Source organism: Lygodium microphyllum, chromosome 4 (genome assembly GCF_053477565.2).
Source record: "Lygodium microphyllum isolate KBCC chromosome 4, Lygodium_microphyllum_v1.1.10, whole genome shotgun sequence".
NCBI lineage: Eukaryota > Viridiplantae > Streptophyta > Polypodiopsida > Schizaeales > Lygodiaceae > Lygodium > Lygodium microphyllum.
In genome coordinates, this window is record NC_141138.1 from 36,076,890 (window position 1) to 36,148,978 (window position 72,089).

At 39.9% G+C, this 72,089-nt stretch overlaps 1 protein-coding gene across 2 annotated transcripts; it reads right to left on the bottom strand.

Moving 5' to 3' along the window:
• Positions 1–26,270: 26,270 nt before the first annotated feature.
• Positions 26,271–31,030, bottom strand: LOC148036941 (kihadalactone A synthase LFS-like). 2 transcript variants are annotated; one of them, XM_087675868.1, is made up of 11 exons: positions 30,667–31,030; positions 30,164–30,353; positions 28,715–28,804; positions 28,508–28,559; positions 28,245–28,366; positions 27,854–27,951; positions 27,682–27,740; positions 27,516–27,572; positions 27,298–27,343; positions 27,128–27,207; positions 26,271–26,923 (listed from the first exon to the last, which is right to left on the bottom strand). In XM_087675868.1, the coding sequence occupies exons 1-11, from the start codon at positions 30,760–30,762 to the stop codon at positions 26,854–26,856; spliced, it is 960 nt and encodes a 319-aa protein (XP_087531994.1). In that variant the 5' UTR covers positions 30,763–31,030; the 3' UTR covers positions 26,271–26,853. The 2 variants fall into 2 exon arrangements, with proteins under 2 accessions (XP_087531994.1, XP_087531993.1); XM_087675867.1 differs by having other exon boundaries at positions 26,360–26,923; positions 27,854–27,954; positions 30,667–31,029.
• Between the last annotated feature and the right edge of the window lie 41,059 nt (positions 31,031–72,089).

Genomic DNA, 72,089 nt, shown 5'->3' on the forward strand with positions numbered 1-72,089 from the left:
TGTTGAGAACCAATCTAGGTATAGGCTGAAATGCCTATGATCTGACAATGGGAGCGAGTATGTGTCTAAAGTCTTTGAGCAGTTTTGTGATGAGAAGGGAATTAAGTGTCAGTTCACCACCCCATACACCGCACCCTAGAATAGTATGACTAAGCACATGAATAGAATGATTCACGAGAGATTCCATAGTATGCTTAGTTGAGCAGGCTTATCACAATATTTCCAAACTGAGATAGTTACTACTATCGTACATTTGATTAGTTGACTCCCATGCATTGTTATTGACAATCAGGTTACAGAGGAGGAATGGTCTAAAAAACCTCCATCATATACTCACTTTTGTATCTTTGGTTGTGAGGTTTTCTAGCATGTTTCCTTTTTTGATGAAGATGGCAATGAATTTGGATAGAGGATAGTCCATGAGAGGGAACAATTTGTACACTTTAGGTGCCAAATATTAGCTAGAAGGGTGCTAGACGTTCAAGAGAACAACAAATTGATGCTAAAAGAAAGCATGGAGGTGGCAACGCTAGCTAGCTACAAAACTCAAGTAACTGGCAACATATTTTGGTTCTCAAGGCTAGCATACAATTTAGCTCACAAAGCAGTGAGCTACCAATTTATTCTAGTTGCTTATCATTGATGGGTGGTCGAGAAAGGCTTAAAAGGCCAAGATTTATAAATCTCAACCTCTTCTTGCATTGCATCATCTCCATCATCATCCACCAACCCTTGTGCTAAATTCTCCAAGTTTAGTCATGGTATTGCATATTTCATCCATTGTTTTCTCTACCACTATTTCTTGTGCTTACAAGTCCTTTTGATGCAATAATCCATATCTTAGCATTGGCTCTTATTTTGGAATACATATGGAGGTGACAATTTATTTCGAAAAGTGAGCTTTGACCTATAAGATTTGGGATCAAGAGAGAAATAAAGGTAGTATGAGCATATCTCTCTCTATATCAATCTCTTCTTTAGTGGAATTGGTTAAGGGCATGAAATATTTTTTTGTCGTAAGAGTATAATCATAGCTAAGTAGGGGCTTAATTCAAGGCATGTCCTTTAGGCTTATCAAATGGTGTTGTTTGGTATTTTACGTTGATCATTAACATGTGAATTTGGGACTAAAAGGTTTTGTGCTTGGTTTATTATCAATTATTGGGTAATGGATTGTTATTCATCATGCCTAGATTCTTAGTCTCTTAAAGGCTCAAAACAGCGGATAATGAAATATTGGATCCATGATTTGTTCATTGTAATTATTAAGGCACAAAGTCTCATTCAATGAAAAGGAAAGGATAATCCTTAAATTTTTAATTTTGTTGGGTATCTTCTTTTGTAATGCCTACTTATATTAAGAATAGGCAAAAGAAGTTACAACATCTATTGTGTTGAGACATAAAATGGGCCACACTGGCTTTGGCAACTCTAGCCATGCTTTTTAACATGCCAAATGACCCCACTTAGCCTTATAACCAAGAGCATCTAGGTATTATAAATGATTCTTCTAATTACTACATTTGTAGATACAATTTTTTATTCTAGTCTAGCTAATTACCCCTGAAAGTCCAAGTAAAGGAGTTTCCCACATGTAAGCAATTATCTCACTTCAAATTACATATATAAAAGGCAACTATTGTGGCCCCTATGACCCTCCTATACCCCACGAATGGGCCCAAGCATGCACTTCTAAAGCATATAAAACATTTTAACATACTTCTCTCTTTATATTTATCACTCCACAAGACTTTTCATAATATCACATAATCTTTCCCCCAAGCATAAATGCATTGACGTATGACTAGGGTTCTTCTTCCACTCCATGTGGGTCAATGGGTTTTTTTCAAACAATTGCTATGCATCTGGGAGGTTTAATTCAATACCATGCTTTAATACTCTTTCCATGCAAGGTGAAATGCTCTAAAGTGTAAAAAAAAAGAAAAAACAGCATCATGTTCCATGTGCACAATCATATCTTTTCATGTTTTTTTACCATACGTATTGTGGCAATGTAGAAGATAGCACCAAGAAAACCTGTGCTACTATCTTCTTTACAAATAAAACAAACCTATGTGCATATAGAAAAAATCCAAAACTCAACACATTTAATCTTATTTTTTCTTTCTCATCATCGCCTATCGATAAATTTTGCAAACATTGTCATATTCTTATATATGTAGTGAAATGGAAAAAAGTGCATAGGAATGTACCTTAATACACAATATGAGGCCACAGTGAAATAATCTCCATGCTTTGGAATCCTTATAAACATTGTACAAATATATATTTATTGTTTTCTAACATTAGGATCCATCTAATTATTTAATTTTCCTCAAAATCCCATTTTTTGTAATTTTACTCAATTTCACTCATATGAATACCTTTTAAAAACTAATTATTATTATAGAAAACACCATTATCAAGCATTTAGAAAGCATATTTTTTTATCTTTCTTTAGTAAAAATACTTTATATGCATATACATCATTTATTTTTTGCCATTTTCAAATAAAATGAGACTTACCATAAAATATTCTATAAAGTTACTTTATATTTAATTATTTTGAGATGGCTTAGGTAGCTCCTTGATGCTCCACATAGCCACTAACAGCCACTTTCATGCTCCTTTGCTTTATTTCTCATATCATATCACGATCCAACATTCCTTTCTCCTCTCCCTCTTAGCCCGTAGTATGAACATCTACTATGGCTAGAGAGAAATAGGAGAGAGAAATACTAAAAACTGATCTTTTGATAGAATGGATTGTTTTCCATGCTTAATTTCATGTGACAATTTGAGGCAAATAAATTTAGGAGATCATAGCCAAGAGTGTTCTTGCCAATTCCAACAATTGCCAAATCCCTTTTTTATGGGAAATGAGGGGGCATTGAAAAAAATGGGCCCCTCCTTCCCCAATCATGGAGTTTTATGAGAGCTTTAAGCTCTTTCATCACATGATTAGAAAATATCCCATTCATCTCTTACATGTTCACACTATCCGCCATGTTCTTGGCATCATTTTCTATTGAATTGGTCTCCTAGATGCGGTTTCTAGCCTTTGGATCAAGTGGTTGCTTTGTATCGCTAAAGTTGCATCTCATTAAATGGGCCATCTAATGACCTTCGATTGATGAATGGGCCCTTCCAACGCATTCCAAGCCACCTGATTTTTCTTAGAAATATCCAATACCTTTTCACTTTTACTGCAAATACCTCATTTTTTTCCTCAAAATTGGCACCTAGTCGCACCTCTCCTTGGTGACCACAGGATATGGAAACTCAGGCCATCGAACCCATAGATTGATTCGCACACAAATAAAACATAGAGAGCATCAAGCTACTTCAAATAAAATACCCAGCATAACATAGAACATAGCTCTCACCCTAACCCCTGACAAAGATTAAGGCATGAATTTCACACAGGATAGTCTGATAAAGAGATCAAAAGCTAGCTACTCCAATATATACCGGCTAAAATATTTATCAAAGAGGTCATCCTAAGTGATGGTCTAACCTACCTACTTGACTAGGACACTAGGAACTTCTACTAGGCAAGTACTCCTATAGTCTAGTCCACTTGAATTTATATATTTTTTTATTTTTATCATTCTTTGTTCTTCATTATTTGGCACTAAAACATATAAAAAGAAGAGAGCTAAGCGTATTGTGACCCAAGGAGATGCTATCCCCCTAGGAAGGCAAGGTATTGGCCCTAGGTTTGATTTGTCCACAAGAACCTACCTAAGATGTATATCTAAGCACAAAAAATGAGGTAGAATATGAAGCATTTGTGAGCAAAATAAAGAGACACTCGAATTTTCTAAGTGAAAGCGAGTAGCTTAAAATGGGTTGAAAGTGTCCATTTGTCAATTGAATTTCATTGGATAGCCCATTTAAAGAGGAGCAATTTGAGCATTAGTGTGACTAGATACCAAAACTGAAGTTAAAAAATGAAGTATTGCAGTAAAAATTAAGAGGCAAAGGTGCTAGAGTTTTGTATGCAAAAGAGGGGGACCGAAATGCATTGGAAGCAACCGTTCATCAATCGAAGTTCATTAGACAACCCATTTAAAGAGGTGCAACTTTTGCGTTACAAAGCAACTACTTGATCCAAAAGCTAGAAATAGTGTGTAGGAGGTCAACTCTGTAAAAAATCATACCAAGAACGTCCATGTGTTTTCAAATCTCAAATCTGAGTTTGTTCGGGCCTCCAATTTTAAGCAAGCCACTTGGTGGTAGTGTGAACATAAAGGACTGAACCAATTTTTTGACTTGTTAAGCTTAAGAGAGTTAAATAACCCACAAATCTTCATGTGAGGGGGAGGGGGGGAATGCAAATTTTTTGACACCTCTTCATTTGGAAAAATTTTGGATTTTTGCAGCCAGTGGAATCAATAGGAACCCTTTTGGGCATGAGATGCAACAAATCTTCACTCTTCATCACTTTAGAAATTGCAAGAAATGATGCATTCTATTGAGCATTCAATTTTTAGTCTTTCTCTCTTGCCATAATTACTATTCATATGGGTTGAGAGGATGAGAGGAAATGAGTATCAGATCTGACAAGTGTTAGATATTCTCAATGCCCCACCCTCATAATGTGCTACCAATAATCCATGATGCTCAAAGTTGTAAGGCCCCCATTATGAGGAGAAGCCAAATGTGAGCTTGGATATTGGTTGAGTCCTGACTTGTATATTAGATGAGGTCTATGTGACCGGATGCAAAAAGGTGACCATTTTGGGTCTAATCTTTGGGTTGGACTGAGTAGTTAAGCTGGTAGCAACTCGAGGCACATTGCATCAAGTTGCGGGGTAAGGGAGTTAAAAGGGGCCCCTATTTTGGGGTCCAAGGGCCATGGAAGCGGCCCTTGGCTGGGGCTCCCAGGGGGGCCAACGGACCCCCTGGCAGGGGTTCGAGGGTAACACCCCCAGCTCGACGGTAAAGAGAATATTCCTTGGAATATTCTCTGGCTGACTAGTGGAGGCTCATATGGTAGGTCAATCAAGCCAACCTAATCTCTTTCGAGGGATATAAAAGCTAAACCCCTTCACTGTCATCGATCATCCATCTTTCACCCAATCAGAGTTGTTCCAGCTAGCCTTAAGCTCTTCACAAATCTTCTATCTACATCGCCATCTAAGCTTCACAGTGGAAGTGCATGGGTGGACCGAGCCATCTCTGTATCAGTTGTTTGGAGCTAAAGAAATTTTCTAATTCTCCTTTTATATGTTGTGTACTCTCTATCTCTATCTCTTTCTCAAATTCTATTCGCTGCGCCATGTAACTTTTACATGGTATCAGAACCCAGAGGGCTGTAAGGATTGAAGAGTGCACAAGAGGCAAAGGCTTCAACATCAAAGAGAAACAATGTCATCTTTTGGAAGCGGTTCTGGCGCATCAGGAAGTGGTGCAAGAGGTGCTGCTGCTGTACCAGCTATTCAAACACTAAGGATTCGCCCACCAACCTTCAGCGAAGGCAAGTTAAATGGTATAAACTATTGTCAAGATTGTGGGAGAGAAGGAAGGAGTCTCACTTGTAGCTATCTTGCTTGCATAATGGGGGAATACACACAGAGGTGGAGGCTGAAAACAGTTTTCCTCTTCTTAGTTGTGTAAGCCAAAAAAAACTCAAGTACAAAGAAATAGAAGAACCCTATATATGGGTCTCAAACCAAACTCAACTAACTAAGGTGGCATACTAACTGAGCCACGAACTAGAGTAGATAAGGATAGCTATCATGTAGCTATTATTCATGGGCGGTGTACCAACCGCGTCTGCAAACTGACAAGTCGGTGACATAAATACACAACGGTCACCCTGGCGTATCACGAGTGGAGCTCGATATCTCAACACTCCCCCTCGAGCTCCATCCCAATTCCTGCACACCAAGCAGGTCTCTGAACTTGCGCAGCTTCTCTGCGCCCAATGCCTTCGTGAATATGTCAGCTATCTGATCCTCTGTGTTGACATAAACTAGATCGATAAGACCTAGTAAAACCCTCTCTCGCACATAGTGATAATGCACCTCGATGTGCTTTGTTCTAGCATGATAGACTGGGTTATTTGCCAAGTGTATACTACTCATGTTGTCACAATAAATGACAACTGGCCCATCTGTAGACTGATGCATATCATAAAGTAGCTTATGCAACCAAGCTACCTCACATGCAGCCATTGCTACACCCCTGTACTCAGCCTCTGTGCTCGACAAGGCAACTGTAGGCTGTTTCTTGCTGCTCCAAGTGACTGCAGCACTCCCAAAAGAGAACACATATCCATTGGTAGATCGTCTATCAAAAGTACTACCAGCCCAATCAGCATCAGTGTATCCATGTAACTGTATCTGAACCCCAGTTTCATAAAATAGTCCATACTACAATGTGGACTTCACATACCTGAGTATGCGTCTAGCTGTATCCAAATGTGGTTTCCTTGGAGCCTGCATAAACTGACTTACCAATCCAATAGCATAGCTCAAATCTAGCCTGGTAATAGTTATATAAATCAAACTTTCTACTATGCGTCTGTACATAGTAGGGTCTTCTAGAAGCTCATCTGCATCTGTGCTCAGCTTCACATTCTGCTCCAAAGGAACTGAAATAGGCTTACAGCCTGTCATCCCATATTTGGACATCATGTCCAATCCATACTGTCTCTGCAAGAGCTATATCCCACTTGTGATCTAATCACCTCAATGCCCAAGAAATAACACAGCTCTCCCAAATCCTTCATCTCAAACTTCTGCTTCAATAGCATTTTCACATGAAGGATATCTTCATCACTGTCACCTGTCATAATCATATCATCAACATAAATGACAAGTAGCATAATACATTTCTCTGTTTTTCTCACATAAAGTGAGAAATCTGCCTTGGAAATCTAAAGGCCAATAGTGACAAGATACTGTCCTATCTTGTCAGACCATGCTGTAGGTGCTTGCTTCAAGCCATACAACGCTTTCTTCAACCTGCAAACAAACTCAGGATGAACAGCATGCACATAACCTGGTGGCTGCTCCATATAGACCTCTTCTTGCAAATCACCATGCAAGAAGGCATTCTTTACATCCATCTGATGTAAAGACCATCCCTTTGATGCAGCCATAGCAATGACTGCTCTTACGGTTGCCATCCTTGCAACCGGACTGAATGTTTCTTCATAGTCAATGCCATATGTTTGTGCATACCCCTTGACTACTAATCTTGCCTTGTATCTGTTCACAGAACCATCTGCATTGTGCTTCACCTTATAAACCCACTTACAGCCAATTGCATTTTTACCTTTAGGCAAAGGTACCAATTCCCATGTAGCATTTGCTTCCAAGGCATCCATTTCTTCATCCATGGCTTTCTCCCATTTTTCTTTTTCCATGGCTTGCTCAAAAGAAGTGGGTTCTGGTTCCTGTATCACTTTGACCATATATGCATAGTGAATGGCTGTAAATCCATCATATTTCAACCTATCCAGAGGATACCTAGGTCTCGTAGACCTGCGCAAAGTAGGTTCACTCCCAGGTGCTCTCAAAACATCCCTGGTCTTCCTTACTCCAGGTGTAACAATAGAAGGAATACCCAACTCATCATCAATGCTCTGTTCTGAGCCACTAGATTCACCATCCACATAAGAGTGACCTGCATTCACATCAAACATGGGCTGATCAACCTTCTCTTTTCCTTTTCGTGATACCTGCATACCACTATCTGCATTACTTTGAGAAGATTCTCCTGATCTCAATCTGCCTGTCCATGGCGAAGAATGTGAACCACTGCTAGAGGATGCTCCAGGTCCACTAATATTTTGTGACTGCTGCTGTGAATTCTGTGCAGCATTACCGTTTTGTGCATCTACATCATCAATCACATTTACTGGTTTATACCAGCTACTCATCTCATCAAAAACAACATCTCTGCTCACTGTAAACTTACGAGTAGAAGGGTTATAGCATCTATACCCTTTTTGCTGCAGAGAGTAACCAATAAAGATGCACTTCTCAGCTTTTGGATCCAACTTGGATCTCAACTCATCTGGCACATGTACATAGGCAATGCAACAAAAAACTTTCAAATGAGAAATATCTGGTTTCCTACCAGTATACCTCTCCTTTGGAGTCATTCCATGTATTGCTGCAATGGGAGTCCTGTTCATTATGTAGACTACTGTAGCAACTGCTTCAGCCCAATAAAAATCTGGCAAGTCTTTTTCATTGAGCATGGCACGAGATACCTCTCCAATATGCCTGTTTTTTCTTTCTGCAATTCCATTTTGTTGTGGGGTATGACTGCATGAATATTGCTGCTTTATGCCATGCTCCTGCAGGAACCTTACAAACTCATTTGAGAGGTACTCTCCCCCTCCATCTGACCTTAGGCATTTTATCTGCAGGCCTGTTTCTTTTTCAACCATAGCTTTAAGAGTTTTGAAATGCCCAAAAACTTCACTTTTCTTTTTCATAAAATACACCCAAAGTTTTCTGCTATAGTCATCAATAAAAGTGACAAAATAATGACAGCCTCCAAGAGATGCAGATTTAGTAGTCCACACATCAGAGTGGATTAATTCCAATGGCTTCTCACTCTCTTGAACATGTCTAGGAAATGGTTTCCTTGCCTATTTTTCAAACTGACAGGCTTCACATACCTTATGCATTTCTGCAACCTGGAATTTAGGCAAACCTGCAACAATATTTTGGGCCTGCATTGATTTAAGTCGCTGTACATTAACATGACCAATGCGTTTATGCCAGATATCAATATCTGCAACTACACCGGTCCCATGTGCAAACATTGCTGCACTCAATTCAGATATGTCTGCATCCAATGTAAACATTCTGCCCTTCTTCTTTCCTTTTGCTATCAAGCGACCTTTATTTTTCATATCCTCAACGAAGCATCCATGAGGATTAAATCTGACCTGCAAGCCCTGCTCAACCATTTGACCAACAGAAACCAGATTCTTGGTGATATTCGGGACATGAAATACATCGGACATGTATTTCTTTTTCCCATCCTGCATAGACAAATGAATTTTTCCAATCTGCACAATAGGATGTGCAGGATCATCACCAGTCTCCACAAATCCTGGTTTTTCCATTTTCCTTGCATCCTCCATCCATTCTGCATGACCTGTCATGTGGTTTGATGCACCTGAGTCAACATACCATACATCGTTGCTTTCTTCTGCACTTGTCACAGAATTGTTCATGTGCTGCACCATAAATAGATGCTCATTTCTGTCATCACCATGTCTACTAGAGGATGCATAATTTCCTTGTTGCAGTTTTCCATTCATGATGTCATTCTGCTTTTTATAGCAGTCTTTAGCCATATAACCCATTTTACCACAATAGTAGCATTCAACATTATTGTTTGCATTTTGGCCTCTTTGCCATCCACCACGACCTCTTTGGCTCCCCCTGCCTCTAGAGTTACCACGTCCTCCTCCATAGGACTGGTTTTCTTGAGTTTGCTGCATATTCTGATTTCTACCACGGCCTCCAAATCGGCCTCCTGTACCTTTGCCTCTACCTCTTCCAGCATTTGAGTAGAAGACAGCTTCTTTTGAAGTTCCTCCTGAAGAAGATGCACTACCATTTCTTTGCTCCTCAGAAATTAGAAGAGCAATCAGCTCCTCAAAATCAGAAAATCTTTCACGAATTGAAATGGATGTCCAAAATTGTGCATAATCCTTTCCTAGACCATTCAAGGTCACAGAAACTAAATCATCATCTTCCACTGGCGACCCAATGGAAGCAAGTGTATCTGCAATCTTCTTCACCTTCATGTGGTAGTCATTGATGCTCATATTTTCTCTTTGCACATTATGCAACTCTTGCTTGAGCTGCATTTTCCTGGCTTGCGTATTTGTACTATACATTTTTGACAAAGTATCACATGCCTCCTTTGGCGTACTTGCATTCTGAATATGCACAATCATAGAGTCTGAAATGCTGATAGACAGCCAATACATAACTTTCCTGGCTCTCTCATGCCATGCTTTAAATGCCTGCATTTGCTGTTGATTGGGAACATCAGGAAGAACTAGTTCTTCTTCATTTCCTACAACAAATTCCCAATATCCTTTTCCCATGAGGAAATTCGTCATTCTAAACTTCCATCCTTGGAAGTTGTTCTTGTCAAGCTTTTCAGTGACAATCTGTGAAAGAGAATCAGACGCCATTACAAAACACTGCAAAAAATTCTGTCACTGCAAAAAACACAGCTTCACCCTCACAAGGGCAAATCTGCAAAACTGGTGAAAGTGGTATTTGACCACTCAGTCACTTCCTAGTGACGATTTTGCATAAACAGGAACCAAGGATGATTCTGTAACTCCCAATGTCTCTGCGCACAAGCATACGATGCAATTTCTACAGTAACTTTTCACCGACCTGTGGAACAGTGGCTACACAGCATAAAACTGGGCCTTTTCTTGAGTGCGTGCAGAAAACTTCCGCCTCCAAAACAGGCCCCGAAATGGCCTCAAATCAAAAAAACAAGGTCGCCAAAGGCTAAAGCCCTTACCCGCAGCATATACGGCCCTCTTGCTTCACTGCGAAGAGCGACTCAACCAGAACACCGCGAGCTTGGCTTGCTTTCTTGAGCTCCTTACCACGAACAAGGCTCTGATACCATGTCAAGATTGTGGGAGAGAAGGAAGGAGTCTCACTTGTAGCTTTCTTGCTTGCACAATGGGGGATTACACATAGAGGTGGAGGCTGAAAATAGTTTTCCTCTTCTTAGTTGTGTAAGCCAAAAAGAACTCAAGTACAAAGAAATAGAAGAACCCTATATATGGGTCTGAAACCAAACTCAACTAACTAAGGTGGCATACTAACTGAGCCACGAACTAGAGTAGATAAGGATAGCTATCATGTAGCTATTATTCATGGGCGGTGTACCAACCGCGTCTGCAACTGACAAGTCGTTGACATAAATACACAACGGTCACCCTGGCGTATCACGAGTGGAGATCGATATCTCAACAACTATACCTTGTGGAAGTTCAAAATTACAACTATCCTTGATTCTTATGAGCTTTTGGAGACTGTGCGAGGGGCTGATGTAGAACCACAGCCTACCCCCAACCCATCAAATCCTAGTGTGATGATTCCTTCGAATACATAACTTCTACGAGCTTGGAAATGAAGGAATGTAGATGCATTGTGTGCCCTAGTTACAAGTTGTTCTAGCAGTGTTCTGACTTTGATTTAGCATACAACCAAAGCATCAGAGGCTTGGAATGTACTGAGGAGTCAGTATGAAAAGTAAAACCAAACAAGGATTCAAAACTTGGAGAATCAACTAGCAGCGGAGAAGTTTGCTGAAGGAGAGACAGCTAAAGCATTCATCACTCGGATTAAGAATTTGCGCGACCAAATGACTGGTGCTAGGATACAAAAGACTAGTGAGGAGCTAGCTCGGAGGAGTATTCAGATTTGTCTACAAAAGTTTTATGGACTAGTAACTACCCTTAATACTCAGATGAGACCTCAAGCTTTGAGTTTTGAGGAGTTTTGTGCATTATTGCTGGAGAAGGAGTTAAGGCTGAAAGCCCGAGAAGGAAGCAACAATGGAGATGCTGCATTCTCTGCCAATGCAAAAGGCAAAGATGGTTCCTCCACAAAAAATGATGGTGACAAAAAGAAAGGTGGTAAGAAGAAGTTTCAAGGAGAGTGCTTCTACTATAAGAAGAAAGGACATGCAATCGCAGATTGTTGTGTCAAGAAGGAAGATGAAAAGAATGGTACCCTTAAAAGTAAAGGGAAAGAGACAGCTACTACGGTTAAAGCAAAGTTGCTTCATGGCGACCATTGAGGAGGTGTGCTCCTCGGTGCAAGAAGAATCTATCACTGACTCATGGGTGTTAGATAGTGAGGCCTCCCGTCACATGACCAACAAGAAAGTTCTATACATTTCTATGCAGCCTCTACAAGAATCCATCACTGTGACGGTTGGAAATGATGCAAAATGCCCTGCTACGGGCATAAGTACTATTTCATTTGTTGCTGCAAATGGTGATGTCAAAAAGCTTTCAAATGTGTTATATGTTCCCAAAATTAGGAGAAATATGTTATCAATTGCTGCCATAATTGATCTTGGTCATGAAGGTTCAAGAAGACAGGTGCAGAAATTCTTGATAGTGATTCCAAAGTTGTTGGCAAAGGAGAAATAAGGAACAACCTATATGAGCTAAGTGCTCTTACAACCACCATTGGAGTGGGCACAAGTAAGCTTTGGTATGAAAGGTTTGGACACATCGGATTTGCAATGTTGAAGGAGATGCACAAGCAAGGTATGGTTGCTCACCTACCTGCAATGACTGAATTGAAGGAACCATGTGAAGCTTGTATGATGGGCAAGAAATAGAGAAAGGCATTTCCACAGGAAAGCAAGAATAGAGCACAAGCTTCTCTAGAGTTGGTGCATGCTGACTTGTGCGAAAAGATGCCTATACGGGCCTTGTGGGGATCTTCTTATTTTATGTTGATTGTTGACAACTACAGTAGGAAGATGTGGATGTACTTCCTTCGTGATAAGGCTCAAGCTTTTGGTAAATTTAAAGAATGGCTAAAATGAGTTTGAAATGACAGACTTTGGCTTACTACACTATTGTTTGGGAATTGAAGTCTGGCAAGAGCCAGGAAAGATCTTCATCTCTCAGAAGAAGTATGCATGGGAGATCTTGAAGGCATTTGGCATGATCGAGTGCAAGGAGATAGCTACACCTATGGAGGTGAACGCAAAGTTATCCGTTGAGGATACATCAACACTAGCAGACATTGGGAGGTACAAGAGGATGGTCGACAGTCGGTCGACAGATCTACGTGTGTAACACCAGACCAAATATCGGTTTTTTTGTTGGTGTTTTGAGTAGGTTCTCAAAAAAACCTCATGAGAGTCATTGGAAGGCTGGGATGCGGGTGCTCAGATACTTGAAGGGAACTCTTGACTATGGTATCACATATAGTTCCGCAACTTCTCTTGTGGGGAATTATGACTCAGATTGAGCAGGAGACAGTGATTCTAGGAAGTTAGTTTCCAGTTATTGTTTCTCTTTGGGTTCAGGAATTTTCTTGTGGATTAGTAAGAAGCAGCCAATAGTGGCATTGTCTTCTACCGAAGCAGAGTACAAGGCAGCTTGTTTTGCTGCATGTGAAGTAGTATGGTTGAGATGGATCCTATGGCATATGGGAGTGTAGGATGAAGAACCAACTGTGCTGAGATGTGACAATCAGAGTTGCATCACCATTGCCAAAAATCTAGTGTTTCATGCGCGCACCAAACATATAGAGATCGAGTATCACTATGTGCGTGATTTAATGGAGGATGGGATAGTGGAACTTGTATACTGTCCAACAGAGGAGAATGGAGCGGATATCTTCACCAAAGCACTTACGAAGGATCTGCTTCAAGTTCACCTTCAAAGACTCGGCATTGGGCCGAGGAGATAGTTCACCTATAGGTGGACATTGAGGGGGGGTGTTAGATATGCTCAATGCCCCACCCTCATAATGTGCCACCAATGATCCATGGTGCTCAAAGTTGTAAGGCCCCCATTATGAGGAGAAGCCAAATGTGAGCCCGGATATTGGTTGAGTCTTGACTTGCATATCAGATGAGGTCTATGTGATCGGATGGCAAAAAGGGGACCATTGTGGGTCTAATCTTTGGGTTGGACTGAGTAGTTAAGCTGGTAGCAACTTGAGGCACATTGCATCGAGTTGCGGGGTAAGGGAGCTAAAAGGGGCCCCTATTTTGGGGTCCGGAAGCTGCGAAAGCGGCCCCTGACTAGGGGGTCCCATGGGGGCTAGCAGCCCCCCTTGCGGGGGTCCAAAGGCAACACCCCCAGCCCGACGGTAAAGGGAATATTCGTTGGAATATTCCCTGGCCGACTAGTGGAGGCTCATATGGTAGGTTGGTCAGGCCGACCTAACCGCTTTCGAGGGCTATAAAAGCTAAACCCCTTCACAGTCATCGATCATCCATTTTTCACCCAGTCAAATCTTTTCCAGCTAGCCTTAAGCTCTTCACCTATCTTTTTTCTAGATCGCCATCTAAGCTTCACAATGGAAATGAATGGGTGGACAGAGCCATCTCTGTATCAATTGTTTGGATCTAAAGAAAATTTCTAATTCTCCTCTTATCTATTGTGTACTCTCTATCTCTATCTCTTTCTCAGATTCTGTTCGCTGCACCGTGCAATTTTTACACACGATATAAGTAATCGAGCAAGGAAGCATGAAGATGGTCGATAGTGGCTATGTGGAGCATCAACGCGAGCGGCCTGTGAATCTCCAAAATCATGAAAAATTAAGTAGTTTTATTGTGGTAAGTCTTGGTTTAAAAGAAAATTCAATTCTATTATTATTTTCATCATGAAATTGAGATGTGTATGGGCTAAAATTTAACATGGTAGGAGAACCATAGGGGCTACAACATTCAACTGGGGGTGCCCTCTGTATGCATAAATTGAGGTGAAGTAGTCACCTATGTATGGGAAGCTCCTCATGATTGGAGTTGGAATGGAAAAAACATTGGACTACAATTTGATACTCATATCTACAAATGCAGTATTTAGATAGATCACTTCGTATTACCCAGATGCTCCTAGCCACGAGGCCATGAGGGTTGTTTGGAGAGCGTATGAGCCCACCTAGAGCCTTAGAGCTAATGTCATGCCCAATTTTTGGTCCCAATAGGTGGGGCATTTTTCGAGAGCTGCAAAGTTATCATCTTGAATTGAACCTCAATACTTAAAAAGTTATTTGCAAAAATAACAAAGATATAAAGAAAGCATGATGATGTGGTTTGTAGTTGTAATATTCTTTACTTTTAAAAAATACAAATCGGGGGATCATCAAAGTCAATAACAAGGGATGAGGGCTACCACCGATGAGCAAGAGAGGCAACCTATGGAAAATGGGTTGCTATTGATCACTCGGTGGTGTCCTTGAAAGACCGTCCATCAAAGTGAAACCATGGTGCCAGGACCATCTCCATGGGGAAAAATCTCAAATATGCAATCTAAGAGAATAACATATCTAAGTAAAAATCTTCACACTCCCTAAACTCCTCTAAGACAAATAAAAAATGGATACCAAAATCATCTACACTATCAAAATAAAACATATCCACTAAACTATCAAATAAAGGATGCTCCTGAATGGCCTCTAACATAGGCATATCAAATATAAGCAAACTACTATCATGCACATCATTGAAACTCTCCATCACCTCATGTAGCAGACACACAATTCCATCATCATAATAGGGTATATGTGCCACTAGTAAATATCCCAAGGAGCAACCCTCAGTCACATTTACGTATTGACAAATATAGTCCCAATAGGGACAACTATCATCTAGCTAAAGATCAAGATATGATGTTGTATACTCACATAGCTAGCAAACCATTGGGCAATGATGGTGTGGGTTAATCACACTCCACTAGGCTTGGCACTTCCCTATACATGAGTGCTAGCTCTTTTTCACCACATCACTCTTAGGGGAGATTTGTTACCATAGTTAGATATTGTTTTCATATATAGATACTAAATTATATGAATACACTTAGGACTGCCATGGCACCTTTTTCCCTCTTAATAAGTTTTTTTGCCTAGCCTTATATATATTCCTATTTAATTTAGGATAGTCTTGTAAATGTTCTCTATTAATACTTCTTAATACACTTAATGTTGTGCTCTCTCTCAAACTTCTTCTTCTCCAAGGTGTCTATGTGTGTTCCTACAACCCTAAATCCAATAGTTTCTCCCTTTTTATATGAACCCAATGCATTCAAAAGTATGAATGATAAAAGATTCTTAGTTACATAATTATCTCCATATTTTAAAAATGGGTGGATAAAGAAATGAAATCTCATCTATCCATGCATTAAAAGTGGTAATTGGAGAAGTCAAAGCTTACTACGACATTTTAATAGATGAATTATCATGGTATCTAAAGTTTTATGAAAATGTTTAAGAATACCATATCTATTAGCATGAGCCAAATCTTTAGAGAATAAGAATCAAAGTAGAGTAGGAAGAGATTGCACTAAAGTGGTGAGAAAGTAAATCTCATAAGAATACCACAAAATTTCCTTTCGTATCATCCTACTAAAGCTAGAAGAGTGTCTTCTATAGTCCAAGAGTTAATTTGCAAACACTCTTATAGTGTAAAAGAACTAATACATATCAAAAAAAGGAATATATATAACTTAATTCACAATTTTATAACATTAAAACTAAAATAAAATACATTTAAATGCATTTAAATAATAGAAAAATTAACACATCTTATGTATGCGATCATTTTTGTAACTCTAAAAAGGAGGTATACCAAATAACAAGGTGGAATGAGAAAGAAAAATAACGAGCGATATTGCTTTTTATTTAGGATAGTTCAACATACAAAGTAGCATTCCATGAAAGAGTTTCAATCATCGGGATGTATATTAGTTACATATGACCAGGTGGAGTGGCATAAGATTTGCCTTTGGCCTTGGGTGGCTAAACCCTTATGCCTTAAAACGTTGACTCTAAACCAATTCCATTAGAAACATACTAACATATTACATCCAAAGTATATGGCCTTTACAATATATCTCAAAAAAAAGAGCATGTCAAATGTAGTGATACACTCTTTACATACACTACAAAGATATAGGGGAATAGTGATGGGGCAGTTGCGATGCATATCAGCAGTGTTGCTAAATAGCGATGCAAACAGCGACGGTACTCAGAGAAAAAAAAGTTACCGAAACCCAAGCGCGGCATTTTGAGAGAAGGAGAGCTTCTTGCCGCCGCCAGTGCCGCCATCGATGTTCATGAAGAAGAGGAGGAAGTGCACGAAGGGCAAAGAGGGACCATCGCAAAGATGAGACCAAGAATCCATCCTCGAGCCTTTGTGGTGAGTACGTTGCTCCCTCTTGGTTTGTTCTTATTCTTTCTTCTTTCTTTGGTTTGTTTTTGTTAAGAATGAGGTGCATTGAGGGACAAAGAGAGGAAATGAGAGACGGAGAAGAAGAAAGGAAAAGGAAGAAAGAACGAGAGAGAGAGAGAGAGAGAGAGAGAGAGAGAGAGAGAGAGAGAGAGAGGGAGGGAGGGAGGGAGGGAGGGAGGGAGGGAGAGAGGAGAATGAATGGTCAGGCATACCCAATACAATGCCCAAATACAAGTATCTAAATTGTGCGCCCATGCACATACAAAAATAATAAATAAATATCAAACGCCTTGATAAATAGGCGCGACAAAATATAGGTGCCATGCCTAAGGTATGCGCCCATCAAAATATTGACGATAACTGGAATACATGCTATCCTCCAATGCTTTCCACCGCCACTGCTGCTATCTCTACACATCAACTGAAGCATTCACAATCGTTAGTAAAATAATACAATTAAACCGACAAAGTTGAATACCTAGCAGTCTTTAGCTACATAAATAAATTAATTGGTTAGAAATCAATTCTAACCTTAATTTATCACGAAGTGCGCACTCTAAACTCATAAATGTTTATTAATTTAAATATGTATTTTGCGGAATCATTCGCTATGGAATCACCCATGTACACACTAAATTAACAAAACGCCCGAAAAGGATAGGCATCCCCATCGACTTCTCGCACAAAGAATCCACTTTATGTATGAGCCCCGGTAATAAAAGTTTACGGAATCCACCGTAAAACCTCACAGAATCCACCGTGTAATATGCCTCGTGGCATCACTCTGAATACATCCAGCATTTGATCTGGGATCAATCGCGACTTGGTAAGATCCCAAGGGTTTCGTAAGCTGAGTTTGCTTGTTTACCCCTTTTCCTTAGGTTAGGGTTTATACCCAGTTGACCCAAATTGTCACTACCTTAGGTATCCTTATGTCTTAGTGGACAACCCCGTTGTCCTAACTTGGTTGGTCAATTGCTTTCTTGGCAATTCGTAACTGTCCTAGCTTGGCAAATCAGTTCCCAAGGAAGAGTGATGTAGCAGGATGACTACTCATCCTCTAGAAAATTAGACTTATACTTAGAACTCGCCAAACTTGGTCTTAGGAGTGACAATACTATTTTGTGACTTAGACACAAGACCATATGACGTTGAGCTCGTACCACGAGATAGGTGTCGGTATCTGACTTGTGGGATTATATCTTTCTTCATACGGTCTTTCTTGATCAAGAATACCATTGATCAAGATAAGGGCTTGGGAGTCCTCTTGACCCAACCCAACCCTAACCCTACTAGGCCGATAACGCTTTGGCCCTAGGGTTCCTAAATTCATACGGAAGTCTAGTATTTGGTCAATTGATCCTTAGGATGAGAACCCTAGATCATTCTTGCATGGGCGTTTAGATAACCCTAACATTCCGTGAATGTGGGTAGGACCTTTAAGATCGGAAATATTAGGTTGGCATCCTAAGTGCGATACTAGGCAGAATTTTAACATAGCTTAACCCTATCTAGCACATTGAGGTGTTTGTCATACACTAACTATTTACGCCTTTATGAATCCCATGTGAGTTACACAATTACAAGCGATTTACCGACAAGAGGTGATCTTTTCCTTAGAGATGCAAATACTTTCCCTAAAAGATGTAAATAACCGCAAGATGTAAGAGATGTATCGTTCCAAGCGAGTATGCAATTTCAACCCATAGACTTGCTTTTATACAACTTATAGTGATCTTTCTTTCCCTTGCCCTATGCGATATTGATTGACATTCAGAGCTTATTCTTTAAAACCCTACGTTTTACGCATCGAATTCAAGCTTTAATATGAAGATGCATCCTTTCCCAAATTCAAACTTTGATAAAAGAACTCCATGCATGAGCGAATGTCACGAGTCCTTCATTGATTTAATCCGTCTTTTATCACTTAACCCAACCTAGAATCTAAGTATCATCGCATGCAATTTGTAAAGTACATAAATCCTTTCCATGCATTGCAACTATTCGTACATCATTTAATGACCGTCTATGATTATCTTCTACATGAGTCACAACTAGGAAATTACTACGTAAGTGCATTATGTGTTTATGCCCTATCCTTTGCGCGATGCAACAAAGATGCCTTTGCACAATTCCATCTTTTTACTTATGCACCATATGTTCACCCTAACCACGGAAGTGCAAGCAATTTCAAATGCTTGACATGCAACTAAATTTTGTAGATCGAATGAGTATATAAATTTCCCAATGCATTTAAATTTCCCTACGAGAATTAAAGACATGCTTAATGCATCCTTTCCATGCGGAATTAATTTTCTAAACCTGGGTATTAAGAATCGGGGCATTGTCCACTCTTGTACTCGGGTTGGAAGCTCCTACGTGTGCTCCTCTTGCCTTTTGTTTAGGAGCCATTGATGCAGTAACTTTTGACTCAGTGAAATTCCCCTTGGCTTTCTTACGCGTTTTGAAGTCACTCTGCCCAAGATTCTCCTCTTCCACACAAGAAATGGAGCCTTGCAGTCACAATTTTGAAAAATCGGGGACACGAGGTGAACAAGGTCTAGGGAAGCCTTAATAGAAGCTTCCAAGCTTTTGGGGAACAGGAAAATGACGTGGATGGAGGAGATGATGAAGATGACAATGGCAATGATGATGATGATGATGATGAGGTAGAGGCGGCAGCAACCTGTGGCGATGGTAGCAACTCTCAGGCAGCGGGCAGCTCCATCATGGCCCCTCCCAAGCTTTGGGGGGGGCGGGGGGGGGGGGGGGGGTTTTATATGCTAAAGGTGGGGGGACGGGGTAGCCACACAAGTGGCGGGCTGCATGCCTCCTCCCCATGCCCCTCTACCACTCACTCATGCTCATACTCCCTCTTCCCGCCATGCAACGGCTGAAGGGGAGGGAGTTAATACATAAAAAAATTTGCAAAAATTATCCCTTTTTTTTCATGAAGGGGTGTTCCCACGTGGGCTTGCGGTTTCAAGCCACAGCTTCCTATACACGACGCGGGGCTGGTGTTTGTTGATGCACATGGAGGAAGCACTTAGCCCAAAGTTTTTTTGTTGCAGGAGATTACTCGAAATTGCTCTTACGTGGGATGTGCGGGATCTAGGGTCGTTAATATTTCATTGCGAAAATATTACAGGGTTGTCACTAAAGATCCCTATCATTGAGTGGTTTTGAAAATGGGAGTGTATTTAGGCATTATTTTTACCAATAATATAACAGAATATAAGGAATTGCTTATAGGGCTAAATCTAGCCAAACATGGCAGTATTCATTAGTTATTAGTGAAAGACGACTCGTAGTTGGTGATCAACCAATTGAATGAGACCTATAGTATAAGGGATGCAATTATACGGATGTACCATTGTGCAGCCTTGGACATAGTTGAGATCTTTGGGACAATGACTTGCCAATTGATTCTCAATGGAATCACTTTGCAGACTCCCTAGCTAATTATGCCTAATTTGAAGATATCTTTCTCAACTATGGTCCAAAGGGGCTTTTACAAGTGTCTATTAATATCAGCCCAGGGCTACTATGGGAACTACTTGTTGACATGTCTTGCTTTGGCTACGGATGGTTAGTGCAGATTATGAGCAAGGTTGCAACCGATCATTTTTCTATTCTTTCATGGAAGCATTGAATAGTTCAACAAGATACTCGTCAAATACCCCTTGTCATTTATGCAAGGGGGTTAGCCAACAATTTGATCCATTTAGTATAGGACCTTAGCAGACCATCCCTTTGTCTAGGTTTTGTGCTTTAATAGGTCTTATGTAGGGACCAAGGGTTTGCTTTCAAAATTTAGTTTGTTGCATAATGTGCTTTTTTATAGTTATATTTCATTAGGCAAAGTGTACCATTTCATTTTGTTCCTTGGTGCAAGGGATGTTAGTTAGTGTTATTTTACAGGAAAGTTCATCCATTGTCAAGGAAGGTATATTGTGCATCAATGTGGACACTTCTTCAATCCTAGGTATCTCTATAACCTTGTCCCTTTAGGGTTATTGATTTTTGTTTTGTGAGGTAGGGGTTGGGATCACTTGTGCATGTCTTTCCATGCATCTGAGGCTGAGAGTGGGTTTCTATGATCCAAAAAATCCAAAAACATGCCAAATTTTGTTAATTTGAGGTAAAAATCAAAACTCGCTAGAAGCGACAAATGTGGACCTAATGATTGTAAGTAATCGTGGAAGGCGGGATTTAAAAGCACTTCTAAAGACGAACCTCGTAGAAATCTTAGATTTTTAGTAATTTTTTCTAGTGACATAATGAAGTGCAACAAGTTCTAGGCGGTGCAGAACTTTGAGAAGGTTGTGTAGAAATTTTCAAACTTTGATTCGACCACCAAAAGCTAGAGTTGTGGTGCCGAGGCAAAGGAGATCAAAAAGGTTAGTGTAAATGAGATTTTAATGAGAAGGGTGGTGACTCTTGGGAGCCTAACACCCAAAAGTTTTGCATGAAGGGGGGTGAGGGTTTGGAACATGGTGAAAAAAAAAATGGTGCCATGATTGCACAATGCCATGAAAAATGGAGACAGGGGGCTAGAGAGCAAACAAAAAGCATATGATCCAATCTCATCAACCTCTTCTTCAATTTTTTCACCTCCAATTTCCAATCTCGCCCTACAAATGATGGCCTACAAGCAAAGATGCAAAATTAGTCTTTCTTTCTCCTCCCTCTCTCCCCTCTTGAGGGTAGTTCATGTGGAAATTATTTAGAGAAGATCAGGATGGAGATTGGTTGTAGAGCTTGAACCAGATTGATATGGGATCATGCCGATGCTAAAGACTGATGACCAACATTGTTTGGAGACTAATGGCAATTCAATCGTTGTCCATAAAATCAATTTTTGAGACTCGAAATATGAAAATTTGTGAAAAATCTCTTTTCAAATGAAAATTTGGATTCTTTTTTACATTTTATGGTGCAAATCATGTTTATATATGATGAAATTTTATTTGAAGCTTGATTGTGATGTATTTGAGGACTCTGAATCATAAAATGTAGAAGTCATATTCGTAATCATGAGTTATTAATGTTTGAAAATCCAAAATGTGTGTTTTAAGTGGAAAAATGATATTTTTATTGGTTTTGGGTGATCAAATCATGTTCATATGGGATGATATTAAATATGAAGATAGATTATAGTTCCAATTAATTTATTGACTCAAAAAATCAAAAAATATAGCATTTTATGTAAAGAACCTCCCTTTTCTCTCTCCTCCCTTTTCTCTTGCATAATGGCAATTCTTAGCGTTATAGAAAAAGAGTGAATTCGTAAAGACATAATCTCTTGTCAACCCATGTAATATGATGGAGCATCTTGAACCTGGCAATCTCTGGTAAACATTTTTGGTATATTTTCTCTTTTTTATGCCTTCTTATGCTACGTTCTTGCTAATGCAAACAAAAAATAATGAAATTTTACAAAAAGTGCTACTAACTAATTTCAAACACCAAAACTACTTACGATGAAACTTAAAATGTTGAATATTATGCTCACTTAAAGCACATACATATGCAAATAAAGAGTTTGTGCAAAAGAACAATCCTTATATTCAAGGAAATATTACAATAGTTTGTAGAGATTCGATTGTCACATCCTGAAAGAATCCATGTTGATTTTACAGGTATTACTAGAGATCAAGAACATAATCCATCAACATTAGTGGTTGGCCATGTATCCTCCATTCCTTCCATCTTTCACTCTTCTATGACAACATTGACCTTACAAGTAAAAGCATCATTCACATCTTTGAGTCACCGCCATGCCACAAGAAGACAACACCCAACCTCTTACAAAAGACAACTACCACTCCTCCCATAGGACCACTGCACCATGGGTGTTACATAGTATACTCATCTACACTCAATGTAAGTGTGAAGCGATTGAGATGTTCGTCTAGGAGGGGATAATGTTAACCTCAAGACAAGAGAATTAATTTTTTCAAGCTTTGTCACATTACCTTGAGAAATTATAATATAAAGACAATGTGATATTGTAAAAACTTGTGAGATTTTTGCTCATTCTCATGCAAATTTTAATAACTTTTGAAGATAGACATCCCACAACAAATGTTATGATTGTGGAAATGAAACTTCTATTCACTTTTCAAGACCACAATAACCTAAATGAGGTGCATGCAATATTCAAGGAACTAGTTATACAAAGTGGAAATGGTGTCCAATTTGTGGAAACCCCAACGCTAACCCTAACATACAAAAGTCAAAATATTGCATAGAGACCTCATTCATGTGTGTGCAATTTTGAGCAATCTCTTCTCTTTGCCATCGTTGAGAGTGAGGGATCGAGGACGCGAGAGAGCTCAAAGATTGTGTAAATGAGGTACTTGGATTGAGAAGTTCATCTCCTTCTCTTGCTTCTCTCTTTATCCCAATGATAAGAGGTTGAGAGTAGAATGTGTGTGAGGGAGATTTGTGAGCCAAAAGAAGAGATCCAAGCATAGTGAAGCTCTATTATGACTATTTCTTCCCCTTCTTATTCTCCATCCTCTCCTCTTAAGGTGTTCCTATTGCAGATGCAGAGTGAAGAATTGTTCGAGAGAAGCATAATGTGGGTCATGGACCCATTAATGAAGCTTGTATTCTTGCTATCTTGAATAAGAAGAAAGATTGCACTATTGGTTTGGAGATAGCATGTAAGGTAGTTAGATGAGAGAGAGCTTGGTCCAACCCACGACGGCTAAAGCTCTTGAACTAATAGGAGCTTCACCCAAAGTCCCATTGTCACACGTAAAAAATAGCATGGAGTCTCTTCAAACATAGTAAAAATAAAGCAACTCTCCTTATATGATAGAGTCAGTTAAGAAAGGGTCTAGCATGTTGTTGCCTCATAGGGTGCCACAATGCTGCCATAAGTTTGTTATCCTAGTCATAACTGCATCTTGGGCTCGTTAAGTATGGCCATTGTTTGACAAGTGGGCATCAGGAGCCATTAGTACTATGTGAGTAATAACTTTTGGTAGGATTCTTTTCAAGTTTTCGTATGATCAAGGAAGCATATCAATATATTCCCTATTAAGTAAATCCAACACCTTAGTGAGATCATCAGTTATAAAAATGTGCAAGGGTTTTCAATCCTCTCCAAATACTTTCACCTTAATAGGACTTTCTATAAGTTTGTCGACATCACCTTGCTTCTCATCCATTGGCGTCATTATTACCCAATCTCCCTTCTTGAAGAATGTGAACCTTATTAGGAGATCTTGGGATTCTTCTGTGCTTCAACCTTGGGAGTTATTTTTCTTCCTCAATTTCTTTAGCTTCCTTCTTTGTAGATGCCACAATAGGTCTCTTTTTTTCCACTTAGAAAATTGAGGGATTTTTAGGTTATGCTAATCTCATACTTTGAGCAAGGCTCCAAAGATTGCCCATTGATTCTCTCTCATTTATAATCTAGGATAGGAAGGAAATCTAGCCATTCCCATTCTAATTTTTATTTGACCATTTCATCATAGACTAATAGTCATGTTACTTCCTTTGGAGCAAGATATTCTATGATTTGGTCTATTAGGCATAGCTTATAGAACCTAAGCAAGGAATAGAGAGTACACAAAAAATTAAAAGAACAAAAATTTCTTTAATTCCAATAGACTAATACAAGATAGATCTACCCACCTATGGGCTTCCACTATGAATCTTAAATGGCATTCAAGACAAATGATAGGTGAAGACTACAAGGCTTGCTAGAAGAATGTTGACTGGGTGAAAGATAGATGAGCATGGCTTTAAGGGAGCTACCCTTTTGTAACCTGCAAAGGTGACAAAGTCGACCTAACTAGCATACCTATTGACTTTCACTAGTAGGCCAAATAATATGCCCTTTACCATTTGTCCGAAGACACGTTGTCCTCAAGCTACAGCACCCAAGCAAGGGCCATGAACTACCTTGGAGTTCTTGATAACTCCCACACCTCACAACTCAATGTGTCCCTTAACTTTCTACCAACTTACAAAGGCTAGTCCATAAAGGTTGCCTTTTGCCATTTCGTCACATAAACCTCATCTAGCCTATAAGTTTGGACCCAATCAAGCTCACACATAACTTCTCCTCATAATAGAGACATTACAACTTTGAGCACCATGGATCATTGGTGGCACCTTACAAAGGTTGTGAATTGAGCATATCTAACATGATCCTCAATTCTTTAACAAACTCTTCCTTCTTTAAACCTTCTTTAAAAGAGACTTCCATCTTACATTCTAAATAATCTCGAGGTTTAGAGTTGGTAAGAGTGCATAGCAAGTCATGCACACTAACTCAACTCCATTTGATATCTTTCATTAGCTCTTTCAACCTCTTCGTCAAGATTACTAATGGGTAGTGTTTTGAAGTTCCCCTCACAAAGAGTGCTTGGATAGGCTCATATTAACATCATGGTGTTTTGTAAGGCAATTTTAATAGTCTATTCACTAAACTCGTCTTTTTTCTTGCTTATCTATCTACATCCAAGGCAAATGAATATTGGTTTCAAGTATATGCATCCAATCTCTCTCATCTTCAAGGTAAGCCATGTACTGGTATAGCAATATGTGCATTGTGTACCTTCTTTAACATCATCAAGATAGCGTCAAGGTCAACTTTGGATGTCTTTTGATGTTTGATCCGTACTTTTACTATATTTGTACAATTTCTAAATGGCATGATTCCATCTCTATTCCATTATGCTAACCTTTTTTAAATGCACACATTATAAACCCATAAATTATTAAAAGTTACCCTCCCCCTTCCTCATTTGTCATTTTAGATATTACATTTTCCATAAATCATAAATCATTAATCTAGTAGTCTTTAGTGTCATTTTAGATATTACATTTTCCATGTGTCATTTAGAATTACATTTGCATCATGTCTCCCTCATTTGTCTTATCCCCCGCCCCCCCCCCCCCCCAAAAAAAAAAAAAGCTATTTTACTTATTCAAGATATGTAAATATTCTATATTATTCTAGTCATATTAAGTGTCATTTTAGATACATATTTCCATGTGTCAATTAGAATTATGTTTGGATTATTTGTCTTGTGTAATATTGCATTGATTTTCTAGTGGGTGCAATATTAATGTTTCAAGATATGCAAATACTCTGTATCAATCTAGTAGTCTTTAGTGTGATTTTAGATACTACATTTTCCATGTGTCATTACAAATTACATTGGGATCATTTGTCTTGTGCATTGCGTTCTTCGACTTTCTAGCGGTTGCCTTGGTATTGAAACCGATTCATGAAAATTTTTCTAATTTCTAATGCACCATGTTTAGAAGATTGTATTCTGGGATGATGGTCTTACCATATCGCCCAATTAAAAAGTTTCATACTATGAATTGTTGTTGACATTTGGGTTGATTCCTTAGTTTTGAGACCTACTCATAAAAATAATTCTAATTTTTAATGGCACCATGTTTAGAATATTGTTTTGAGACCTACTCATAAAAAATAATTCTAATTTATCATAACACAATGCTTAGAAGATTGTACTACAACATTGTGATGCTACTATATTATCCACATTGACATTTTCTACCGTGAGATGGGTGGTGCTATTATATTTGAAGAATCTTGGAGTTGCTCCATACTAAGAAAATACCACCTAATCCATTGATATACCACCTAATTGATTGGTTGTGATATCATAGCAAGGCCTTACCTGACTTGCCAACTCTTCATGCTTATTTGGCTACTTCTATAAGAATGTAAGATTGTAAGTGAACAAGCCTAGAATTCTCTTTGCTTATGGTTTGCATGGCTCCTACTTAGTTGTGCGGTGAAACTCATACATTATATGTACAAGAGAAAAGATGGTGGAAACAAGTTGAGCTTTGATCAAGCTTGCATGAGCATCCAAAATTGAGCAAATCTTCCTTTTCACCCCATCCTTAAATGGCGCCTTTGTAGCTTAACTTGTATCTTTCAATGAGATAATGTCCACTAGTTATCGGAGGGTACCTAGAACCAAAAAAAAAAGGTTTAGAACCAAAATGTGAAAAAAATGGGGGGGGGGGGGGGGGGGTATGTAATGATGATGATGGATGGTGGGATGATTAGGTGGTGGACGGGGTAGTGTGTGTGTGTGTGTGGTGGCAGTGGTGTGGGGTGCGGTTGGGTGGATGTAACTTCTTTCAAGATTCCAATAGAAGGGGAAGGTTAAACCTTGAAGGGTTTTCCTTTGAACAACATGCTGGTAAGCACTCCACTAGGCAATCAAAATTTGGATCCAAGAAAAATGCTATCTACAAATACACATCAAAATTACTATTAAGATATGTATTTGTTAGTATATAAAATTCAAAAAAAATGTTTCGATGAATTGTCAGACATACTGAATATCTTTCTTCTCCAGTAAGAACCACTCTATGCAAAGTGGACCTACAACCAATTTTACAATAGCTTAGAATTATGACCACCCATAGTATTCAATCTCACAAATGCAATTTAAAGAAAGGCTAAATAACATTTGAAAAAAGCGTCAACATGAAAAAAGGAAATAATAAGAAGTCAAAATGAATCAAGAACAAGGACAAGTCAAAAGCATACATACCTAAACAAGCCATTACTCCATCTCTCTAGCATGTCACCAAGATTCACTATAAATGCTCTGTTTAATCAAGACACTATCTTAATATGGATAGAATATGAAACTTTGGCAATTTGTGGAATGTTGAAATTCAACAATAAACCAATCCCAAAGAGTAAAGCCCACCTACCCTTTAAGGGGATAAACATCTTCCCATACTTGAGGAATTGCATCCTTGTCTTTGCATATCTACAAACGATGACAATTTCCATTACAACAAGTGAAACTTATGTTCCCAGGTAGATAGCAAACAAGAGAACTTTCAAATGAGAATAGACTACAGTTCAAAATAGATCACCAACCTGAAGCCCAGGCACACCATCTGTAGCAAGCAAAGTGACCATCCCATAATCAGAGTGAGCCCCCGCACCATATATTCCTTGCTCAGGGATCGACACCTCTTCTGACACCACACGCATTGAACATGCCTCAATATTATATAGTTTAAAAAAGCACAATTCAACTTAAAATACTAGAGCTATTCTTGTTCTACTTACAATACTCAATATTCTCATATCTCTTATGAATATCACAAAAGAAAGAGTTTACAAGAATGACGTCCACCCGATATTATGTTCCATTTAGAAATATTATGAACATTTGAGGAAATTGTACCTATGGGTTGATACTCTTTAAACGGTTGTCTATGCATGGTCTTTTCACCAATTTGTAAATGTCAAGACGACGACATACCTGGATAGTGTAGGAGTCGAACGTAGGCCATGGGAGAATCCATCAAACCAGGCTTCTCAAAGTAGGTCAATTCCAATTTAAGAGCTAGAGCCAAGAGTCTAGCAATTTTCCTTCCAACCATCCTGCACATGCACGAATTTATGTAAGCAGACCTACGAAGATATCTGCATGTACGACAGCCACTAATAGAATTTATGTAAGCAGACCTACGAAGATATCTGCATGTACGACAGGCACTAATAATTAAAGAACTCGCTACTCACAGCGTCTGCTCGTAGTATCTTTCCATGCTCTCCCTCCATCCAGGCAGTACATCTGAACTTTCCTGGTCGGCAATTCAGCAGCTCTCTTCAGTAGCCCTCCAGTTTGTGATAAGCAGGAAATTACAAAACTACTAGCACATTTCCAGTTTATTATATTATATGCTTTTCTATAGACTATTATGAATGAATATAACCACACAACATTACCTGAGGAGGGCCACTGGTTGGGGCCGTGGAATGGCTTTGTGTCGTCCTCCGCCATCTCCGGTCCGATGTAGAAGCCCTCCTTGCAATCTCCTGCGCATGCGCGTGTGCATTCAAAAAACCAAAAATCCCCTTATTATAACAGTCGGATCATTTCCTTGATAAATTAGGTAGGTAGGCTAAATCCCCTCCCAAAATCCAAAAATCTTGCCCAAGCCATTTTCTATCCGAGTATCGTGCGCATCACCTCTCTCTCTCTCTCTTCCCCAATATTCCAAGTATTTTCCGAAATAAGAAATTCACATAAGATTCATTATCCCCGAGGATTTTCTTTTTTAACGAAACAAAATCGGAAGCCAAGATTCTTATTTAGCTCCACAAGAGTTTTACGATCTTGGGCAATCGGAACCATCAGATTCTAAATTTTCCTCTTTTTTTTTTCCTTTATTTCACATCCGCGAAAGGTTACGGCCTTGAGGTGAAGACACACTTAAACAAATCCTAACTTGGAATTTCGGACAGTCCGACTTTTTGGTGTTTCTGGAGGGCTTGTATCGCACCACCTGCTTTATTTCCCTTTTCTAATTAGAAAATCGACTCTGGTTTTTTCAGTGAATAATCTATCTATCTATCGATAATCGCATGGTTCAAGTAAGAAGAGGAAATGCTCAATCAATTCACAAGTGTTTGGAAGTTTCTTGTGGAAATTAAAAACACGTGATATTCTTGGAATTCTTCTCAAAAAGCACATGATATTCTGGAAATGCGTGTCTTTTTTTTTTTTTTTCTCTGTAGGGCAAGTTATCAGTGATGGGAGGGGTGGCAGTGTCGAGACAATGTATGGGGAGGGGACACGTCAGGGAGAAATTGGAAGAATAAAGGGAGGGGAGGAGATTTCCTTAGCCATCGTGGACTTGCTGTAAGTGGGCGGTGCTAATAAAGTTATGGGATGTGTTATCTTCAAAAATCAATCAATCACAACACAATCGACGGAACATGCAAAGCTCCGTCTGCCACAAAAAGTAATAGTTTCGAATGGACTTGCTAAGGTTCCTGAGCTATCCATTGGCCTTTTCAAAAAAGAAAGTTGGGCTTGCTATAGTTCAATTATTCCATAAGCTTGGTAAAAAATCGTTTCCAACACGCAGCTATAATCATTGGCCGGAAACCAAGAATGTGGCCGTCTATTAGCCATTTACAAAAAAATCCACAAGCCGCCCTAATATTTACTTAATCTGCTTGTTAATCAGCCCGTCAACCCTGACTTGAGAATGATTAAGAGATTTTGGAGAAGTAAAAACCAGAATATGGGTAATCAAAACCGGCTTTGCAACTCAACAATTGCGGCTGCACTATATTTAGGATGAGCCAAAAGCCTCTGATACTATGGATCAACCATAATCCTTGTCCCGTTAATCAGGCTCAAGGCTAATTTGTAGGGTTTTGTGATACCTTTGGTTTGCCGTGCAGGGTCCAAGGTCTCGTCGCCGTAGGGGGTGTAGCCTCGATTCTTCTTGTTGCGGAAGACCCTCATCTTCTCCTCTCGACTGAGGGAGAAAAACCTCCTGCTCTGCCTGAAAGCTTCGTTCCACTCATCGACGCCATGGTTGATGACGTAGAAGAAGCCGGAGTCAAGGCACGCCTGCATGAGACACCAAAAATGAATCAGGACTGTGCAGATTCACACAAAACAAAACCAAAACAAACAAAAAAAAAGGGGGGAGAGAGAGAGAGAGAGAGAGAGAGAGAAACAAAAAGAATGCGTGAAGAAAAGTTAGAACATGGTATGGTGACGATGATTAAGGCGAAGGCAAAGCGGCGCAGGGGAGCGGCTCTCTCTCTCTCTCTCTCTCTCTCTCTCTCTCGTAATGCAACAGCAACACACAGACGCGAACGCACAACACGCACAGAGAGAGAGAGAGAGAGAGAGAGAGAGAGAGAGAGAGAGAGCAAACCTTGCGCAGGATTGATGCAGACGTGGCCAAGTCATGAGAGGCCAGGTCTATGCAAGCTAAAGAGGAGGGGCCAGGAGAATCTGAAGGGATCAGCATGGCGGCCTCCTACGACTGATTACTGTTGAGTCGAGCAGCTCGCACACAGAGCACAGACAGGAGGAGGAGGAGGAGGAGGAGGAGGAGGAGGGGAAAAGGACGAATAGAGAAGCAGAAGCAGAAGCAGCAGCAGCAGCAGCAGCACAGGCAAGAAGAAACAATCACGCGCGCGCCCTACAGATCAAGAGAAAAGATTGTGCTACTACCTCGAGCTATTATACATCAACTCCTCTCTCTCTCTCCCTTCCTATGATTAGGCTTCTATATGTCTGTGCGTATCACCAAATATTTATAAAATGGGTATTTACTGGGGGGTCGGTATTTAGCTCACATGGAGCCCGTCCACATGGGACACGCCAACCGCCCATGAGAACGGCCGCACAAAAGGAGAAGACAGAAGAAAAGCCAAGAGAGAACAAGAAGACAAAAAGAGACACAGCGACGGAGAGAGAGAGTCTAGCGAGAGAGAGAGAGTACTAAGTAGGCGGACGCCGTCCGACAATTTAAGGGAGCCATCTGATAAAAAGCTTTCTAAGGCGCAGCCTTGGGCCCCAATCCTCCCTCCACGGCCCACCCCATCCTTTCTTGCCATCCTCTGCTGGGCCCCAGCTGCTCCTCCAATGGACGGGCCCTTTCCACATTGGGCGCGCCCGCCCGCCCATCCCTCGGCCACTCGTCCTATAGGCATTTGTTTCATCACGTGCAGTTGCTGACACACAGCCATCCTAAGGGCGGATTCACACGACTGTTTGCAGAAACTGACCTTTGGTAGTTCGTCCTACAAAGACAACATTTGGCCGGCTTTCAACGTTCAAACCCAACGCTAGGCCGGTACCAAACCCCCCATCGCGCCCCCCCCCACCTTCCAAGGTTCAACACATACCATTGCACGTAGGCTACTATGAGGTCTACCTCATGCCTCATACCCATCCACGATTCAAACGTGTGTGAAAGAGGCCTCAGCCCTTACACAAAACTCCTTCTCCTTATCTAAAGGACTCAACATGCACTCCTCTCAATCCCACTAAGCACAAGCAATTAGCATTTGTAAGCAGTACTTAGAAGGCTATTCTCCTATACTAGTTGATGTGCACTCTTCAATATAGCAATGGAGTTATTCCATGGTAATTGTCCACAAAAGACATGCAATTGTTGCCTCTTTCTTCCCTTTTTGTATTTTTTCCACAGTCACACTTTGACATTCTTATAGTCAATAGACATATCCTAACTAGTTAAGATGCCTATTTGCATCGTATACACTGTCATCATTACTTGTAACATTTTCGAGTACAAGTATTATGAGCTCATTATTTTCTTGTTACATTTTCTAGCACAACTATTATGACTGTGTTCAAAGTGAAAAAAGCCCACATGACCAAGATTATGAAAGGTATCAGCATGCTCTATGAATGTCATATATTATTCAAAAGAAGGACATTCCAAGCATTTAAAAAATAGGATGTTCAATCAACTAGTCTATACTATTCTAGCAAAGATACTTCCAACTTACTTAATGCATGCTCCTTAAACTGTAATTAAGAGATTCCCTCAAATTAGGAACTAGGTGTAGCTACTTTTTGGATGAACATTCACACAATTAAGAAGAGAAACTTTAACAAATTAGAGAAAAACAAAAGTCAACCAATGCATACTCATACTGTCAAACTTATTACCATGCTTTAACACCTCAACTTGAAATTTCATGTAAAATGCATACAAATGTTTTAGAATTGCATACAAGCTCACTCTCACAAGGGTTGCTTCTCTTCAAGGATTTTCCTTATGCCCTTATCTATAGAGAAGTGCTTTGCCTAGTTCTTGTTCTGTCATTGTAATGCTACCATAAAGCAAGTCCAAATCACCACCACTTATTCAATCCTTTACAATAAACCTCACAAATCTCCCTATCATGCAAAAGTTGATTTGTTGTGGCGTTGCCTATAGAAAAGGGTTACAACTCCTTGTGAGAATGACATGGCTTCTCCATTCGTTGTAATAAGGTGACGATAATCCATTCTAGTAATCTACATCTTGGCTAGATTTAGTAGCTTGGGGATAAACTATTATCTTTTGGCTCTTAGTTTGAACGACACATTTAAACACGTTGGGAGCTTTGACCTATAGAAAGGAGCACATATAATATTGCCAAAGTAATTCTAGCATGTTTTAACGTCATAACCATCTATATATGTTTTATATGCATTTAAACATGTATATAAACATGCATAAAGATATTGGATACTCACAAGTATAAACATGAATTTACATGTATATTTGGTGATATAACAATCAAAAGCATGAACCCACTCATTTTGAACTTTTACGCAAATGTGTTGAAGGAGAAAAGAAAGGGAAGATTATAAAACCTGCAAACACAAGAGAGGAGTCATTTTCATTCATCTCCACGTAAACAAGAGTTGTGTGCATTGACCTAGAATAGGGGGAGATTCTTCTTCACATCCCAAACCTTGTATTTTTGCCCTTCTCTTCTACTTCTTCTTCTTCTTCAAACCTTCCTCGAACAATGAGGATGTTTATTATTCTTTCTCCCCTTTCGTTCAAGATTTTGTTAGTTTATTTCTTTGTTTTGTTTGGTTTCAGAAAATGTGAAAGGAATATTTTACTTAAGCTTGCTTTGTTTCTTAGATAAGCTTTTGCTATGTTGGAATGGACTACATGATCATGTGTACAGGTGTAGCTAACTATGCATTAATTTTGTAGTTTTCTGCACTATAGTCGTGCATGTAGTAATGCATGTAAACACACCGATAGGTGTGTGTGTGTGTGTGTGTGTGGGTGCGCAAATAGTAGCACAACATACAACTAAGAAGAAGTTATTATATTATCTATATTGCTTTGTGTACATGGGCTTATAAATTGTCACCGGTTGTACAAACATAAGAAATATAAGAGAGGAGGCATTTTCTTCAAATTCTAAGTAAAGGAAGGTTACATACATCGACAAGAAATGGAGCGAGATTCTTCTTCTTCTTACTTCCAAGTAAGGGAAGGTTAGGTACATTGACAAGGAACTGAGGGAGATTCTTCTTCAATTCCAAAAGAACGTATTTTTTTCCTTCTATTCTTCTTACTTCTCCACTTCTTATTCTTAGGTTCCTTGAAGATCATGGATATTTCTTATTCTTCCTTGATATTCTCTCATACTTTTGGTAGTTTAGTTGTGTATTCCATTTTCTTTTAGACATACACCTAAAGTAGTGTCTATAAGGGGACATATAGCTACTCTTAATGTAGCCTAATAGATAACCAAATACTACGTGGTCTTTCTTCATATTACTTTGTGTACATGGTCATTGATTAACAAGAAAGATAAGAGTGGAGACATCTTCTTCTATCTCTAAGTGAAGATAGAGCTTCATGCATCCATAAGAAGAGGGGAGTTCTTCGTCAATTCCAAAAAGAATGCAATTTTCCCCCTCTCTTATCCTCTTGTTCTTGCTTCTCCACCTCTTCTTTCTTAAGTTCCTCAAAGAGTATGGAGGCCTTTTTTTATTTCTCTATGTTCTTTCATTGTTTTGGCCGTTCAGCTCTCTATTCTATTTTATTTTATTATATAAGCACATCTATCGTGAATCTCTTCAAGCTTATGCAACTAAAAGTAGAGGGGGATAGACAAATTACTAACCTAAACTTGAACAATGTTTTCTTGATGCCATGCAATTTGTTGAGTTATAGAAAAGCCATGGAGTTATGACAGTAGTTCCTTGGTTTTATTTAAAAACCACAAAAGAACACATCTATATGGGCATTTAAAGTTGCTTTTAAAAGCATGTTTAAAAGCACGGTATGCACTTGAATAGGTTGATAGATACACCCATAAGTTTTCTTGGTAGTTCATAAAATATGTCTATTTCATCGTCTACAAGGCTAGTCCCTAATAGTGACATAGATTGTAGCCTGTATTAAGATTATCTAGCTTAATAAGAGGCTTTATGGTCAAGTAAAAAAGAATGAAACTTCTTGTTAGAGTGGATTAAGAGAAGGTGAGAAGAAGAGAAAAAAAATATATAAGTAGAGTGATCTTAGTTAGATAGAGAGCACAAATATTCTCTTATGTCATACATAATGATGAGCAATTCATATGGAGATATATGTATATACCATACCATTTAAGGGGGCATCATAAATAGTTTTATAATATATTTCTTAACATGTCTTTTCTCTAAAGTGTTTCACCTTGGATTGATAAAAGCCACTGAGCATATGTTATAGGCCCTCTATGAGGCCCACATGGACAAGGCATGATATTGATCTCTTTATTATGTTAGCCATGACTTACTTACATAGATTCTAAATATATGAGAAAAGCTTTGATTTTTATGCCACTCCTATATCTGGTTCAAAGTGAGGCTAGCTTCTAACAAGTGGTAGAGCTTTGGTTGCAAGTCAAACTCTTGTTGAAGGTTTGATTATAAATAGACTCTTTAAGTAGGGTATGACTGTTCGAATTACTAGTGTTTGAGTACACTCAACAAAGCATGCACCAAATCTCATTAGTTGTACTTTTGATCACCCGACACATGTATTGGAAACTAGTTGGCACTAAGAGTAGGCCAAAGTTGCTAGCGTATACTAGTTGATCCTCTTCGGGTGAAGGAAGCTATTTTAGTTAATGCTCTTAAAGGAGCGAGTTGAATGCTATGGAACTCAAACAATGGAGTGCTCTCATACCCGGCCAATATTAATGTGAATGAAAAGCAAAAAAGAAGAATGCTCTACCACTAAGAATGATTGACTTTCATTCCTAAGAAGAATGCTCTCCCACTCAATCATGGAGTGATCATTGCTTAAATTAATTATGTTGAAGGAGGCCTTAATGGAAGGGTAGGATAGTTAATCCTAAGGGAAATAATGATCAAAGTAATAACGTCTAGGGCTGACTTAACCGAGGGGAAGCAAGGCACGTTAAGAAGAGGGATAAAATAAGGCTAAGAGAGATACTCTTAGGCTCTCCCGCTCTGAATCGAATGAAATAAAAAGTTATGAGTACTGTTGGGAAAAACGAAGATTGAGGCGTAACTGCAGGAAGTTATACAAGGATACCTAGGTCTTACATATAAATATACATGGAAGTTTACATATGCACAGAGATATATGTGTGTGTATAGCAATTATGTACGTATATATAAATATGAATATGAATAGAAATATCTTCCCCCCTCATCCAAAAGAAAAAAATCGAAGGACGAACGTCGAAGCTGGTTTTACGGAGGATTTTTCAATATTTTAGTTTGGGGCTTTTTCACTTCCTTTTTTTTTAATTTTTCTTTTCTGGATCTTCTACGTACTGCCTATATCCAAAGCACGATACGAAAAACCTTGTACACTTGCATGGCCTTTCGGCTTTTTCAGTCTGCATTAAAAAATAAATAAATAAATAAATATATACATTTTAATTGCTTGCGAAGTGTGCAAGGCTCTTCACACCGGGTGACGCAAACAGGTTAAAGCCCCGAGACGAAATATTCTCTCGTTGCTTAAAATGTAAAAAAAACAACAAAAAAATAAAATCGCAAAGAAATGCGTGGGTTAAAAGTAGAGGATAGTGGTAAATACTAGAAACTACTACTTAAGACGCAGGCATCAAGGGATACCGTCAGAACGCAGAATAAGAAGGAGGAGGCCTGGAGGTAAATAAAATTACGGAGGAGGAGGAACTTGGAAGAAGGAGAGAGAGTCAGCAGTTTTACGAAGGCAAGAGGAGGAATGATAGTGAAAAGATGCGAGAGGCGGCCTTCAAATTTCTAAATTGAAATATACAATATATATATTTTAACTTGCCGATTACGTAAGCAAGGATGGGGGCGCGCTTGGCGCAAAATCTTTTGATTTGTATGGCTCGATCCGATATGTGATGTTTTTGGGGGGTTACAAAATTACGATTCAACTCCCATAAGCGAGTTTTAGAAAAAAAGTCGGTAATAATGGGATTTTGCGGATTCGCGGAGCACGTCTGCCTGCATGTCAATACTGCGGCAAACTCGCATGGTAAAACGTGCTCGATTTAACCTGCAGGGGTTGACTCCTCTCCGCCATCATCATTGTCTCGCTGATGTAAGACCTTAGAACTTAGAACCCTCGTTCGTAATTTCGGAACGTCCAGCAGCCTTAGTTTTTTTAAAAAACACGATAATTAAACCCTCGGCCCTCCAATTAGGGCGTCTTCTTCCTCTTAAACTTTTTTCAATAAGCTTTTTCAAAAGCTCCTTATTTCTTTAAATAACCCACAAATGCTCTCTTAATTCCACATTCAAGGTTGATTATCTCACATGTAATTGGCCAGGCCCCCGAGTCTGTGCAGGATTAGGTGGTAACCAACATTAAAGGTTGGATCCATGATCGTTTTCACTATCAGAACACATTTGAGATTGAAAGTTCTCACAATTGCTCTCCCAAAAGAGTTTTCCTTGAATCTCCTCCAAAACGACTCACATCCCTTTGGAGTTTCCTCAGTTAATTTCGCTGTTATTTATAATCTCAAACACTATGCATAGAATAAAAAAAGAGAAAAGAAGAAGAAAACAAGATGAAGTAGGGCTTTCAAACAAGAAAGTGAAGTTGGACTTTTCGAAAGAAGCTTAACTCTTTTGTTTTGCATGTTCTACATTGTTGTACTTACGACTCACTAGTTATCAACCCTATCCCCAAAAGTAAAAACCATAGCCCATAAAAACACTAGGGAAAATCCATGAGTTGATACAATGTTAAATTTCACCCAAACGGAAAGTCCAAACTCTAGTTGTAATCTTTAAAAGAACTTGTGAATAGTGATAAGGAAAAGTGAGGTTTAGTATCAACCAAACTAAAAAAATTGGAGACAACACCTCAAACTCTCTGTAACTAGGTCTTCTAATGCATAGTGTGAGTGGAGTTTACTTGTATTTTTATGAGATGCCATTGGAAGCTTTGAGAAAAAAACCCACATATTCTTTAGTTGAAAGTTTTTGTGTCGATTTTCAAAAACATTTAGAGTGGACATTGAGCAACATCTTCACACTTCTTCCCTATCTAATGTTTGTGGAACACTGATATTTATGCTTACTAAGCTCAATTATTACTTTTCTGATCAAGACATTGGGCTTTTTATCATCAATTTATATTCTAACTTTAGATTTGACTAGCCGGCCACTCACGTTTCCCAAATACATTTTCTAAAGCTTTCAATGGAAAAGTTTTCATTTGAAATTTCCCTAGAGGATCCTTATCTTTGCAACCGCCTTTTAATTTTTCTTTCATGGCCACAAGTTCCCAAGACTTGGAAGGAAACGTTGAAATCTAGCAACTCTCAAAGGATTTTATTTAGAAAATGTGAACTTTTACTTGTCTATGTGGATGTAGACAAGACAATGCTTTGGTTTTATCATAATTGCCACCACTAGGGGTTAGAATTCATTACATTTCTATATAAAATCATGTTAGAAGTTAGTTAGTAAGGTAACATGTAAAAATCGTGTAGTAAGGAGTTGGTGCACAAATACAAACACTATATTGAGAGAGAGAGAGAGAGAGAGAGAGAGAGAGAGAGAGAGAGAGAGAGAGAGAGAGAGAGAGAGAGAGAGAGAGAGAGAGAGAGAGAGAGAGAGAGAGAGAGAGAGAGAGAGAGAGAGAGAGAGAGAGAGAGAGAGAGAGAGAGACTATAACTCATGATACAAAATCCAACACATCAAGGACACATTTCAAGATCTCCCTTTTCTTTTCTCACCTTCCTAATTATTGAAATCACAAGTTTTTAGCCAGCCTTTTGCATGGAGTAGAGATCTCCTGCCAAAAGATATCTCCAAAGCAATCTGCCCATATGACAAGCTTGTACCCCTAGATCACTCATTAACATGTTATAGCAAATGACAAAAACAAAAACTTATACTTATGTCCCCTCCTTGTCTCTTCTTCTCTCCTCACCCTAACTAACTTCCCTACCTTGCATTCTTTTTAAATATTACAATCTCATAAAGCACAAAATTGTACCTTCCAATCTTTCAAAGCTCTGCAAAAGTTTGTTTCAAATGGAAAGCAAGCCTCTTTCTTCCTAGCCTAGCTACTCGACAACCAATCATATGAAAAAGTGAGCATCCATTGTAGTTCACATTCCATGAATACCCCCCCATGTATGTAGAAAAGCAACTCCTTTTCCCCTTGTTCTTAGGCTAGTTTTCCAAGATGGGCATCACACTACTCTTGTTTTAATCACAACATAAACAAGGCTTGAAATCCAAGGTTTTTACAACTTAAAAACTTGGCTATTATAATGTAATAGGTCATGAGTTGTGGATTGTTGAAGGAGGTGGGGCAACAAGATCAAAACGAATCTGCTCAAGCCTATTGCTTCACTCAAGCAATTAGTATCTATCAATCACCTTGTCTTGCATGGTGTGCCCTCCCATGCAAATTCCTCAAAACACCTTAAGACCACACAAGAGAATCTTGTTGAACTAAGGCTCCTTTTCTTTTTATCTCTCTTCAAAGTAGCTATCTCAAGATTGGTTCTTTTCTCCCTTTCTTATTATGTTCAAGGTATGCAAAGCTAAAGCATCCATATACACACCATGTGATAAAGATTCTTGATACACATGGTGTGGCATTTTTGAAGTTCTAAAGAAAGGATTCAATAGGCACAAAGAAATGCCATATGAATAATCACAATGCATACTTTAACACTAACTTTTCTTGGATATATCTATTTTTATAATTTTCAACTTAGTTTGAAGTAGCTTATACTTTCTCAATGATAGAATTTATGCAAGTATTTCTCATAGTTTATCAACAAAGAACCTTTGTCCACACTAGCCCAATCACATTCAGAAGATCAAATGTCCAACATGCGCATGCACAAAAAATAATACAAGCAAAATGAAGTACACCATCAAATCAAAGAAGATTTCCTGATGTGCACAATAAGAGGATTTGATCTACCAAGTTGATATTTCATATAAGCCTTTAATATGTTTTTAAAACTTCTACAAGTCATCCATGAATTAAGTTATTATTCAAGGATCATAACAATTGATTACTCAACTCTTCTTACAAATAATAGCTTGGTTATTGGAAAATTTAAAAATAATTTTAGTCTTAATTTTGAAATTGTGACACCCATATACATGAATATGTACATAGAGAAACATATCACACTTACAACGCACTCCTAAACATAAAATACTGCACATGTGCACACACACACACACACACACACACACACACACACACACACACACACACACACACACACACACACACACACACACACACACACACACACACACACACACACACACACACACACACACACACACACACACACACACACACACACACACACACACACACACACACACACACACACACACACACACACACACACACACACACACACACACACACACACACACACACACACACACACACACACACACACACTCACTCACTCACTCACTCACTCACTCACTCACTCACTCACTCACAAATGCATACATATGTATGTATGTACATGGATGCATAAAGACATACATACAATATACATGCATGCATGTGCTTGGATGTATGTGAGAGAGAGAGAGAGAGAGAGAGAGAGAGAGAGAGAGAGAGAGAGAGAGAGAGAGAGAGAGAGAGAGAGAGAGAGAGAGAGAGAGAGAGAGAGAGAGAGAGAGAGAGAGAGAGATTGATTGTAATGTGGTAGGAAGAAATCATCCTCAAAATAATAGACCAGTTGGTAATGATCCATGGTATTTTCCATTGGTTCATAGGTTCAATACATAGTTGCATCACTAGAAAGGACATCAATTACATCATTAAATAGAAATGACAAGTCTTGAGATTGAACTTGGATATGTGGGTAGTTCGACCAATGATTAATTATGTGGGTAGATTGACCAATGACTAACTCTAAGCCAAATTGATTGGTTACCAAAAAGAAAAGAGGGCCATTCATCATGTCTTTGGATGGGAAATTTACACCAAAGTTGAAGTCAACTACAATTATTTCAACATTATTGTGAAGATTTGGTACTTTTGAGTTAGAAAGAATTCCAAGTCTCATGTATGAGGTAAAAACTTAAAGTATTGTTATAAGGTGTCTTTATTGTGCACAAAGAGTTTCACAGTTGTGAATGTGAGGCTCAACAAAAGCCCACCTACTCTTTTCTCTTTCACATATGAGAAGTTAAATTCAATGTTTATGATAGGCCAAAGTATTCAAACATAAATGCATTCATTGAAACTTGCTAAAAGATAGGACGGGATTGAAGGCTACATAAGTATACCACACATGTCTCAAGGATAGTAAAGAATTTGTTTTTATTCTATAGCATCTTCTTGATATGTAGAAATGCATGATTGTAGTAGACTTGCAAGGGCCTTCCTCTGTTCTTTGAAAAGAATGCCATGTATCACCTTAGACTCTATACTTGCAAAGCTACACTTCTAGTGAAAACATCATATATTCAATTGTATCATTGAGCAATGATGGCATTTATACACTTTACTTGAGTTTACTTAGGAATGCATTAGTAGGATTATCATTTAGTAGAAAGTACAGCATAAAATCAAGCTATATAATTCCATGTGCTTGAGAATAATCTCTATAAGGCTTATCACCTATCTTCAATATAACCATAGAAAAAAAATAAGGGACCCTAATGATTTCATGGTAGATGGGCAAATGCTTTGTTGATCAAGCATAAAAATCCAAAAAATGGTGTGAAATTGTGAAAAATATAATATTGGGACAAATCCTTGGCTAAAATGATGAACGATCTATATACATGTATGGCTTATTTTTTGTGATTCTAGGCTCAAAGATTAGCTTTGTTGCCATAAAAGCCTTGATAACTTAGGCATTTGGCAAATAGACTACTAACTTTTTCCTTGATTATCACTTTGTTATTTTGACATGTTTTAATCCTCACGTATCTTGAGCATGTCCTTGGCCAAAAATGTAATTTGTAAGATTTATGGCTTGTCTTTATTATCACAATGAGATTATTGGAGTATATATCTCATCTGTCTTGAGTATTGAAGTACAATTATCTCAAGTGTCTTCCTTATCACAATGCTACTTTAAAATAACATGTCTTTATCTTCTAGACATGACAATAATTCTATATATCCCAAAGTTGAGTGCCTTTAAGACTTGTCCCTAAATGTAGTAGCATACTAGCTATCCTTAAGCTTGTGCATACTAATAATATTATTTTTCATGTTTCTAAAATGTGATCCTATCTATATCACAATAATGTTGAGTTGTAAGATAGAAAAATAATATATACATGTGACAATCTAAGTATTGGCATCATCGTTGCTTAAAGGTGAGTGAGGGGTATAGTATGTCATTTTTGATGTTATGTACTGAAAAATTGTAACACGAAGCTCATCCATAAGCTTTGAAACTCTTAACAATACACAAGAATTGAAATCAATGAAAATGGTAGTTATGAGACTCTTGTCTCTTAAAGGCTATGTAGTAAGTGGTTGGGGTTTTAGTCATAGGTTTTTGATGCCCCTCATATCAAGGGAGCATCTTTAGGATGTTGAACAAATAAGTACATTAAATTTCTTGAAAAATTCTAGTGAGCATGTCAACTACCTATCATATCTCATCCTAGTGCACTTTATGGTAGCCATGGCCCTATTATCAACCTTGCTTCTCTAACTTGCTTTAGATATCCAAAATGTGTTTCATTCAAACCTAAATGATTCGATGACATAATATAGAAAAGTGGTTCCTCTTAAAGTTGCATACTATTTGTCGACCACATTGATGATGGCATACATAATTATCTCCATCATTATATACTAGTAACAAGTTAGTTCATTGTTGGCCTAGCTTATCATGTCATAAAAATAAGATCGCCAAATTCAATTCATGTCGATCTATGATAATAATTATGGTTTGTACTTTCATTTGATAAAGTTTGCATGTGTGGAAATTCATATGTAAACAAACACACAAATATGTCTTTAAAGATACACCATATTCTACTGTGGAAATGAAAATATAGAGTGAAAATTCACCATAAATTACAAAGATGTAAATATTAACAAATGTTGCTTAGTAAAAAATATATGGGCAATTTATAAAACAAGAAAACTTAAACCTCAAAAAGTAGAGAACCAAGCTAAAAATTTATGTAGATATTTTCCAAACACCAATGATTTCTTAGAAGCATTGAGCCTAAGCATCAAATAGTAAGTTTTGTTTTCTTGTAGAATTATTATTATTTGTTACAAGAGCAATTATTATTATTTCCAAACACCAATGATTTCTTAGAAGCATTGAGCCTAAGCATCAAATAGTAAGTATTGTTTTCTTATAGAATTATTGTTATTTGTTACAAGAGCAATTCCAAACATTAGGATAATAGAAGAGACAATGCACTAACTACAAACTTGAATGATAAAGTGTATGGGAATAGGAATCCACTATGAGAATCAAAGAGTACAACAATTGAGCACCATCTCACACACTCCACAGGCTCCCTCTATCCATGCTTGGAAATAAGCACAAATGATATTAATCATGTGGCTATAAGCCCTCCTTTTATAGGAAAAAGGTGGAATCACCTAGTATTGCCTCATCCAAGTTCAACATGTGGGAATATGAAGGGAATGCATATGAATTCATGCATGTTTCACTCTCAACTCATCTAGTTCTCAACTAGATGACTCATACACCAACCTCCAATCCATCTGGTGCACTCTCTCCACTCAAGACCAATAATGTAAGAAAGCACACTGGACATCTCATACTCCAATCTCCAATCCATCTAGTGCACTCTCTCCACTCAAGGCCAATAATGCAAGAAAGCACACAAGAGAGCTCACAAGCTCACTGTAGTGGACTCACTATTTCCATCAACTCTCTCATTCTAGTCTAACCATGAAAGGGAAGCATTGGTGGTCTCATGATCCTTATACAATTGCCTCATTGATGTGTCTATCACATACCTATAGGCTATGAGCAAGAGAAGAAGAGAAAATGGAGGAAGAAGACACAAGAGGGAAGAATAGAAGAAGCCTTTGATCACACACATGCACTCTCTAATGTTGTCACTCTCATGCTCAAGCTATGGCATGGATTCAAGGCAAGAAACATAGGCAACAAGAATCCTCATTAGATTGCACACACAAGAATGACCTATTCATTGTTTCAACTTTAAATGGATAGGGTTATGTTGTGCGGGTGCCCTAAAATCTTTTAGCCCATGCCTTTTCCACTCACAATGTGCTGCATTTGGCCTAGGACTTCATAGCTTGCTTCATATGGGATATTCCACTACATGCGTGGTATTTTTCCCTTTTAGCCAACGACATGTATCCTTTATACCATTTGAGAAATACTCCACACTTTTTTTTGGCTCCACTTTGATGTTTTTTACCCATTAGAAGAAACTAGGACTTCACTTACTTATTCTATCCATTTTTATTTTAAGCACATAGCCACTTGAAAATTTTTGTATTTTCCCAACTTCCTTTGTCGTCATCTAATTTTTCTTTCTTGCCATTGGCATGATAGGTTAATGTAAACCCCTTGCTAGAATGTGTTGGTCCCTTAAACTGCTTTTAGGCTCTTGATCATGGTATACAAGCCCTTGTCTTCAAGGTGTTGCTTTGTTGTTGATATCAAGGTGGTAGTTGATGGATTTGTCATCTTTAAGAGTGTACCTATGTGATAAGGTTGTGTACTCAGGGGTGTATTATGTAAAAGGGGTGGGACATGCAATAAACCTAATTCGATTCATGTCCTCGAACCCTTCTAAACAATGAATTGGATGTACTAGGGCACGAAGATAGAGTTGCACCATGGCTAGTGGATCTATTCCATTGTTGATATCAAAGAAGAGGAGAGATGCCATTGATTTCATTGTATATGCCACAAGGGGGGGGGGGGGGGGTGTGCTTGTCTCATAGTGAGTGGAAGTGTGTATAAGGTGGAATTGGGAGATGGGTTTGAAGCTAGGCAAGTTGAAGCTTTCTAGCTATGTCCCATGCTTGATGACACAATTTGTCTTGTCTTTGTTGTTCCTAGAGCAGGTGGTGGGGGAAAAAAGGTTGGGGGGTTAGAGATAGAGACATTTGATTAAGGCCATAGGGCATCACTAACTTGAGAGAGCAAGATGAATCCATACTAAGATCATGTTGTTCATAATGTTGAAATGTACTAATTTCATGAGAAATATTCCATAGGATGGATCAAATCTTGCATCAATAGCATCTTATTAACTAAAAGTACTCGTAGATAGCTTATTTTTGGTTGTTTTTGCTTAGTTTGAACACACATGGATAAGAGAAGGCTTTGTTGTAGCAAAATACTAGTTCTTCCGATGTAGAATAGGGGAAATTTAATTTGACCTCTTGTTGATGCACTTGAGTGATCGATCTAGCTTCTAGCATCTTAGCATGGTTTTTGATGCATATCATCCAAACATTGTCTCTATGTGGCTATCTTGGGCGAGAGCTTCATGCCTTCACCAATTTTAGCATGAAATAATAATTTATTTATCTATTCAACATTTGCATGTTTTCTTTGCTCTTAACCCATCAAACTATGTCAAAATGTTTTGAGACACTATGAAAATTGCCAAACATAGCTAAAAAATAAAATGATGGAAATGGAACAAAAAAAAAGCATTGGATCCATGAAAATAAACCCTCGATTTTTTGGTCTTAGGACGTATTTGGTACTCGACCAAGCCTAGTTGTCCCACCCTAGATATCTCAACGTTCCACCTCTACTAGTCCCTCTATAAGCATTGAACATGAACAAGACCCTTCCCATTAATCTTGACCACCCATGAAATTCATAAATAGATCGCTCACTCCATGAGAACCCACACTATCAAGGAAGCTATGTTTTTTCTCTTTAGCCACACAACTTGTATTGCATCAATGATATAATCCTAGGTTTGCAAGCATGGATTTTGAGACCTCTCAAGTATGAGGTGAAAAACACATCATCTTGTACTTTGAGCTACCTCCCAAGCTTCATGAACTCTACCATTGTTCCTCATTAATAGGTTAATTAGAATAAGATCATGCCTCTCAACTAAGTTCTTGGAGCGAAAAGATAAAGCAACATGCCGTGAACACTTCGAAGAATCTAAGAAATTGAGAAAATTTTATGACTCCAAGAAGCTATTTGTGGTCCATATTCGAGTACAATTAGCTTGGTGAAAATTACTATTTCAACACAATGACATCATGAGGAGTGCATATTGCAATACATCAATTGTCAATAAGGCTAACCTGGCCTTGTGTCCTTAACCTTATCAACATGGAAGTAGCTATGGTCTATAGTGCACAAATCCTAGAACTTTCCTAAAATCCATATTGTCAAGGCCCCTTATCCCAAACTCTCCACAAGTGATGGTTGGTAGCTCTTAAAGAAATGGCTCATAAGCATGAGCTTCCATTGTAGACTAGCCTAGCAAACAATGCACATGATCAAATTGGACCCATGTATCTTGCAAATTATGACCTCAGTGCATCCAATTAACCATATCCACACCATTGCTCCTGAGTGTTTACATCTTAGCTGACCTACATGTTTGAGCTAGTTGACTAGGAAAGAGAATACTATATATGAAAGGGCAACCGATTATATTATTCAAATCCAATATTTTCTCAATCCCTTTCAAACTACCCCATAGCTTTTTGGGCCTCTTAAATGCAAGCTAAATACATTATTCAATTCTCTTTATATTGTTTGGGATGTGACATATTTAGGCAACTCATTCGACTCTTATTCACCAAATCTCACATCCTTTGAATGATGTTCTCTCTTTAGTAGATCAAGTACCATCTCTTAGGTAATTGACACTTTGACCTATTTAGGTGTTGACGATGGGCATGGCCATAACTTTAGAGTGCAAGACGTCAAAAGTTTTATTTATTCCACGACTCACTCCCTTTACACAAGGATGATCATGAAATCCATGTGTATTGCATATCTAGTGAACAATTCTTGATCCTTGAGAACATAACAATATATCATTAAAGGACATTGCTTAACACAAATTGGAAGAAGATTCCATTGTTTGTGGACAAGAGATCCATCTACCCCCACATCTTCAACTAGTGGGCACTTTCTCAAATTCCAAACCCAATAACAACTGATCTAGGCAGCATATATGGGTAGTCCATGTTCATTAGCTTATTTTCTATGCTAGTGAAATGCAACATGAAGGCTATTGCCTTTTGATTGAAGCTAAATGAGATCAAAGGCACTTAAGGGAGCTATTTAAGAGGCCAGGTTGTCTCGCTCTCTCCTTTTCTCTCTCCCTCTCATTGACCCCCATGCCCCATTTGCACACTTGAAGTTTCCCATGCCAATGTGGGATTCTTCAAGGAAGCAAGGCAAGCAAAGAAGAGAGGGAGAGAGTGAGATAAACATAAGGAAAAATGAATATAGATGAGAGCCTTAATGTGCTCAATCTAGTGTCGTTCTTAATGTTTTCTTGAGATAGAAGAAAGTAAAGAGGGTGAAAAAGGAGAAATTGCCTCCATTTTCTACATCACAGGTTGAGGGGGATATGGTTTTCTAGGATAAGATAGAGGTAGGTGATGCTCCATTAGGTTTTTTCTCCCTAGAATGTCTATAAGATTTGGAAGTGGCTAGCCACGATTGGTGGAGTCTAGGATCTTAAGTGTGGAAGAAGATACAATCACATAAGGTAAGAGATGGTTTGGATGTCTAAACGAGGAACCTTTATTCAGGTTTTGGCTAGTGAGGAGTCCTCATATCCAAGACTTTTAGATCCACATTGGGAGAAGCACTTTACAACTGTAGGCTACAAAATGAGAAGATAGAACAGTGATATCTTGCATTTCACCAAGCCTCCACCCTATAATGGGAAATAAGGCTTGTGGCTTGTCCCCACTAACAATTATTTCAGCATTTACACTTCATACCCTACTTCTTGCTCAACTAGTAGTGAAGATCTATCTTAGGCTGTTATGATCGATGATGAGGGTGAATCTACGACCAAATAGATAATACTGCCATAGCTTAAGAGCATAGATGACTACCAAAAGCTCTAGATTATGCATAGCATAGTTCTTCTCATAAGTCTTTAGTTTTTGAGAAGAATATGGACAACATTGCACAACATTTTGCAACTCCTTCTTGAATGCTTGAATTTCAGGGTAATATGAGCCTTAGAGGTGTAAAGTAAGTCTCTTGGAACTTCAAGCTAGGTTGGTTGAATGAATTCTATACCCAGGGGGTCCACTAGGGTTTATCGTATGGTACCACGTGAGTGTAAGGGAGGGGGGTTATTTAAGGGAAGGAAGGTACATTTTATAAGGTAAGGTCCCATAAATAGGGGGTAGATAAATGGTATTTTCATACATTTCTTGCACGCAAGTGATGTCTCCTTATTACTACTAGTGAATCCCCTGTGATTCTATACTAACCGAGCATTAGGATTATACAAATCCCCAAAACAAATCTGACCACTATCCCCATCTCTAGCCATAAGCATTATCCAAGGTCGCAAACTATCACTCAAGGTGAGGCACTAGAGATTCTACATTAAGCAAAGTGTTTATTAGACATGTCATTTGAGGAACTAGCTCTTTGAATGGGACATGCTAATATTACATATTGCAAAGTCACAAGCTAGCATGAAGCGTGTGTGCCTTGAGTAGAGAAATTGTCTCTACCATCTATCGACAATAGGGACAAGATGAATGATAGGAAGAGGGGCCCAAAAATAGCTCACGCTGGTGCAAGTTCTTTCCCTTGGAATGTTGAACTCGTTGATGGCTAAATTGTTATGATGATCAATGGAAAAGCAGACCCCTCTTGCGAGCGACGTTTAGTTCTTTGAGTTGAACTCTTGAAGCCATCACTACTTGGGTGTTCGTGGCCAACTCACATCTTTGTGACAAGGATGGGGTGGGTGACATCATTACGGTTCGAGTCTTGAGAACCTTACCTTGCACTTCTGCCTTTCGGACAGTTGATGGTGGCGTCAATAGAGCTGAAACAGCCCGCGCCGACGCGGGCTATTTCACAGGGTGTTGCTGCGGCGCCCCCCCCCCCCCCCCCCCCCCCCCCCAAGGTCTACCATTACCATGAATGACGACGCCTATGCCTTTTCTCGCCTGCGGAGAAAGGGGAGACCGTCGACTTGGAGGCCTACGCCGAGACACAAGCGCTCATCATTGCCACAGTGGGCGCACGCCTCCTCAGCAAGAATATCGCGGGTCCGAAAGAGATAGACATGCTAATGGTCAACTCCATCCTCTTCAACCCGGGCCTGCTGTCTCTCGTAGCCTTTGCTGTGAACACCTTTAAGATGGGAAGGACGCCGAAGAATTGGGCATCACCATGTTTGTGGAGTTGGGGGGGAGCTGGAGCTCCCTCTCCTCCTCGGAAAAGACAGCGACTCTACTTGTATGCTGGTGCAACAATGCAATTGTAATCTTGAACACTGTCAGTTGCCAACAATGATACGACGGAAGCCTTACGAGGATATTACATCCAATTATACTTAGCTAACGTGTACTCATGCGTGGCTAATACGTCCGCTTATTTTCTTAAACCATGTGGACCTTGTTATTAAACTCTTTTTTTACTTAAGACATGATAAATTTATATTACACCATTATATCGTTGATCTTAAATGTAAAAGGTGCCCACTAAAGAAGACGGAGGCTATTATGTAGTCCAAACAAAACACAAGTGCCTACCACCAATCCACTAGGTTGTGCTAGGGCCATCATGGTGCTACTCCTAGTCCTCATGTGGAGAAGCAGCTAGATCTCAACAACATTAAATTAGTGGCCAAAGGGTGGGCCCAAGATCTTGCTGTTTATCTATAGCCTCTATGTGACTAGTTCTATGTGTCCACTAGGGCTATATATGATGTCCAATAGTCTATGTGCTTTTTATACCTACCTTTGGAACAACTATTGGGATGGTGGTGTTGATAGAATGGAGCACATGCTAGGTAGATAGGCTAGTGTTTCTAATGATGTGATCTCTGCTTAGAACCTTTTATGACTACCTCTCTCACTAGAAGATACATGCCTTATATTGACATTCAAAGCAACGAAAAGGTTCATAAAAAAATTTGTCCCCGTCGTCCCAAAAAACGTCGATATTAGCAATGCCATAGAACAGTTGCTATCATCGTCGCTATCAGTGTCGCATATGCGACGCTATATGCGACGCTGATAGCGACAAAAATAGCAACGATTTGTGATGCTAGTAGCGACGCGTGCAATAAATTTTCGACGCTAATAGTGACGGTTACAGGGTTTTTTTTTGTGACAGGGCAGCTTTTGTAGCAACCTGTTGCACTATTTGTTTTATTTGGGCCATACAAAAGAGTTACAGTAACGTGTACAATGCTCGTTAAAATGAAGGCAAAATGTACTTGAATCCATAAGACTAACACATAAAATAAATACAAGATCGCGTAATGAAAGCGACGGTACAATCATGGGAAGATACAAAGATGATAATAACATAGTATATAGAAAATGCCTACATAAATCACATGACCGAAAAAGAAGAGGATGTGCGCTCCACGGATCCAAGGGCGAGCTATAGATCCTCGCCATTTGAAAGCTCATCCCGTCGCAAAGGAGCATCTAATGGACTCTCCAAAAAAAGAAACAATTACACATCAGTCCACCATAGAATAATGCATTTTAATTAAAATTAGTAACTACGGACAAGAAAGATGAGTGACTTACTGGGCTGCCACGTTCATACAATCGATCGATCAATGCAGTGAGACCGTGTCTCTCTGCGTATCGAGTCTCTAGGCTGGTGGGACAGCGGTTTGTAATGGAGTGTTGCAAAGAAAATAAAATACAACTGTTAGAAACACGATTGTTAGTACAAGGGATATTGCAAAAAAATAAGCAAGTAGAACAAAAGAAAAACTTACAAAGTCCTCTAGATAAGTCATGAGGCCATCACTCCCAAGATAATGGACCACTCTTGTCTCTAGTCGTGCCCTTGCCGCCTTGTGCTGCTGTCTCCAATGCCATGGAGAATCTGTAGCCTCCTCCCTGAGTTGGTGCCAATCATCTACGTTGAGCCACTTGGGCTTTGAGGCCCTACTCTTATGTGCCTTGCATGCATCCGATTGTTTGTGTGACATGTACACACGCATGCACTCCATTATCCAGCCTATGGAAAACCTATCTGTTAAGGCAGGTACCGAAAACTCCTCATGTAAGGATGCTACTATGTAGTCCTTGCTCCCCTTCGGTATGTTCTTCCAATGATCCAAGACGTTGTGCCAAAAAACTTGTTGGCACAACTCTCTCATACGAGCCATCACCCTCCTCCCTTCATCATTCATGATGATGGCTCCTACCTCATCATCTACAAGGTATCCATACCCCTCTAGGGTATGCCTAAGATGTGTTCTCTCCCACCTGCGACCATGCTCCTGGGCATATTTAAGAGACCCATGTACATCTGGTGTACCTATGGGGGTAGTATCTCTCGCAGTAGAACCCATAGGGGTGCCACCTGTGGACGACAATGGACTGGAGTAGACGTCTCCATAGGTGTGACAAATTCCATAGGTGACGCAACTCCAGTAGAACAATGAGATGGAGACACTGCGTTGGTACCTCCATAACAACCATCTGAGCTACACTCTCTCAAACCTGCAAGAGAGCAAGGAGTAGCACCTGTATCTTGAGCCGACTGGGGGCTCACTGCATCCATGTCTCTGCAGCATCCCCCAAAACCACTCCATTCGTCCAACCCAAGTCTGGAGCGTCAACCTCGTCTACTGGAAACTGAAGTATCAGAGTGTACGGAAGTAGATCTAAACAGAATGACCTGATGGTGACTGAGACAGTTTCTGGTCCACCATATCTCTGAATTGAGCCATCTGATCTGGAGACATACGTGTGAAGATCTCCTGTAGCTTCTCATCGCTCATCCCTCGATTCATCATGTGGATCCAAATATCCACAAAGGTCACCTGCACACAGATAAAAATTGAGGTTAGCATAATCAATATAAATCAAGCAAAGCACAATAATATAAAGCTTTAAAAAATGATCTTTCTTAAAATGCATATCTTATGTATCACTATAAGCGATTCGTTAATGAATTGAGTAGGTGGATGCTTCAAGTATGAAGTATCCTATAGTCCCATGTCAATCCCTTGACACAACTCTGCATACATTGGAAGGTCAATAGACAGGTCACCACAAAAGGATGAGTCCACCTCATTCTCAAAGAATTCTTGGACTCTTGTATTTTCATCATTGTTACCCTATTTTGGCTTGTCTATACACTCCAAGCTTTCGATGACCTCCATCCCTTGCAATATCGAGCCATCTATTTGCATACTGTCCTCATCTATGTTGGTAACATTGCTTTGATCATATACTCTTGCACTTCGGGGAGCAGAAGGTACAACATATCACCATTGAGGTTGTTGGGGGTTTGGATAGAAAATTATATGTTCAAAATCATGTACAAGAGAGATTTAACTTTTGTGATATGTACTATGTCATAATAAAATTAAAAAAAAACATGAGTTCATGCACTTGTTCGCAATGGTCGGTCAATACAAATGTGTCACACAAATCCGTCTATCTTTTTTCGAAATCTATTTCAAGAAATCGAGATGGACATCGTCGAATTGTTGTCCCAGCTCCTTCAAGTACCATTTTGAACCACTGCATATCGAATAGGATCATGGAGAAGCTACGGTAATCCATCGTGATAATACTTTGCAAGTTCCCAAAATACTCCATCTCATCTATAACAATGTTTGGATCTATTGCTCATTGTCGGCTCCCTTGCTCGAACTTTGCACTGATACCATAATCTATTGTGGAGTGCATTTTGTCGATACACTCCACACAGAAATGTCGGCCACGCGACCACGCCGAACTGTATATTTTGTGTTGTATATTAAAACAATCAATTAGTTGTTGCATATAAAATCTAGATATAACAAATCCTAAACACGTCGTCACCTTTGAACTATATCCCTTCAAGAATTCCCATTCCTCAGTTGAGACTCCGCCGCTTCGCGAGATGCTGCGGTCAAAGCTCCATGCAACCATCGTGTTGACATAAACTGCGGCATCTCGTCCATACCCTTAGTATATCGAATCGGTCGATGGCGTGTACTACGTCGAAATTCAGATCACACTTTTTCTTGATCTTTCCTGGCTTACTCGTATCTAGCAAGCCACGTCTCCATGGAGGCATGGTGCAACATACAAAAACGATTCACTTTCTCCTCCATTGTAGCATCCATTCTTTTTTTTACCCCATTTTCAACCACCACATCTTCGGTTAGTCTATCATCTTCCTTCAGTGACCATAGCATACTGTTGTCTGAATCCATTGTTGGTAGCCACTGTGAAATATGCACTAATACCTTAAACACCAACCAATCTTCAGCCATGCTACCTTCTGACTGGAGCTTGTTGTCGCACAAAGCCTTTCAGGGTTTTTATGAAGCGCTCTAAGAAGAACATCCATCGCGCATGGATAGGTATAGCAATCTCCACTTCATCTACAAGATGCACCAGAAGGCGGATTTGTATCGTGAGCATGCTGCTGGGCATGTATTTCTCAAAGAGACAGACCATCTTCACTGCTCCCCGCCTTGCAGATTCAATAGAGGATATCTTGATCTCCTTCTGTTAGGTCCATTGCACTAAATCTGATAACCTATAAATTGCCCTGCGTATTTGTGAACTAAGGCATTCTGCGATCGCGACGGTAGTACAAACTACCACGAATGAAGAAGCATTACGAACAATGACTACAAATAGCAAAATTCACAGGCAACCTACAATCCATTCCTATTAAAAACTTGACATATCTTATGCCAATCATGGGATTTTAGCCCTGATAATTGGTCATCTTTAGAAAATGCGGACTTGAGAGAACATATCATACCCTTCGGAGTGTGGATAGATTTGACAATTTACTTCACAATGCACTCTTATTTAGTGGACAAAACCCAAGGAGCGCGAGGTAGCTACAAGCGATCTTTAGCACTTGACTATGACCAAAGCTCGTCCATCTTGCCTATCTCCTTCAAATCCATTCTTTCCCTTGCAGTGTCTCTCTTTCTTGTGATGTAGTCCCATAGTAAGCTGCCCACATTCTTGAAAATATGCATGGGATCTAACAAGTGGTTGATCTATAAGTGGGTCCAATAGGGCAACTTGTAGAAAACTGAGAACCATTGCATTCCGTTTGGATGTGACTCTGTGTGGACCGTTTTAATCTCATACCAGCTTTGGGCATTCATTTGTGCTGGAGGTCGTCCAACAAAACCTTCCCTTAGTTCATGACTCTCCGACAAGAAAGCGGCATGTCGTTGATATACCATCTTCTTCATGGTTCATGACCTTTGAGAGTCTAGCTGTGGCCCATACAATGGACATGCATGATAACTTGAGATAACCAGACCTGTCCCAACACCTTTATCTAGTGAATACAAACTTGAACAAACTATGATAGATATTACCAATGAGAACGGAAGCCTATTTACCTGAGCACTCCTCGAATCCCGAAAAATCATGCATGGTCCACATGAGAATGGCTCGAATATTGGTGGATTGTTGACCATCGCGCTTGCTCATATCTTCCACGGTGACCCCCTTCTCCCACAAAATCTTAAGCTGATCGACTAATGGATGAAGATACACATTTATATTCTTGACTTTGTAGCCACAGGGAATGAGCAAGCTAAGAACTAGCTGTCCTTTCTTCGTAGAAAGCCATGGAGGGATGTTGTAGTTAATAAGGACTACATGCCACACACTTAAGAAGTTGAGCGCAGACCGAATGGGTTTATGCCATCCATAGCAATACCGAGCCAAAGATTTCTTGGCTCTTGGGAAAAGCCTAGAAAGATAGAGTCAATGTGGCTCCATGCGCGTGAATCCGCTGATATTCGTTGGACTTAATTTGCGGATCTATTATGCACATGCCACATTGTCAAGCTCACCATGCCATACGTATGAAACATATGATGTATACGGGGGATAAGCAAAAAGTGTTTAAGAACTTTTTGAGGGATGGTTTGCCCTTGCAAGTCCTGTCGATACCTGTGAGCACTACACTTTGGACATGTCTCCATAGTCTCGTATTCTCCTTGAAACAGTACGCAATCATTGATATATGCATGGATGCTCTTGTAGTCCATGCTAAGCTTTCGTAAAACATGTCGGAGATCATCACGAGACTAAAGCATAGTATTTGCAAGTGATAATATATGATACTTTAGTAACCTGAAAAAAAATCATAGAACACCTTGAAAAAGCACAATTGTTTTTTATGATGGTGCCGAAAAGAAATCAACGAAGCATATGTAGAAGGTACATGAACAACTCGGTCACACTCGCATCGCTCCACCCATATTTTGCTTACACAGTTAGGAGTGCAAGTGTAAAATATTACACGGCGCAGCGAACAGAATCTGAGAAAGAGACAGAGAGTACACAACAGATAAGAGGAGAATCAGTAAATTCTTTAACTCCAAACAACTGATACAAAGATGGCTCTGTCCACCCGTGCGCTTCCACTGTGTGAAGCTTAGATGGCAATCTAGACAGAAGATAGGTGAAGAGCTTAAGGCTAGCTGGAACAACAACTCTGACTGGGTGAAAGATGAGTGAGTGATGGCTGCGAAGGGGTTTAGCTTTTATAGCCTGCGAAGGTCGTTAGGTCGGCCTGCTAACCGCGACCTACCATATGAGCCTCCACTAGTCGGCCAAGGAATATTCCAGGGAATATTTCCTTTACCATCGGGTCGGGGGCGCTGCCCCCGGACCCCCGCCAGGGGGGCCGCTGGCCCCCTAACCAGGGGCCGCTTCCGCAGCCCCCGGACCCCACAATAGGGGCCCCTTTTAACTCCCTTACACCGCAACTCGATGCAATGCGCCTCGGGTTGCTACCAGCTTAACCACTCTGTCTAACCCAAAGATTAGACCCACAATGGTCACCTTTTTGCCATCCGGTCACATAGACCTCATCTGATATACAAGTCAGGACTCCACCAATGTCCGGGCTCACACTTGGCTTCTCCTCATAATGGGGGCCTTACAACTTTGAGCACCATGGATCATTGGTAGCACCTAATGAGGGTGGGGCATTGATCATATCTAACACCCCCCCTCAATGTCCACCCATAGGTGAACTATCTCCTTGGCCCAATGCCGAGCCTCTGAAGATGAACTTGAAGCAAATCCTTCGTAAGTGCTTTGGTGAAGATATCTGCTCCATTCTCCTCTGTTGGACAGTAGACCAATTCCACTATCCCATCCTCCATCAAATCACGCACATAGTGATACTGGATCTCTATATGTTTGATGCGTGCATGAAACACTGGATTTTTGGCAATGGCGATGCAACTCTGATTGTCACATCTCATCACAGTTGGTTCTTCATCCTGCACTCCCATATGCCATAGAATCCTTCTCAACCATACGGCCTCACATGCAGCAAAACAAGCTGCCTTGTACTCTGCTTCGGTAGAAGACAATGCCACTGTTGGTTGCTTCTTACTAATCCAAGAGAAAATTCCTGAACCCAAAGAGAAACAATAACCAGAAACTAACTTCTTGGAATCAATGTCTCCTGCCCAATCTGAGTCACAGTTCCCCACAAGAGAAGTTCCGAAACTGTATGTGATACCATAGTCAAGAGTTTTCTTCAAGTATCTGAGCACCCGCATCCCAGCCTTCCAATGACTCTCATGAGGTTTGTTTGAGAACCTGCTCAAAACACCAACAGCAAAACTGATATCTGGTCTGGTGTTACACAAGTAGATCAGACTGCCGACCAACCTCCTAAACCTCCCAATGTCTGCTAGTACTGATGTATCCTCGACGGATAACTTTGCATTCACCTCCATAGGTGTAGCTATCTCCTTGCACTCGGTCATGCCAAATGCCTTCAAGATCTCCCATGCATACTTCTTCTGAGAGATGAAGATCTTTCCTGGCTCTTGCCAGACTTCAATCCCCAAACAATAGTGCAGCAAGCCCAAGTCTGTCATTTCAAACTCAGAACTCAAAGCCTTTTGAGTTTGGTTGATCATATCTTCATAGTCACCTGTAATAAGAAGGTCGTCCACATATAGGACAATCACTACAGACTTTTTACCATCCCTGTAAACATACAAGTTAGCATCTGAGGCACATCTTTTGAAGTTTAGGTTTAAAAAGAACCTATCTATCCGCTGGTACCATGCTCTGGGGGCTTGTTTCAGCCCATACAATGCCTTCTTCAGTTTACACACTTTGTTCTCAGAATGGGGGACCTCAAACCCTGGTGACTGAGCCACGTACACCTCCTCCTTGAGGTCACCATTTAAGAACGCTGACTTAACATCCATTTGGTATACTGGCCACTTCTCATGGGCAGCCACTACAAGTACCGTGCGAATAGTGGTCATTCTGGCAGTTGGGGCAAATGACTCTTGAAAATCAAACCCTTCAACTTGTGAAAATCCTTGGGCAACCAGTCTAGCTTTGTACTTTTCTAAGGTACCATCAGCCTTGTACTTTACCTTCCAGATCCACTTGGTGCCAATAACCTTCCTCTTTGATGGTCGATCCACTAGCTCCCAAGTGTCATTCTTCATTATGCTGTCATACTCCGCCTGCATAGCAGCCTTCCATGATGGATCTGCAAGTGCTTCTTCTAAGTCAGTTGGCTCCTTTACTTCTCTCATAATCTCAACCATCAAGGCCATATTGACTATGTGAGCAGAAGCCCTCCTTTGCTCCTCTATTCTCTGAGACCTCCTTGGTCCGTCTGCCTTCTCCTCAACATATGCAGGCATAGGATTATTGTGGTCATAGAGCTGCTTCATCCAGCGTGGCAATGGCTTTTCCGGTGGGGTGATGTCAGGTTGGTGAACTTTTTCCTCATCATTTGAAGATGATGCTTCCTCCTCCTTAAGGATAGGGATAGCTCTCGGGACAGGTTCATAGTGGACTACTTCTTTGCTTGATGATAAAGTGGAAGAACTTGCCTTCTCCTCCTCCACTGTATGCGGCTCCTCCTTGAACACCACATCACGGCTCGCGATGATCTTCTTTGCCTCTTGGTAATATAATTTGTAAGCCTTCTGCTTATCACTATAACCCAAGAAGATACATTTTCTGCTTTTTGGTTGTAACTTGTTTCTCTTCTCATCTGGAACATGTGCATAACATTCACATCCAAAAATTCTGAAATGTGAGACAGATGGTTTCTTACCAGTGTAAGCCTCATGAGGTGTTTTTCCCTTGAGAGCCTTTGTATAGCTCCGATTTAGAATGTAGACTGCAGTATTAACAGCTTCAGCCCAAAAATGGTTAGGCAATCCCTTGCCCTTTAGCATGCATCTTGCCATCTCCACAATGGTGCGATTCCTATGTTCCACAACACCGTTCTGCTGAGGTGTGTGAGGCGTTGTCAATTGACGCTTGATCCCTTTGCTCTTGCAAAAGCCTTCAAACTCCTTTGAGTTGAACTCACCACCACCATCTGTTCTAAATTTCTTCACACTTTTCCCTGTTTCATTCTCAACAAGTATTAGCCATTCTTTAAACTTACCAAAAGCTTGAGCCTTATCACGAAGGAAGTACACCCACATCTTCCTACTGTAGTCGTCGACAATCAACATAAAATAAGAAGATCCCCCCAAGGCCTGTGTAGACATCTTACCACACAAGTCAACATGCACCAACTCTAGAGGAGCCTGTGCTCTATTCTTGCTTTCTTGTGGAAATGCCTTTCTCTGTTGCTTGCCCATCATACAAGCTTCACATGGTTCCTTCAATTCAGTTATTGTAGGTAGGTGAGCAACCATACCTTGCTTTTGCATCTCCTTCAATACTGCAAATCCGATGTGTCCAAACCTTTCATGCCAAAGCTTACTTGTGCCCACTCCAGCGGTGGCTGTAAGAGCACTTAGCTCATATAGGTTGTTCCTTCTTTCTCCTTTGCCAACAATTGTGCCAGCACTATCAATAATTTCTGCACCTGTCTTCTTGAACCTCACTTCATGACCAAGATCAGTTATGGCAGCAACTGATAAGAGATTTCTCCTGATTTTGGGAACATACAACACATTTGAAAGCTTTTTGACTTCACCATTTGCAGCAACAAAAGAAATAGTACCTGTGCCCGCAGCAGGGCATTTAGCATCATTTCCAACCGTCACAGTGATGGATTCTTGTAGAGGCTGCATAGAACTGTATAGACCTTTCTTGTTGGTCATGTGACGGGAGGCCCCACTATCCAATATCCAAGAGTCAGTGGTAGATTCTTCTTGCGCCGAGGAGCACACTTCCTCAATGGTCGCCATGAATAATTCCAACTCTGCTTCAGCCGTATTGGCTGTCTCTTTCCCTTTACTTTTAAGGGTACCATTCTTTTCATCTGCCTTCTTGACACGACAATCTGCAATTGCATGTCCTTTCTTCTTACAGTAGAAGCACTCTCCTTGAAACTTCTTCTTGCCGCCCTTCTTCTTTTTGTCACCATCATTTTTGGTGGAGGAAACACCTTTGCCTTTTGCATTGGCAGAGAATGCAGCATCTCCATTGTTGCTTCCTTCTCGGGCTTTCAGCCTCAACTCCTCCTCCATTAATAATGCACAAAACTCCTCAAAAGTCAAAGCTTGAGGTCTCACTTGAGTATTAAGGGCAGTTACTAGTCCATCAAACTTTTGTGGACAAATCCGAAGACACCTCCGAGCTAGCTCTTCGCTAGTCTTTTGTATCCCAGCACCAGCCATTTGGTCGCGCAGATTCTTAATCCGAGTGATGAATGCTTCAACCGTCTCTCCTTCAGCAAACTTCTCCGCTGCTAGTTGATTCTCCAAGTTTTGAATCCTTGTTTGGTTTCGTGTTTCATACTGACTCCTTAGTACATTCCAAGCTTCTGACGCTTTGGTTGTATGCTGAATCAAAGTCAAAACACTGTCAGAACAGCTTGTAACTAAGGCACACAATGCATCTGCATTCCTTCGTTTCCAAGCTCGTAGAAGATCTGCATTCGGAGAAATCATCACACTAGGATTTGATGGGTCGGGGGTAGGCTGTGGTTCTGCGTCAGTCCCCAGCACAGTCTCCAGAAGCTCATAAGAATCAAGGATAGTTGTAATTTTGAACTTCCACAAGGTGTAGTTTGTACCATCTAACTTGCCTTCGCTGAAGGTTGGTGGACGAATCCTCAGTGTTTGAATAGCCGGTACAGCAGCACCACCTCCTGCACCGCTTCCTGATGCGCTAGAACCGCTTCCCGGAGTCGACATAGTTTCTCTTTGCTGTTGAAGCCTTTGCCTCTTGCACACTCTCTGATCTCTAGAGCCCCCTGGGCTCTGATACCATGTAAAATATTACACGGCGCAGCGAACAGAATCTGAGAAAGAGATAGAGAATACACAACAGATAAGAGGAGAATCAGTAAATTCTTTAACTCCAAACAACTGATACAAAGATGGCTCTGTCCACCCGTGCGCTTCCACTGTGTGAAGCTTAGATGGCGATCTAGACAGAAGATAGGTGAAGAGCTTAAGGCTAGCTGGAACAACAACTCTGACTGGGTGAAAGATGAGTGAGTGATGGCTGTGAAGGGGTTTAGCTTTTATAGCTTGTGAAGGTCGTTAGGTCGGCCTGCTGACCGCGACCTACCATATGAGCCTCCACTAGTCGGCCAGGGAATATTCCAGGGAATATTCCCTTTACCATCGGGCCTCGAGTTGCTATCAGCTTAACCACTTTGTCTAACCCAAAGATTAGACCCACAATGGTCACCTTTTTGCCATCCGGTCACATAGACCTCATCTGATATACAAGTCAAGACTCCACCAATGTCCGGGCTCACACTTGGCTTCTCCTCATAATGGGGGCCTTACAACTTTGAGCACCATGGATCATTGGTAGCACCTAATGAGGGTGGGGCATTGATCATATCTAACAGCAAGCACTGTCTTCAGGCGAGATACTCAGCACTCATCATATAATGACATGGATGCTTCCTCTCTAAGCGGATCAGATGTCTTGACATCCATGGGCATCAATGCATCGATCATTGCCTCCATCTCAGGCTTCAAGATTGTAGGAAAGTCTGGAAGGCTGCTTGTCTCTTGTAGTATTGATGGTATAGATTGGGTAGTACTTTCCAAGTGGTAGATTGGCTCAGGTTCTCCATCCATCGCATGCCCATGAACTCTTCTAACTAGCCGCAAAGGGTGTACTTCTCCTTAGGATGGGACGTTACCTCCCTGTAATAAATTTCACAGCCACATCCAATGTTTTTGTATGTGATATTCAATTATTTTGTGAATACAATGCATGATTGATATACACTTTTCTTACCATTTGCTCAAAATCTGAGATCACCTGATCAATGATCTCTAATTGAAACTCACCGAAGCGTCATATGTGTTCTATAGACAATTGACATTTTCGTCTAATTGCCAAGTTACATTGAGAGCAAGGACATGGGACATGCTGATTAAGATATGCCTCACGATATTGAACATCACGTCCTTAATCATTTTCCATTTGGTCTAGTTACGACAAACAATTTGTTTTTGTTATCATTCATTTTTTCTTTCTTAAATTGTTTGAAAGGGGATTTATTCTCTTGTAACTCAACAAAATTAACGTATGTAAAGTCTCCACCCACCTACGGAGGACCGGCCTACAGTATGTAAAGTCTAATATGCTATGCATGGGGACAAGGGAGTAGCTACCATATGTCGGAGTGTTTCCCGTTCTGTGGTATTGCATCGGACATCGCCACCTTTTTTCTTTGTGTGCAACTTGATATGTAGAGCGTAGGAGGAGGTAGTGCAAAGCATGTCAATAAAACCATCCATTCACCTTCAAGTCCAATCTCTCTTTCACTTTATCAAGCCTGGATACACAAGCCTTTTGTGCCTTTTCGAAGTGTCAAACACACCTAAGGTACACCCTTAACAATAGATAAATAAATAAACTACTACTAGTACTACCACTACCTCTCTCTCTCTCTCTCTACTACTACCACCACTACTACTAGTACTCACCTTCTCGAACACACCAAAGGCACACCTTTAACAAAACCTCTCTCTCTCTCTCTCTCTCTCTCTCTCTCTCTCTATACCACCACCACCACCACCACTACTACTACTACTCGCCTTCCCGAAGTGTCGAACATATCCAAGGTATACTACTACTACTACTACTACTACTACTACTACTACTACTACTACTACTACTACTACTACCACTACTACTACTACTACCACTACCACTACCACTACCACTACCACCACCACCACCACTACTACTACTACTAAGAAAAGAAGAAATTAAAGTACTACTACTACTACTACTACTACTACTACTACTACTACTACTACTACTACTACTACTACTATTATCACCACCACCACCACCACCACCACCACCACCACCACCACTACTACTACCACTATAAACAAGAAAAGAAGAAACTAAAGAACTACTACTACTACTACTACTACTACTACAAACAAGAAAATAAGAAATTAAAGAACAAGATCTTACTCTCTCTTTGTTTTTTATCCATTCATTCTCCTCTCTCTCTCTCTCTCTCTCCCTCCCTCTTTCTTTATTATGTTTCATGTTTATTCCCTCTCTCTGTCATTCCTTCTTTCTCTTTCTCTCCCTCTCTCATTTCCTCTCTTTCTCTCTCAATACACATCATTTTTAACAAAACAAGCAAAAGAAAAGGAGAAAAACAAAAACAAACCAAGAGGGAGCAATACACTCACTGCAAAGGCCCGAGGATGGATTCGGCAACTCCTCTTCGCGACGATGGCTTCTCTTTGCCCTTCGTGCACTTCCTCCTCTTCTTCACAAACGGCGGTGGTGGTGGTGAGAAGGTCTCCTTCTCCCTCTCCCTCTTAAACGCACGATGCAGTTCGCTCTCTCTTTTGCTCCCTCTTTTACTCTTTTGCACAAAATGCCACACTCGGGTTTTGGCCTGCTTTTTTTTCGTTTGAGTACCATCACTATTTGCGTCACAAATAGTGACGCCGCTAATTTGCATTGGAAATGGCCATCGCTATTCTTCTATATCCCTGTAGTGTCTATGCTTTGTTCTCCTAGTCATCTAGGGCTATCAATAAGTATCAATATTGTTTGTGATTTACACCCTTGCCCTTGCAACACAAACCAAGAAGATAGCATCGACCAGATGATGCATATTAAATGTATTTGCTCCTAATAGAAAGCCTTGGCTTGTTGCTACAATAATGGTATCTTCTTGTCCATCTTGTCTAAATAGTACACAAGCTAATGCACTAGCACCCTTTCTATCCACCTAGTTCTTCCCAATTTGTTATGCCATGGCACTAGCCCCTCACATCACACTCATATGACATTATAAAGGCAGAATTTAAGATAAGGGATATGCCCCAAAATTGTTAGAAATCAAGCTCACTGTCAGTGTGTCTTCATCTATGACCGAGATCTATAACAGCTAGTGTGTACAGCTGTCTACATGTGACTACATTAAATAAGTCAGGTTAGTAGTCAGTCAGTGACCTGACTAGAGTTAGTCAGTCTAGTCTACATTTACACTAGGTCACTTTATCTTGTAGGGTGTGTGTGTTTTTCAGTTAGAGTGTGTGGAAACGAAGGAATGAGCTTGAGAGCCTGAAGGCCCATGGATATGGAGTTTTTCCCTTTCTCTCTCTCTCCTCTTTGAACATGGTATCAGAGCTTCATCCATGAGGCTGTGGGAGAATGGGCATGACAACTTTCAGTGCAAAGGAGATGGAAGTAAGGAATGAGGAAGAAGCTGGACACTTGCAAATGAAGCCATAGTCAAAGGAAGGAATTAGCGTGGACAGCCTTCTGAAAATCGTGGATTGCCTCCTTAAAATCAGCAACCTGTGTCTGAAAATCGTGGACTACCTCCTGAAAATCAGCAACCTGTATCTGAAAATCTGCGTCTGCTGATCTGAATGGACAGCAACCTGTATCTGAAAATCTGCGCCTGCTGATCTGAATGGACAGCAACCTGTATCTAAAAATCTGCGCCTGCTGATCTGAGTGGACAGGAACCTGTCAAACTTCAGTGGGGCACCTGGACAAGGTTCATAGAGCATGTATGCTCACTATTGAAGGTATTTGAAGTGTGTAAGGAGTAAATGCTTGTGTGGGAGCTCTGTTATGAGCTGGAGTGACAGATACAGACCTGTAATCATTTCTGAACTGCTGTAAACATGAATGGACAGCATGCATTCAGTCATTACTGACACACAGGAGCCTTGGACTACACTCAGAAGGCATCTTTGGAGCACAAGAATGTGTCAAAGCATGTATACATTGGATCAAATGTCTTGGAGATGAGATCTTTTGCTTAGAATACTCAGATCTGAAAATCAATGACAGGCTGAAAACTGTCATACACAGCCAATGACAGAATACTCAGATCTGAAAATCAATGACAGGCTAAAAACTGTCATACATAGTCAATGACAAGTACTGTGCATTACTGAAGCAATACAGGTCATCTTGGGGGTTCAATCATCTATATGAACTGGCCTATACATGCTAAATGCATGGAGAATTGAAGCAAGCAATGAGCATCATTGAAAACTGAATTTTGAAGCTGAAATAAATGCAGTTGCACTGTCCTGGTTAATTACAAACAGCTCATGAGGTTTATGCCATTGGTCAATGAAGACAGGTTGTCTATGCCTACTCAGATGCTCATGTATTGAACTTGTCACTACAAAGTAAATGTATGACATGGTCAAAGGACATTTTGGAGCTGCTTGGAGCTTGGTATGCTGAATTCTGGTTGATTGCAACCTGAAACTGAATTTGTTGACACACTCAGTTTTGGACTTGAAATTGATGTTGGTTACTCACAGTTTACAGTTTTCAGACTGCATGTATGTACCCTGGCAGTGAGGTTACATAAGCTTAAGCTGAACCAAACACATAGCTTATGTATTGACACTTATATCTACAGTTGAGACCACTTGTTTGAGGGTTGTTTTGGGGTGTCAGTGGGCTGAAATACCCTAGTTTTTTTCTGCAATTTAGTGTAGAAAATTGTCATAAACTGTTACGGACTGAACTTAGTCAGTCATACTTATTGGACTGCAGGGAGTCAGGCACTTGATAGACAGTCTATTGCATCATGGCTAATGCACATGGGACTGACAATATCACTCAGATAGTTGGAGAGAAGTTGGATAATAAGAACTTTACATTATGGAAATTCAGAATGAAAAACTTTATGGTTGGCAGAGGTTATTGGGATTTATGTACAGGAGATGAAGTTGCTCCTGAGTTGCCTGTACACAATCCAACAAATGAACAGAAAAGAGCTTACAGGCTATGGAATGTAAGAGCATGCAAGGTGCTGCATTGGTTTTCCTTATGTATATCTGATGCTATGGTAATTCAAATCACTGGATGTGAGACTCCGAAGGATGCTTGGGACATACTGATGAAAAATTATGGAACCATGACACATGCAAGAAAGATCCAGTTGAAACAACAGTTCAACAACATGTCTAGGAATGGCAAGAGCATCCAGACGTATACCACGGAGATTAAGACCATAGCTGATCAACTTGCTACTATTGGCTCAAGTGTATCAGAAGATGATATGATTGCTGTTGCTTTGAATGGTTTAGACAAAGAGTACAAAGCTTTTGACACTTCCATTTTTGTCAAAGAAGAGCCCCCTAGCTGGGAAGAGCTAGTTGCTTTGTTTTTGCATGAGGAAGTCAAACTTTGTTTGAATACAGGTTCTAGTGCATCTTAGAGTAGAGACACTGTGTTGTACTCTAGCCAGCGTGGCAGAGGATCTAGAGGTCGTGGTTCATTTCGAGGTCGTGGTGACACTCGTAATACTTATGGACAGTAGTAGTAGCAGAGTAATTGGCATGGTGCAAATACACAAGGCCAGCGTGGATCTGGTGGGTTTAGAGGTAGGAGGAGATCACCCCGAGGTAGAGGTGGTGGTTCTGGTTCATGGCAGTCGTCTGATCAGTCCAACAGGGACAAGGACTGCCATTATTGTGGCTGGTATGGGCATATTGCAAAGGATTGTTACAAGAAGCAAGGAGATATGAATGCAAAGGGCAGACATCATGGGCACTATGCATCTTCCAGTGGTGCTCATGATGAGTTAGTTGATAGACTCTTTGCCATGCAGCATGTATCTAAAAATGCATCGAGACATGATAGAGATGACAGATGGTACATTGACTCTGGAGCGTCAAATCACATGACCCCACATGGAGAGTGGTTTGATGAGATGGTTGCAAGTACACATGGTCATGTATGTATTGGGGATGATACCCAACATGACATAAAACATAAAGGGATTGTTCCATTGATGATGCCTGATGGCAAGAAGAAAGGCTTGCATGATGTCTAACATGTACCGACCATAACAAAGAATTTGTTGTCTGTGGGTCAAATGACAGAATAGAATCTGCAAGTGAGGTTTAACAAGGATGGATGTTTCATTGAGGAGTATGGAAATGGCTGCAAGCTAATTGCCAAGGGCAGAAGGGATGGCAGGATGTTTACTTTGGAAGCGACCATTCCTGAACTTAAAGCAGTTATGTTTGCTCATGATGAGAGTGCCATCAGAGATGTAGAGATCTGGCACAAGAGAATTGGACATGTCAATGTACAAAAGCTGAAATCTATGCAGTAGAAAGAAGTAGTACTTGGATTACCTAAATTCAAGTATAATGATTTTGGTCATGTATGCCCTGCATGTCAGTTTGGGAAGCAGGAACAGTTTCCTTTCATGAGACATGTAAAAAACAGCACTAGGCCTTTACAGTTGGTACATTCTGATGTCTAGGGTCCTTCACATAATGCTTCCTTTGGCGGTGCACGATATTATGTCTCATTTATTGATGATTTCAGCAAGTACACTTGGCTTTATATCTTGAAACATAAGGATGATATGTTTGATGCATTCAAAGACTTCAAGAAACATGCTGAAAATGAATTGGGCTGTTACATATCATGTTTGAGATCAGATGGAGGAGGTGAATATGTCTCAAACTACTTTGACAGGTATCTTGCTAAACATGGGATCGGAAGACAGCTCACATGCAGTTATACACCGCAGCAAAATGGTGTTGCAGAGAGGAAAAACAGGGTTTTGATGGAGTCAGCTAGAGCTATGCTGAATGAAAAATGTCTGCCAAATGGTTATTGGGCTAAAGCAGTGGTGACTGCTGTATATGTGCTGAATCGAACCCCTACAGCAGGAATTCATGATGTCACTCCATATGAACGGCTGTATGGTCATAAACCTCATATTTCACACTTGAAGGTATTTGGCAGCGTTGCATATGTGCATATACCAGATGAGAAGAGGAAGAAATTGGATCCTAAGGCAGTGAAAAGTGTGTTTATTGGATATGCACAGGAACGAAAAGCTTATAAGTGTTATGTACCTTCTACGCATGAGACACTCATAAGCAGAGATGTGGTGTTTGATGAGTTAGCATCTTGGTATGGGAATCCTGTTGCAGTGCCTACTGATGGCTCACCCAGTATGAGTCATGCTGAAAATACTCCTGCAGAGAGTACTTCAATGATTGGTCAGACAGGTGATGTATCATCTACAGTGAGTCCTTGGACAGGACGATTATTGAGTCGCACTACTGCATCCACTGACACGGATATGCCAGTGAGGGGGAGAACAGATAAGGGAAAAGAAAAGGCTTTTGAAGATGTAACAGGTCCACTCACTGCAGGTTATGATTCATCTAGCAGTGACAGCTTAGATAGTGAATTGGGGATTCCGTCTGTTATGACGCCAGGTGTTAGACAGAGCCGTTATGTGCCGCCTCATGAGAGGCAAGCTCACACTGAGCCACAGCTCAGGAGATCAGAGAGGGTCAGATGACCTGTTGACATGTATACTTACACTGGATATTCAGCCCGTCATTATGCTTATATGACAAAAGTAACAGGTTTTAGAGAACCAAGTAAGGTTGATGAGGCAGTTTCAGATGAGAATTGGCGTGCTGCTATGGATGAGGAATATTCAGCTTTGGCTGAAAATTGTACATGGGATTTGGTACAGTTTCCTGAGGGCAAAACACCTATTGGATGCAAGTGGGTGTATAAGGTAAAATGTAAATCAGATGGATCATTGGAAAGATATAAGGCTAGGCTGGTTGCAAAATGGTATGCGCAGCAGTATGGTCTTGATTATGAGGAGACTTTCAGTCCTGTAGCAAAGATGGCTATAGTTAGAACTGTGATTGCTTTGGCAGCAGCTAGAGGCTGGAAACTATGGCAGATGGATGTAAAGAATGCATTTCTCAATGGAGAATTACAGGAAGAGGTTTACATGGAACAGCCTGAAGGCTATGTACATCCAGAATTTCCAGCACATGTATGTCGGCTGAAAAAGGCATTATATGGGTTGAAACAGGCACCCAGAGCATGGAATGCTCGCATCAGCAGTTATTTATAGCAACATGGTTTTCGATTGGGAGATGCTGATCATAGTCTGTTTGTGAAGAAGACAGATAGTGGCTATGTTTTTCTAGTTGTCTATGTTGATGACTTAATCATTACAGGAGATGATGAAAATGGGATTGCAGAAATAAAGACATGTTTAGAGGCTGAGTTTAAGGTCAAGGATCTTGGAGAGCTGAAATATTTTTTGGGGATTGAGGTTGTCTCTACACCTCGAGGCATATGGCTGCTACAGAGGCAATATGCTCATGACATGTTACAAAAATATGGTATGGCTGATTGCAAGCCTATGGATACGCCTTTGGAGTAGAATGTCAAGCTGTAGATTGATGTTGGGACAGAGATTGAGAATGTTACTATGTACAGACAGATGGTAGGCATCTTGATCTATCTCACGATCACTAGACCTAACTTGAGTTATGCTGTGGGGCTGATCAGTCAGTTCATGCAGAAGCCTCGCAAACCACACTTGGATGCAGTCAGAAGAATTTTGAGATATGTAAAGGGTACCACAGATCATGGGCTATTTTATGCATATGGGAAAACCCTTGACTTGATGGGGTACACTGATGCTGACTGGGCTGGTTGTACATATGACAGGAGGTCAACCAATGGCTATGCATTTGGATTGGGCAGTAGCATGATTAGTTGGCAGAGTAAGAAACAGCCTAGTATCGTGGTGCAGCCTTAGCGGCCTGTGAAGCTAAGTGGTTACAGAAGTTACTGAATGACTTGGGAGTACACTTGGACAGCAAAGTCAAACTGTACTGTGACAATTTGAGCAGTGTTATGTTAGCAAGCAATCCTGTTTATCATGCAAGATCAAAACGCATTGAGGTTCACTACCATTTCATCAGGGAAATGGTTTTAGCAAATCAGATTGACTTGGAGCATGTGAAGACTGAAGACCAGGTAGCAGACATTTTTACCAAATCACTTGGTAAAGATAAGTTCATTCACTTTAGACAGCTACTTGGAGTGATGCAGATGATTTGAGTTTTGTTTTTGAGCTTGAGGGGGAGTGTTAGAAATCAAGCTCACCGTCAGTGTGTCTTCATCTATGACCGACATCTATGACAGCTAGTGTGTACATCTGTCTACATGTGACTACATTAAATAAGTCGGGTTAGTAGTCAGTCAGTGACCTGACTAGAGTTAGTCAGTCTAGTCTACATTTACACTAGGTCACTTTATCTTGTAGGGTGTGTGTGTTTTTCAGTTAGAGTGTGTGGAAATGAAGGAATGAGCTTGAGAGCCTGAAGGCTCATGGATATGGAGTTTTTCCCTTTCTCTCTCTCTCCTCTTTGAACAAAAATCACCCATATCATTGGTGTAACTATTTCACTATCATGTTATTTTATTGACCTTAACCTCCCATTGCATGATTATGAATGGTATTATGCTATTAAGACTTGCCGTTTGTTTACTATGACTCATGTTGTCATGGTGGAACCATTATTTCCACCCCAGCTTGCAAGCACCACCTTATCAATGTATGTTCATACTAAGATTGAACACAAGCGATTCCAAGAAGGAGGTGCGTAGCTTACAAAAATAAGATTTCTATATGTGAAAAGACTGCCTGCTTGATATTAGCTAAGCTTAGGTATTATTCTTGTTGGTCTTGAACTCATACTAAGTACAAGGGGTCTTGACTACTCATTAGTATTCGCCATTTTCTTCCTATATAGATAGACTAAGCATACATATTCATGACTACAGTGAAGGTTGGAAGATAATTTATGGTTGTAGATAGGATGACCATTTTTTCATGGGGAGATAAAAGCAAGATTTAAAGACAAAAGAGTGTGTCATGACATAAAATGTGCATGAGGTTAGTTATGTAGAAAGTTGTATGTGGTGAGGATTGTGTAGAGAGTGGACATTAATTTGCAAACAGTCCCATATATGGTGCATCCAAAGGTACCAAGTAAAGAATTCACAAAAAATAAGGGAGATATAAGTAGGTTTGAGGATGACTATATTTTGAAAAGAATAAGGATTGTAAGTTATTAGGAAGCAACATCAAATTCATACATGTGAAGACGCAAGGTAACTAGGAGTTATAAAGAAAGAGCTTTGGATATATGGTTGTAAATTGGACTTCTTCAACTTTATCTCCATTGTAATCATGCTATAATATCGTATTGAGACTATTTATGGAAATTTATGAGTATTTTTGTATGCCAACCTTTCCTTTCTCATCACATACTCATGAGATGAAAGAGGATATCACTCTCATATCACTACAAGATATAGGTCTCATATCGACGTTCAAAGAGATGAAAATATTCACAAAAAAAAAACCCCCGCCATTGCTAAACACATCAGTATTAGCATCTCCGTAGAACCATTGCTATGGGCATGCAAATAATGATGCAAATATCAATGCCAATAGTGACGCTTTGTGATGCAAATTGCGATGCCAATAGCGATGTCGTATGTAGTAAATTTACGACACTAATAGCGATGATTACAAAAAAAAATAAATTTGTGGTAGGGCAGCTGGATTGTTAGAAATCAAGCTCCCTGTATTTCCCCGTCCTTCTTTATGTTGTGTGTGATAGACCGACTCCAACTAGATATAGCTGTTCATGTGTGTGTCATTGAATAAGTCGGTGTAGGGTTAATCTAACCTTAGTTGGGTATTGGTCAGCTAGACCTAGAGGAACAATTAATCTTATTTTGTGTTTTTTAGACAAAGTGTAGAATAATGAAGAAGAATGAACATGAGCTTAAAGGATATTGAGTCTGCTCCACTCTCTGTTTGTCTCTCCCTCTCTTTGAATATGGTATCAGAGCTCAGTCTGGTGGACTCTCAAGAGCAGGAGGAACTAAAGAAGACTTGCAAAAGTTGAAGACTCAGTTTTGTCAAAGGTCAAGCAGGCTACCATTGTTTTCTTGAAGGTATGCATTGTAAGTTTGTGGTCTTCATTGGATGAAATGCTGGCAATGACTTGTTGGGGAGACTTGTAAGACTTCATTGAGCACATTAGAGTGCATGGTCATCATCATTACCCTCATCACATGCTGTTGGAAACAAGATTATAGACCTACGTGACTGTGCCTGATGCAAACTGAAGCTCCATTGCCCACAAATCAACACATTGGTTGCATTCTAAGTGATAGAATGCTTGGTTATTCCCTTGGGGAGGTGCTCAAAGGTTGTAAGAAGCAAATGCATTGATGGGAGCTCATGTGTGAGCTGTAACAGTGATATATAGATTTGGAAAACAGTAAAGACCTGCTGTTAACAATGATAGGGCAGCATATACTTGACCTTGGTTGATACATTGAAGTCATATGACATGTACTTTGGCCATCACTGAAGCATATACATTTGCTTCAAAGACATATGTACTTGCTCCTGTGCATTGGAGTTGCAATTTGTGATCAAAGTACTCTAATCTAAGAGCTTGTGAAAGGTTGAAAACTGTCATGAATCTATGAGAAGCAAGCACTTAATGGTCTTAGAATATTAGATGACTTTGGTTAGTACTATGTATTGGATGACTTGGCATATAGCTTGCAAATGTCTTGTGGATCAAGAAGGAGTTGAATGCAAGAGTTTGAAGCTGGAAATTAGTGCCGTCATATTGTATTGATTGGTTATAAACAATTCATGTTTCTATGCCATTAGTCATTGAAGACATGATGATTATGACTACCCGAATGCTAGTGTATTGAACCTAACACTTCAAGGTGAATATATGACATGATTTGGGGCTGTTTTGGAGCTGGAAAGACTTGGTTTCACTAAGTATTTGTTGACTGCAGTTTGTGAATAAGATATTTGATACTTGTACTTGTTAATTTGTGCTCTCATATGCTTATGTTTGGACTGT

Bases quoted from the DNA above. Each gene is read 5' to 3' on its own strand.
- LOC148036941 (XM_087675867.1), bottom strand. From the start codon at position 30,762: ATGCTGATCCCTTCAGATTCTCCTGGCCCCTCCTCTTTAGCTTGCATA. The intron at 27,344-27,515 runs GTATGTATGCTT...AATTGGTTGTAG, and splicing joins TGGAGTAATGGCTTGTTTAG to GTCCACTTTGCATAGAGTGG. The intron at 27,208-27,297 runs GTATGTCTGACA...GTGTATTTGTAG, and splicing joins CTGGAGAAGAAAGATATTCA to ATAGCATTTTTCTTGGATCC.